Source organism: Mesoplodon densirostris, chromosome 6 (assembly GCF_025265405.1).
Source record: "Mesoplodon densirostris isolate mMesDen1 chromosome 6, mMesDen1 primary haplotype, whole genome shotgun sequence".
NCBI lineage: Eukaryota > Metazoa > Chordata > Mammalia > Artiodactyla > Ziphiidae > Mesoplodon > Mesoplodon densirostris.
Window position 1 is genome coordinate 120,123,185 of NC_082666.1, and position 70,743 is coordinate 120,193,927.

General features: G+C 49.2%; 2 protein-coding genes across 3 annotated transcripts; one reads left to right on the forward strand and one right to left on the reverse strand.

Annotated features, from left to right (window-relative positions):
* Window positions 1–15,264: 15,264 nt before the first annotated feature.
* RHOBTB2 (Rho related BTB domain containing 2) lies at window positions 15,265–34,415 on the forward strand. 2 transcript variants are annotated; one of them, XM_060102524.1, is made up of 11 exons: window positions 15,265–15,774; window positions 19,864–20,065; window positions 20,698–20,801; window positions 21,325–21,510; window positions 22,167–23,185; window positions 23,476–23,594; window positions 26,194–26,344; window positions 29,911–29,999; window positions 30,824–30,929; window positions 32,122–32,340; window positions 33,925–34,415. In XM_060102524.1, exons 2-10 carry the CDS (start codon window positions 19,874–19,876, stop codon window positions 32,337–32,339), a joined length of 2,184 nt encoding a protein of 727 aa, XP_059958507.1. In that variant the 5' UTR covers window positions 15,265–15,774; window positions 19,864–19,873; the 3' UTR covers window position 32,340; window positions 33,925–34,415. The 2 variants fall into 2 exon arrangements, with proteins under 2 accessions (XP_059958507.1, XP_059958506.1); XM_060102523.1 differs by lacking the exon at window positions 33,925–34,415 and having other exon boundaries at window positions 32,122–33,510.
* A 22,839-nt stretch (window positions 34,416–57,254) lies between these two features.
* LOC132491702 (NUT family member 2F-like) lies at window positions 57,255–63,376 on the reverse strand. Its single transcript, XM_060100533.1, has 7 exons — window positions 63,096–63,376; window positions 61,009–61,137; window positions 59,790–59,962; window positions 59,044–59,464; window positions 58,554–58,671; window positions 57,888–58,034; window positions 57,255–57,731 (listed from the first exon to the last, which is right to left on the reverse strand). The coding sequence occupies exons 1-7, from the start codon at window positions 63,374–63,376 to the stop codon at window positions 57,255–57,257; spliced, it is 1,746 nt and encodes a 581-aa protein (XP_059956516.1).
* Between the last annotated feature and the right edge of the window lie 7,367 nt (window positions 63,377–70,743).

Sequence of the window (70,743 nt, forward strand, 5' to 3'; positions counted from 1 at the left end):
GGAGACAGAAGTGAGGTACCGTCTGTACCGTCCACAGCCCCTTCCTCCTCCTTCCTGCCCCTGGAGCAACTCCACCTGCTCTCCAGAGGGGTGCAGAATGAGCAGTGGGCCCACTCTAGCTGGACTGCTCTTAACGGCTCAGTGCTGGCTTCTGCAGGGGAGTGTAGGGCCCAGGCTTGGCCCCAAGCCCAGTCAGCTGAGCTCTAGCTGCCGCAGCACCACACTGCTCAGCCCAGGCAGCCCACTAGCTGGACCACTTCACACTCCGGTGCAGCTGGCGTCCCTCCCCCCACACCCCCAACCCCTGGCCTCCCCCCTGGGATCTCAAAGGCCCCAATCTATAAATGTTGATGTCTGTCACTGGAGAGGCTCAAGAATCAGGACCTGCCCAGGCATTTCTGCAGCAGAACTAGAAGAGAGAAGCCTTCCACTGCTCCCAGCTCTGTCCTCTCACCATTCCACCCAGCCCACATGCAGGAAAACTCAGAGGCTACTGGCCTGAGGCCATCACCACTGTTTCCATCACGCAGGCCCAGGGCAGTGTCTAGGCGACATGGCAATGTCTGTTTGGAACTGCTCCCCCAGTGCCCTGACCTTTCCACCTGCCAGGGGTGGCTCGGCTGTCCTCCCAGCTGTCTGCTGCTTCCTCTTTCTGCTCACTCATTCTCAAGTCTTTCTAGTGTACCAAGGTGGAACTATCTAGCAAACCAGACTTCAGATTTTTGGGCCAAGTCCAACTCATTGTTACAGATAGTCTTTCTTGGGGATTGTGAGGCAGCTTCCAGCCGCATAGTGGGTATCTGGTTGATTAGCTCTGCCGGCCACATGCCTAAGTGGGAATAAAGGTGACATGTAACATGTTTGCACCAATATGGACCCTACTTTTACACCAATCCAGTGAAATAGAGCTCAGAGAGTTTCGCCAAAAAGGGCTGAAAGTCTGAGGTTCACAGTTTGGCCATAGCAAAGTGTGAGTAAAATGTGGGGGGAAAGTATTTGGTTTTGGTGATGATGATCATAACCCACGTTTTTATTTTCTACCTTAAGGATAAAATGTTTTTGGTAGAGGTAGGACTTATTTATCATTTAAATAACTGATTTCTGTTATACAGCAGAAACTAACACCACATTGTAAAGCAATTATACTCCAATAAAGATGTTTTAAAAAATTACAGATTAAAAATAAGTAAATAAATAAATAACTGATTTCATGTACTTTGGATGGTTCCATAAAGTATTCAATAATCCAATTTGTTTTTGTGGGATTTGCTTGGGCCCATTTCAAATTATGTTGGGTTGCTGAGGGTCCCCCTCACAATATGCTCATTCCATGGGGTGCACATGAGTCTCTTGCTGACCAAGGAAAGGCTAGAAAGTCTTTGCACTGGTGGGGGTAATGACCATGATCTGGAATTTTCTCAGCAGTGGAGAACTCTGCTTCTGAATAACCAGCTGGAATGTTGAGAGGCACATTGAATACTTTCAAAGTAGCATAAATACACACTATTTTCCTTTATTTTCTACTTTCTAAATGAGCCTGTATAATCAGAAAAAATAAGATATAAAAAGGAATGTAATGTTATATACCTGGAGTTATACTATGTATTTTTTACAGCTATATCTATTGGTAGTGACAATTTTAGTGGCTTTTAATTTTTCATATTTTCCAAGTTTTCTGCAATTATTAATATTTATTAATGAGCACTTGTTATAGAACCAGAGAAATATTTTAGAAATAAAATACTCGTGTTTTTCTTAATGAAAACAAGCAGAAAACCTAACTGATAAAAATGAAATCAGATGGAGATCTTAACAGGAAAGGAAGCTTAACGTGTTTGAGAAAAAAATACAGAAAACTATATTTATTACCTTAGGATAGGAAAGGGTTTCTTAATCAAGACATAACATACACTAGCCAGGAAAGAAAACTTGATAATTTCAACTGCAATGTAATTAAGAATGCATGTTTATCAAAAGCCACCATAAAAGGAGTCATAGTGTTTCCCTGGTGGCGCAGTGGTTAAGAATCCGCCTGCCAATGCAGGGGACACGGGTTCGAGCCCTGGTCCGGGAAGAACCCACATGCCGCAGAGCAGCTAAGCTATTGCACCACAACTACTGAGCCTGCGCTCTAGAGCCCGCGAGCCACAACTACTGAAGCCCGCGTGCCTAGAGCCTGTGCTCTGCAACAAGAGAAGACACCGCAATGAGAAGCCCGCGCACCACAACGAAGATTAGCCCCCGCTCGCCGCAACTAGAGAAAGCCCGGGCGCAGCAACAAAGACCCAATGCAATCAAAAAAAAATTAATTAATTGAAAAAAAGAGAGAGAGTCATAGCACAAGACATACTCTGGAGAAAATATTTGTCACACATACAGCTGAAAAAGTTAGAAATATTTTTTCTATATTAAAATATATAATGTGTTATGATATATAATGTTTATATTACTAAAAAATATTAGTTCCAGAATATATAAATAACTCATACAAATCACTCATGATAACAAAGTGATGGTGTCCAAAGAATGGGCAAAGGACATGAGTGGGCACCTCATAGAAGAAGAAACACAAATGTACCAAAACGTATGAAGATAACCACTCAACCTTGTAAGTAATCAGAGAAACACAGAGATACCATCATGCATCCAACAGAGAAGAGGCAAAGCTGAGGTCTGAAAAGACGAGTGGTGATGAGAATGTGAGCAACTAGAACTCTCCTACACTGCTGGTGTTACAGCCACTTAAGAAAACACTTTGGTGTGATCTTGTCAAGTTCAGCGTGTGCGTACACTGTAACCCAGCAATCCCAGTTCTACGTATCTACCCAGTGAGAAATGCTTGAATGTGTGCACCTGAAAACAAGTTCAAGAAGATTCAAAGAAGCGGTTTTTATAATAGCAAAAAACTGGACAGCAGAATAATATGCTGTAGCCCTGGAAATGACACTGCAGGGAAATTGATGGAACCCAGCTGCACACATCACTGTGGCTGTATCTTAGTAACATAAGGCTGAGAAAAACACAAGTCCAACAAGATGATGTACATACAGTACAACAACACTTCTCAAAACTTTGAAACAAGCAAACCTGAACAGTATATTATTTAGAGATGCCCACACAATATGATATAAACATTTTTAAGTCATCAAGGAAATGACAGATACGAAATGGAGATCAGGGGTCCCTCTGTTGGAGAGGCGGGCAGTGGGAATGGGGAGTTACACATTTGTAGCTTCAACCATGCAGTGTATTGGTTGTGTTATACTTTTTAAATTGAGTAAGGGGTTCACAGTTGTTTGGGTCCTTGTGTTTTATAGCTTGGATATGGGTAACACTTTAATATATCATATATCACATCACTTAGAAATGTAACAACTACAGAAGGAAACATGCAGCATGTCCAAAGCCTGTAAGGGGAACTCCTTTGATATGAACTCAGTCTTGACTCGGGATTCCAAACTCTTAAACCTATCTGGTCATGATATATTGTTGCCTTATGAAAGGTGATTTAATTTGAAAAAATTTCCTGATTATAATCATTGGTATGGGTATGGAGGCACAGACTCATTCCCTTATCCCCACGCTTTACTTCTCAACATCTTCCCAAATGATCATGGTCCCTCGAGGGTACCTAAGCGGGAGGAGGTGGGATGAAGGCTGACAGCACGCTTCTCTAGGGCCCCCTGCAGATGATACCTACCCTACCAGAGAATAGGGTACTGGCCAGACCTCTGGGTCTCACCTTCGCTGACAGGCCAACCCTCTTGACCTGAATTCATTTTGGGGGATAGACCACAGAATCCTTTCTTTCTCAACAGAACTGCTGGTAGGGACAGGGTGGGACTGTGAGTCCTGGGCAGCTGGGGGAGATCAGAGGTCAGGGGCAGTCTGGTGAGGGGATGGGAAAAGCAATTGCCTTCTGGAGGACGGGGAGGTAAGGGAGACACACTAAGCCAAGCAGCCACTGCAAGCTACTGCGCACACATCAGAGACCCCAGGAGGTGAGTGCCGTCAGGACCGTGGGAATCCTCTCCCTTTTCCCTGATGAGACACTTAATGGGGTGATGGCTGACCTGGAAATGAATCTAGCTCTTCAATTCCCAGCCCAGGGCACTGTCATGACAACCCTCCCTTTTCTTCTCCACAATCCCACCCACGGGCAGTCCCTTACATAATATTCAAAATGGGGAGGTAACAGAGTTCAAGCCATTGGGAGTGATATGGATGCTTCATCAAAGAAGTAACCAGGCTGTTGTTCTTAGCATTTAAAATTAGGGGCTGTCAAACCTTTAAGACTCACAAAAGGGTAAACCGAGATCCAGAAATCCAAGAAGCACAGAGGTCGGCCTAGGTTTTTGAACTTCCTTGCTCCATCTTCTTGAGTTTCCTGGCTGGCCAGCCAGGTATGTCTAATCACGACAAGCCAATAGCTTTCCTGCTGTTTGTTTTCCACCTGTGTGCAGGTGAGCAGAAGCAGGAAGAAAGCCTTCCTGTCCAGCCCCACCCCAAACCCCGGGTCCCCCCCGCTGCATCCCCCCTTGCTTCTCCAGCCTGGCTTCCTTTACCACAACTCTATATAGCCTTTAGCTCGGGGAGCCAAAATTAATCACTGGTGGGGTTGGAGCAACAGCGTTGTTCCTTGGCTCCAAGCCAGGCTCCCAGGATGTGCGTCAGAAAAAAAGCTGGTGGGTGAAATTCCAAAGCAATTTGAGTCACTGGGGAGGAAGCGAGACCGGGACAGAAGTCACAATGAGAGCCTGAGGGCAGACCAAAGCAGGGCCCTGGGGACCAGGGGCTGGGCGAGGCATCAGGAATGCTCACCTGCCCAAAGATGGGTTATAGGACTCCTACCCAGGTGGCTTATCTCTGAGCTCTGCACAGCCCTGGGTGGGGCAGGAACTGACCAGGAGGCCTGCCTGCTGGTTCCACCCCTGGATACAGTAACCATGCCCTTCACCTGGCTCCCCATAGGCTGGTCTTTGGATCCCAGCCCCTAAAAATCCCTGTGGTTGTTTCTTCATGCATTCCCTCTCACTGACCTGGCCCAGGACACTGCTTCCGGACAGGGAATGGTGACAGGCCAGCCGGGCCCCAGAGGAGAGATAGCAGGTAAGTCCATCACTCATGTCCCACCAGTCCCGAGACCACCCTGGGCCCTTTCTCTGTGCCTGGGGAAAAGAAAGGAGCTGCGGCGAGTCCTGGCTGCCCCACCTGTCCCCACCTGTGCTCACCTGTCCTCACCTGGTTACTCCTAGCACGCAGTACAACGCAGGGTTCTCAGAATGTGATCTCTCAGAAGGAGGGAGGCGTGAAGGCAGCAAGAGGGGCAGGTGGGTTAGGAATCAGGTGTCTTCCCCATCAAGGTGCAGCAGCCCCCTGACGGTGGCCCAGCAACCAGAGGCAGCCAGACTCAGGGCAGGAAGCAGGGCGGGGGGTGGGGGCCGGGGGCGGGCGGGGGGAGTGTCTACAGGTGCCATGTGCAAGCAGCTGGCCTGGATCCCACTTTCTCCTTGTGAACCTAGACAGGAGGGAGGGGAGGCGGGGGAAGAAAGCTCCCGCAATAGCCTGTTTCATCCTGATCAATCAAAGTGGCCACTGGCCAGGATGGAGCCCGGTTAACAGCCTGTGATTCTGGGGCCACCCTGGCCCTCAGGCTTACTCTATCTTCTGCCCTGCAGTCTGAAGGGCCGCTGCCCATACCAGGGATGCCTCCACTCTGCCAGTTACCCTGAGCCTGGCCTTTCCTTCAGTCCTACCCCCCAGGCCCTTGTGGTCCCTTAATGACCCCCTCCCCACTCTGGGAGCTCCCTGATTTTTCAGGCAGTGGGATCCATTTCTCCAAAAAGAAACTGAGCGCATCCCTAACCCAACTTTTCACCCTCTCACACTCCCGGCTCACCCAATTTCGTTCTTTTTTTTTCTAGTCACACCTGGCCAAGAAATCTCAGGCTTGCTCTAGGAATTCCTTCCAGGGCAGCCGAGATGCCAGGCCAGCCTGCTGTTACTTCCTTGCAAAGCTTTGCGCAGCAGAGTGAGGGAGTCCTTTTGTTTTAGGAACCAGGCTGAGAACAAGGCTTCTTGGGACTCTAGGGTGTGTGGAGCTCACAGGTGGGCGGCCATGGGCCTTGGCAAAAGTGGAGGTGAGCACAGCTTGGCTGAGAGGGGCCATGTGAGGTCACCATTTAAGGGTCGGGGTGATCATGTTTACAGTTAGCCTTTGCCCCAAGCTCTAAGGTCCAGTAATTTTAGGTCTTCTCTTTGTCATCAGACCTCTAGGACTCTAGGGCATATTTCCTCATTTCTACCTGTTAAGACCTGTCAGTTCCACTGTTGGAGATTATATTTAATATATATACATTATATACACACGCACACACACATCCCATCAGCTAAGTTAAAAACCCATGCCTTGAGGCATGAAAACATTTCCACATTCTTGACTCCCTGTGGGGCAAGCTGGAGTAAGTATGGGCTGGAGGGGGACTTTGAGGCAAGTTTCAGCTGGTCCATTCCTGCTTCTGTGCTTTCTGTTTCCCTAAAAACATCATATGATAACATCACACAGTCAGAGTTTCTAAACTGGGGGAACATCACCTAACAGCCCTGTCTGGTCTCCCGCAGGAGGAAACTGAAGCCCAGAGATTAAAACATGGTGCAGGGGCTAATAGCCTGGTGGGGCCACAAACTCCCTGGGTGGCTTTCCCAGGCCGTTTTCTGCTCTGGGCCTCAGTTTTCTCATCTGTAAGAGGAAGAGGGTTATTTTTAAATGAATTAAGAACATGTTAATGCTCTAAAATCAGGGCATGAGGTTGGAAGGGGCTCAGGGGCTGTGCGGTCCGCCTTGACAAGTCACATCACTTCTTGAAGCTTCAATTTCCTCATCTCCCCAGTGGAGATAATAATAGTTACCTCCTTACAGGATGGTTTTGAAGTTTAAATAAAGTAGTACCTGTAGCCCAATAGTGAGCATGTAATAAACTCTCCATAAATTATTATTGGGACTTCTCTGGTGGTCCAGTGGTTAAGACTCTGAGCTTCCACTGCAGGGGGCACAGGTTCAATCCCTGGTTGGGGAACTAAGATCCCATGTGCCACGTGGTGCAGCCAGTAAATAAATAAATAAAAATTTAAAAATAAATTAATTAATAAAAATTATTATCATTATAATTAAACTTAAATCCCTGGATGGCATCACTATCATTTTATAATCCTCACAATCTCCAGCAGTGTCTGGCTCTAATAGGCACTTAACATGCATGTGATAATTGAAAGAAAGGCTACATGAACGAATGAGCAAAGAGGTCTCATTTTTTTCCAGACACCCAGGATATATGATGGGACTTGGGTTGCACGGCAGGTCCTGTGCCTTCAGCCTGGCAGGGCTGTTAGTGACCCACGTGGCCTCTGACTGCCAAACGGCCACCACACGGGCCCTGCAGAGGCAGCATGCGGTCTGGGCTCTGACTGATGCCCCCCAGCACCAGGGCTCCCCAGCCCTCAGTGCTGTGTGTATCAAATGGTGGCTGGGGAGGATGTAAGTGAGGTCCGCTGAAGCCACCCTGCCTCCCCAGGGATTCCCTGTCAGAGCGTGGAGATGGCGGTGCAGGGTCTTCTTTTGGGGCTAGGATTCTACCCAGAGCTCCAGCTCCCCAGGAGCTTTCTGTGGGCCTCCCCTAAGAGGAAGAAGAGGGATGGGTTGGCAGAAAGGTAGGGTGACCAGGGCTGAACATTCCAGAGAAAGTGGTAAGCCCCAGACTACCAGACTAAGCTGAGGCACATGTTCAGTGGCCTCTGAAGTGCCTGGACTGTGGTTCCAAGTGGCCACATAGCAGCAACCACCATCCCTGCCACTCTGCCCAGGGGACTGTGTCACAGGCTGTAATGGGCTGACCTGTTCTCTGGAAAGCTTCCAACTCTGAGCACCACGCTCCTTTACCCTCTGTGTCCTCCTGTCAGCCCCACTGTGCCCTGGTCCGCCACCCTTCTCCCCAACTCGCTCCATGTCTTGCCCTGGGGGTCCAGTACGCGGGAATGACCATGCCCTGCAGAGCAATGCTCTGGCTGGGACAAGTCACATTGGACTCTCCATGCCCACCTTCCCCCTTCTTAGCCATTGAGCCCCTTCTCAACCATGATCTTGGGAGGCGCTGCAACTTCCCGGGGTAGCTGGCTGCTAACCCTGACTGGTTGGAGCCTAAGAGAGGGCTTTCGGGTCCAGAGAAGCCCAGAGACAATGCAATTGCCTGGTTGGTCCCTCACCTCTGTCACCACCTCAGGAAACTTCTGGTCAGCATTCCCTGGCCACCCGCCCCTGAGGACCGTGCAGGGTTGAATAATGGCCATATGGCATTATAATAATGTCCAATAATACCTGGTGGTTCACTGGCCAGTTGTCCTCCTCCTCTTTGACCAAGCCAGAGCCACGTGTGTGTATTCTTATAGAAATCTCTGCCAGGAGGTGTGGGGAGGGAGAGGAGCAGATGGGGAGACAAAGAAGAGGGGGAAAGAGAGAGAAGGAGAAAAGAAGGGGTCTGTAAGTGTGGATGGAGTGGGTCCTTGACAGATCCCAGACTTTGTGGGGACAGAGCTCCGGGGAGCTGGGGAATTCTCTGTCTCTGGTTACAAAAAGGCAGGGTCAGAGTTGATCTTCCAGGTCAACACCCGATTTGACTGAGAACCCCGAGGGCATGGGAATCCAGCTTTGACCTCCAGTGCCTTTCACACCATTCTCTTTCTTGTGTTGTTGGAATCCGAGCACCAAAAGGTGCCAGGACCAGGGCAAAGGGTGCAGGGTGGCTCTTCAGGGAACTCAGGGCGCAGAGGAGGACCAGGTCCTTTCCTGGATAGCCCCGCACAATCCTTTAACCTGGGTCAAGAGCAGCTCCAACCCCAAGCTCAGGTCTGACTACTGACATGCAGCAATGCCCAAGGGGATGTCTGTTCAGGCTAAGCTGACCTTGACAAGAACACTGAGCCCTCTAAGTGTTTACTAAACAAACCCTGTCCTCTGAGTAGGGCAGCCAAATTTAACCCAGCCTCACTGCCATGCGATTATGTTTTTAAGATGCTCCATTCCTTTATCTGGAAGCAGGAAGCAGTAATACATGCTCACAGTGGACCACTTCTGAGGGACAACAGAAAACTTTGCCATCCCTGACACATTATCTCTGTGAGCTCTAGCACAACCAGCTACCGAGGGAGAAAATTGGGTCAGAAGAGGGGAGATTGGGGGGCTCCTGGACACACACCCCCCCTGCCCCTCTCTCCTAGACGCCTCCCTCCCCCCTCGCGAACACTGCAGCCACATGGAAACCTGTGGGGAACAGTTGGGGCTTTTTATAATTTTATTTGTTAACAGTTCAGCCTATTTTTTTTCATGCTGCAAGTGATGCCAATGCCTCATGAAAATGTTGTGAAAAAAAACAAGTCTATTTTGGGGTGATCGGCCTCCTCAGAGCTTCTCACTTGTAGCTCTGCAGGCTCCAGGAATGGGCCTGCCCTCTCTCAGAAGTTCTGCAGCTTGCCTGAAGTTCAGGATCTCGGGCCCAGATGCACTGGCTAGGGGATGCATTTTTGTCCCCCTCTTGTCATTTTCCTGCCTAGAAAGCAGGGCAGAAGAAACACCATCTAGCTTCTTTCTGCTTCCAGCTGGCCTGGCAGTGGCTTCCGGTGCACTCTCCTGAGAAATGAACATCCCAGGAAACTCGGAGTGGATCACGTCTTTCCCCCATGGCATTCGTGGTGATGGTACTTGCAGCTCTTTAAAGGCATAAGCCAACAAGTGCTCCAATTTTTCTACTGAATGAAGCGCTGTTTCAAAGCTGCGATATCTGTTTCATGGAGGCCTCAGCCAGCTGTGCAGGGCCCGGGTAGAGGGGCTTGGGTGGGTAGGCAGAGGGGTCTACATGCTCAGAGCTCTCCTAGCAAGGGCTGGCGGTAGCCTGGCCAGACCTGAATGGGAATGGATTCTTCAGTTCCTGCTGGAAGCAGCCCTGCCAGCCCCACAGTGTGGCTGTAGGAAGGCTGCAAGGACCAGCTGGTCTTGGAGGATCTCAAGCAGAATTCACTGCCTCACTTGGTTTGTTCATTTTCTCAGGACCGCCCCCCAATCCCCGCTAGGCGCTGGGCCAAGGTGGGCCTGAAATTTTCCAATCCTGGTAGGTCAGACTGTCAGAATTCCTCCCCCGATCCTTGCCCCATACCCTCTGTGCTGTCTGCTTTCCATAGGCAGCCCTGGGGTGCACAGGAATACATGGCACTGGTCCTCAGTTCCAGCGTAGGTCTGTGATGGAGAGAAGGCGGAAGTGGAAGAAGAGTTCAAGGGACCACACAATCTCTGATCTCAGCCCGGGAAGATGAGAAAATCATCTGGCCACGCCCTGACTTCGGGCAAGGAATACTGTTATCCTCAATGGGAGACCAGAGAGATGAAGTTCCTTGACCAAAGTCCCATAGCCAGTTCCTGATGGAGGGGCTACTAGAACTGAGATCAGCTCCTGCTCTGTTTTGGTTTCCTTCACTCTGGGCTCTTGGGGCTGCTGTGGTCCACATCTCTGCCCTCACTGGGCTTGGGGGGCCTCCTCTTCCCTTCGCTTCCTTCTGTCTTATCACCATCCTGCCCCTAGGGGATTGTCACAGAGATACCCTTCCATTACCCTGAAATGACACAGTGCCATCTGTTTCCAGAGGTCTATGGCTGGCCTCTCCAAGCCCTTTCTTCATCATTCCCTATTTCTCCAGAAGTTCTAAAATTTTCTTTGGCTGAATTGGTCCCCAAATTGTGACTGACCACTTAAGGAAGCTGAAAGTGGGGAGGATGGCGGAATGAGGTTCTCTCTCTGCCTCTTGCCATGTGTCTAATCCCTCCATCCTCCAGCCCAAAATGCTTCCTTCTGTGCTCAGCCTTGGAAGCCATCAGCTGATAGTTTACTGAGTCCCAATTTGGGTCAGGAGCTGCTCCAATGAAAAGGACAGCCAATTAGATATAGGCCTTCCATGTTGGGAACTCATATCCCATGTCAGTGCTGGAGTGAGCCTCAAAGGTCACCTGACCCAACCCTTGTACATGAGAAAGCGGAGGCCCAGAGAGGTCTGGGAATTGTCCAACGTCACACAGCTACGTGAGGATGGAATCCAGGCCTCCTGATGAACAGCAGACCGACCTTTCCAAATTACCAAACCAGTTCAGAGTGTGCAGATGCCTGCAGCATGGGATGGCCCATGACCCCAGTTCTCGCCCCTCAAGGAGCCCCTTGTCTCCCTTTGATGGCCTCTCTCTTGGCCCCGGGGCTGAGTGTCTCAGCCCACCGGGCCTGGACAGCAGAAGCCATGCTCTTACCTTGAGGAGAACCCTCTGTTTGGGCTGATCGACCTGGTGGCGCCTCTTGGCATTACTCACGGTGTGCTCATTCCTTCTCCCGCTCTCTTCCCCTGCCCTGCCCCCTTCCCTTCCATCCAGCCCAACCGGGAGCCTGGAGGGAGCACAGCAATGGCAGCCCGAAGAAGAGGCCAGTACAGCGTGTGGAAGCCCTCTCTGGACAGCATGTGAGTAGCCACTGGGTGACGTCCACTCCTTCCCCATCAAGTTCTGTACCCCCAACATTTATCCACGCGTCCAGGATTGATTGAGTCCCTCCTGAGTGTCTGTTGCCAGCCGCTAGACCAGCGCGAATGGTACTCTTTTGAATAAGCATAGTCCCTTCCCTAAAGCGTCCTCAGTACTGTGAGGGACCGAGAGTCCCAATGATACAGCAGGGTGACTGACGTTCTTAGGGGAGTGTAGAGGAAGGGCAGGGAGCCTAGACTTTGCAGGGGATACTCATGGAAGACTTCCTGGAGGAAGTGACATCTAGAGACATCTGAGATTTGAAGGAGGAGTAAGCATTATCCAAGTGAAGGGGGTGGAAAGAGGAAGGGTGTTCAGGCTGAGGGAGTCCCTTGAGCAAAGGCCCAGAAGATTCCTGTCTCCTCGCAGAGACCTGAAATTCCCCCCGAGCCCTGGGCAAGGAGGCTGAGAGACTCCAGGCTTCCAGATTCGGCTCCTTCACCCTGCAGGGGCTCTGCATCTTGAGAAGCCTCTGACTCTACGCATTGCTGGAGATAGGGTCAGCCCACGTCAGAAGGCCTCTGGGGTGGGCTTCACAGAGGCTCGAGCGTTCCAGGAGAGGGGCGGAGAGAAGACAGCCTAGCAGCCCACAAATAGTTGAAGGGCTGAAGCTGCTTGGGAAGCAAATGGAGTGTGCAGGTTGGAGGAAGGCACAGCGGGAGGGGTCTGCATAGCTTGGGCTGGTACCAGGGAGGGACTTTCAGAGCCACAGGGAGAGGAGGGCTTGGTGGCACTGGCTGAGAGCCTGTTGCATGGGTGCATTCCTGAGAACCAGATGGAGAGTTCTCTCCCCAGACCAGCCTCCTGCTCACGGCCTTCAGGAAAACGGCAGCGCTTGATGTCCTGGAGGAGGGTGGTTATGGGGATAGATGGAGGGGGTGACTTTGGGGGACAAATTCAAGGGGTTTATGTCATTGGGCAGGAGGAATCACAAGAGGACTGTGGTAAGGGAAGAGATTTTTGGGGGAGGCGGGAAACTAGAAGGGAAAGAACCCCTCAGGCTGCAGCCAGGCGCTGTCCCCTCAGGGCAAGTAAGCCTGGCGAGGAAGGTCCTTGCCTGGGCCACCAGCAGAAAGGCAGTGCGGACACCCAGCCAGCCAGTGATACGGAGGAGTCAACAGCCCGTCCTGAAGTGTCCCAGAGAAACACACAATGGTTCCAAGCTGCAGAAACTGGGAAGAGGGGGCTGGTGTGTGTGTGTGTGGGGGGGGGGGTGTAACAGAAGAAAGCAGGAGGCAGAGAGGAAAGGCCAGGAGCCTTTCTAGAAAAACTTCCCACCCAGGCCTGACATGAGACATACGGTTGACCCTTGAACAACAAGGGTTTCCACCGTGCGGGTGCACTTATAGGCAGATTTTTTTCCAATAAATATGTATACAGTTGGTGCTTCGTATTCACAGGTTTCTGCATCCGCATGGAAACCTGAGAATAGGGAACACCAACTGTATTCATTGTACTTTGCCATTTTATATAAGGGACTTGAGCATTTGAGGATTTTGTTATTCCCGGAGGGCTCCCGAAACCAATCCCTAGCAGATACCAAGGAATGACTGTAATCTGAAGCGAGGAAAATGGACGCCCCAGGGCTGGGGCGGGCGGGGTGCAAGGTGAGGGGGAGGGGGGCAGGCCATCTGCGCTCTGAGAGGCTGCTGAGGCCTGGGAGCTGGGGCCTGGGACAGGGGGCTCAGAGCGGGCCACTGACAACTCCTTGGTTGCTGGCGAGGGACCCAGCCTCAGGGAATGGCCCTGTTTCCATTGGAGGGCTGGCAAAGATGAAGCAAACATGGGAGCCAAGATCTTGAGGCTGTCTTGAGTAGCTGGGAGGCGTGAATTGAGGGCCAGGGTTGGGTGGGAAGAAGGCCTGGCATTGGCCACAGTTGGGGCAGAGGCTGAAGGCTGGGTCTTCGTAGTGATCTGCCTCTCGAGTTGAGAATCTTCAGTTGCCCTGATGAGGAGAAAAGGCTGGGATCTGGTGTCTCTTCCTCCAAAAAAGAGAAAGGGCGCAGAGCTGCAAGCCCTGTTGCCCCATGACTTTGGGGAGAGGTCAGTTCTCTTTTCCTGCTCTGTGCTGCATTGGGGCTCTGCCTGTTGCTGGGATGTGTGAAACATGAAGCCAACAGGCTGGCACTCTGGAGTGGGTGGAGGGATCAGGATGTCAGACACCCTGGCCCCCCCCCATGGTGCCCATGCAGAGATCTCATGCTGTGCTCTTGGCGCAGAGGATGGGGTGAGGCTCTTCAACACCAAACCTGTGGGAGGAGCACACCTGTACACAGCTGAGTTTCTTTCCTAAGCTTGTGTTCAAACCATTACTCTGTTTTATGAAGAGGGGATCCTAACTAGTAGCACCCTCGATCATGCTTAATCTCTTTTCCAACTCTAGGTAGATTCAGAAGGAGGTGGGGGAAGCATCCCTTACCCATCACGCACTTACTGAACGTGGACCAGGCCGGAAAGCATGAACACCTTGGTGGGCAACTTCCAATTATATGCATTCAGAGATGGGAAGCATGCTTGACAATACAAAATTCATTTTTTATTTGGCTTTATTTTTTGGCAATTATATGTTGCAGAAACTAGTATTAAAGTGGATTTGCATTCTCAGAGCACAAGTTGGAGGTGTGACGGAGGGGGTTAAGTGGGAGGCACGTCAATCTGGGCTTTAAAAATTGTCCAGAGGTAATCGACAAGATGGATAAAACCAGACTGAGCTGACTACTGTAATTACTAGCAGTCAAGATCCTCATAATCAAACTAGCCTTGAACATGGAAACTTCCTTTGAGGACCACTCACATTACAGATGTCATCCCTTGTAATCTATTTTTACAGAATTTTGAGACAGAGAGCCCAAAGTTTCCTTAGGTAATGTCTCCAGGGCTAGTGTCTTCGGGGCATTTCTTTCAGAGGGCAGAAGATACCGGTGAACGCCAGGTGGCAATAGGATGAATGTGGGATGGAAGTGGAGCCTGCTGGAGAAGAGGGACGGGGGCAAAAGGCTTAGATGGGAAACAAGTGCAGGTGGTACAGGGCCCCACCCTGAAACTCATTCAGGGCCACGGAAATTGGAGACATAGGCTGTAGCTGCAGGGGTGGTGATGGAGGGAGGAAGGCCCTCCAATGCCATAAAAATGCCCCTGCCGGCAGAGGAAACGCTGTCTTCCTTTTCCCGTGGAAAGCGGTGGAGGCCTGGGGCTAACTAAGGGTCAAGGCAAAAATGTCGAGTTCTCCTTCCCTAACTCGCACCCCTTTCAGGGCGGACTAGGATGCTCTAGGAGTTCTTTCTCAGCCTTCCGGAGGAAAGGGGGGAACTCCGTGGGAGTCCAGTGAGGTTTTGATCCTCGCCAGGTAGAGGGTCGCTGCCCAAGCACGAGGGCCGAGCCGAGACCCTCTACGCCGCTTCCCTCCCGGAATGGGGGGAGATGGGAGGAAGAGAAGGAGTGAGCGGCGTCGCGAGGCGGGGCAGGGGGCGGGGCCTCCGAGACGCCCAATCCCCTTCTTTCTCCGCCCCTTCCCCGCCCACCGACCCCTTTCCACCAACAGAGCGCCGAGATGGGCGGCACCTGTCACGGCTGGCGTCCTGGGTACGATTTTGCCCCACCTTTTTTTCCTGCCTTCTTTCTTTCTTTTTTTTTTTTTTCCCCTTTCTCTTTTTTGTGAATGAAAGAAGGAGGTCGCGAGCGGTCCCTGGGACTGCGGCGCTAGGCGTCTTCGTGGCCGCGCCTTCGGAGCGGGCCCGGGCGCGTAGCAGTGGCGGCCTCGCCACTCTAGCCCACTCCTGCTCGCCGCCTCCAGCCTCCGCAGCCAGAGGACCGTTGGCGGTGGCGCGGCCCAGCCGCGGAGGTCGGAGCGGCCGCCAGCTGCCCGGCTCCGGTGCGCCTCCATGACACTGGGCGCCGGGGGCGCGGGGAGATGCTGATCCGGAAGAGGCAATGGCTGCAGTGCCGCGCGCGTGGCCGCTCCCTGCCCGCCGTCCGGCCCGGGCTGCTCTGTCAGAGTTTTTGATCTAACGCGAACCGGGCACGGAACCTGAGCGGCAGCAGCGCGACGGCGCCGGCATCGTCCTAACTTGCACCCGCGGAGTGACCCCAGCCATTTCACTAAAATGAGCGTGCTTAGCAGGAAGAGATGTGTTCCTTACACTAGAAATTACCCCGTCACATGTAGCGGTGTAAGTAAATGATTAATTTCTGTTATGGCTGGGTTGCAAGCAGCCTCTGGAAACGCGCCGCTTACCCCCTTCTGCGTCCTCCCGGGCCCTCTCTGCGCCCCTCCTGACTTCCCTTGGGCTTCCGCTCTTGCCTGGGCTATAGCTTCGGCTGCTGGGGTCTTAGGGGGCGGGGGACTAACATTTTCTTGGTTTATCTAGGGAAGGGAAGATGACTTGATTGCCGTGGCGTGTCGTGGCCTTCCCCCTTTCCCATTTAAATTTTAGAAAAAATTTTATTTTGTATGTGTGTGCAGAACAGCGTGCAGGAAAAAAGGTCCAGGGTGTTGGAAATGTTTCCTTTAAAAACCAGTGGAATGTGTTTTGCTCGCTGTTCTGGAGATGTTTCTTTCAACACACTCCATTGCAGTCTGTGCGTCTGAGTTCTGGCAAACTACTGGGAGAAATCCTTAGGGCTGTTTGTTGATGTTTGAAGAGGCTTATTCAGTGTTTAGGCTTGTATTTTTTGTTAATATGACCATTCAGGATCCCTTTGGGCCCCGCTGCCCATCGGGTCTGTGGAGGGGTTCATCTCTTTGCCTTCCCCCATGTTACAATGTCAGTGACCTGGGTGGGAGCCGCTTTTAATTGGAAGGCCACCCTCTCTGCTTTTCTCTTCCTGGTCGTATACATCCTCCTTGATTTTTACCTTCATTTTCAAGATATTTTGTATTTTGTGTAAGATGCAGGATGTGGGATATTGGTTGCTAGGAGACAAAGCAGGCTCCCAGGGAGATTCTCTTGTTTCCTTGACAACTAGACTAGGGCAGCTACAGATGAACAAGCCTCCTATCAGCTGTGGGAGGGAAAGAGGGGCTTTTCTGGGCTCTGCAAAGAGTGTGTGTAGGTGTGTGGGTGTGGGACTGGGAGCCCGCGAGTGTTGCAGCTAATCTGAGCACACCTTTCATTTTGGCCTGTCCTGAGTTCAAAGAGCTGGGAGAGCAGTGGGCAGGAGGCCGTTTTTGGAGAAGGGAACAGGGATTGTGGGATGGGGTGGGAAGGGAACACCAACGTGAAGCTGGGATCACTGAGGGAAAGGAGGAGTGGCCTGGGGGTCGTGATAGCCAGAGCAGGGTGGCGAGGAAGCCATAGCGTACGGAGGTTAGTCAGGAGGCTCAGAAAAGGAATGGGGATGAGGCAATTGTGCAGAAAAGTCTAGAGTCATTGAAGGAGAGAGTGCCAGAAGGAAAGGGGAAGTTGAGAAGCTTACTGAGTGGGTTGTGCCATTGTACATAAGCAGTGATACAGTAAAGTAGCAATGTTCTTGAGCAAAAATTACATTACTGTTGGCAATGGCACCATATCTCCAGTACAGGTCCTTTTAAAGACAGGCCTGATTAGACTATAAGAGTTCTGTTGGCTTAATTGGGCCAGTGTGTATCTTAAAGAGAGATATAATTACACATATAGATATGTAATCCAGCATTATATAATACCACATTACATAAGAAGGCAAATACCTCCTTTCGGCCCAGGCTCTCTTGGCATGGATTTACCAAGATTCAAGAGACTTTCTTCGGGAGCCCTCATACCCATTTTCCAGAAGGGCAGATTGTGGCCCAGAGAAGTGAAGTGATTTGCCCTTCCCCAGATCTGACAATGAAGTTTGCCAGTCAGGTAGTTGGCACAGGGGTGGAGTGGGTGAGAATGATAAAAATCAGGAGGAAGTCAAAGGACAAGCAGGGGAAGGACTCAGGGGCAGCTGGGGAATGAATGGGGAGGGGCTGCTCAGCTGGAGCTGCACCCAGCAGGTCTGCTGGCTAAACTCACAGCACAGTGTCTCTCTCCTGCTTGTTGCTTAGCTGTCCCCGCTACTTAACCATAGAGGTGCATAAGGTGTGCCTGAGTGTTTGAGTCATAGACTCGATGATCTTGGACCAGCACTGAACTGCTCTGCTGGTGTTTTGACGTCCTCCTCACCATCCAGCTGCTCCTGGATGTAAGGACTGATGTGCCTGCTCCATACCTCCTCATCCCCCCCCTTCTGCCTACACACCTCCATGCTGCTGGAATCTGAATTTGAGAAAGAAGTTCTGTGGGCTAGTAGGTTTTTATCTTTCTCCTACAGCTGCATGTATTTGTATTTGGGATTCTATCTGTTTTGTTCTTCAGTCGATAAAACAGAAACCACAACCCAGAAGATTCCTTCTAGCGCCAACACATCCTCCCCGCTGCCTGACTTGAGACCAGGAGCTGTCAACATGGGGTCCCCGGTCCTCAGTTCAGGAGAGAGAGCAGCGGGGAGGCAAGATGGTCGGTAGAATCGAGGCAAGATGGTCGGTAGAATCGAGGTTGCTTGCTGGGGAGGGCGAGCAGGGGCAGAGGAAGGAGAAGGAATGAGGCAGATGGTTGCGCTGGAGACTGGCGGAGGGGGGGGGGCGGGGGGAACCTGCACAGAGACCCCTTGTTGTTTAGATCCTGTAAAATTCCAAGAAGGGGGAGGCGCTTGTCTCATTGAAAAGTCCTTGCTGTACTTTTTGCTTAGGTGGCTGCGATGCATCTACTCGAGCAAATCCCAGTTGCCATCATTACTTGGATATTTCAGGTCTGCATTCGTGCATGCTGGCATCCAGTTACAGCCAGCATGGTGGCCTGACTCTTGGGCTGGATGGCTCAGCAGTGAGGGTGCCTGGGCAGCCTCCAGGACTCCTCTGAGCTCAGCCTTCCTTGGCCTAGGAAGGATTCCTCCAAATTGCTCCAACCCCCGGCTGACTTCAGGCGCACAGGGAACGTGAGCAGGGGCAGGCCAGTGACCCTGGCAAAACCAAGCTTCCGAATAACGCCTGCACCTACCCCTACCCTCTCTCTTCAACTCTTCCAGGAGGCGGATGCCAACTGGGAGGCTGCCAGCAAAAGCCCCTTCAAGCCTAGGGCCCCCTCCTGGTGACAGCTGTTTAAACACTGACATGACATTTTGACTACAGAAGAGACTTCTGTTTGTTAATTTGAGCAATCCCTCTCTGTGGGTGGGCAAGCCACTTCCTCTCTACCCAACACAGAAGGAAACTAAGGCAAATATTTGCCCAGAAATTCAGGCCCAACTTTCTGACTCTCTGCTTCCCCATTACCCATGCAGTCAAGTTAGCGAGCATCCCTCCAGGGTTGCCAGTGTCTGGGGGCTTCCAGCCTGAGAATCCTCCTCCCCAGGATGGAGAAGTGCGAAAAGGAGTGTATCTCACTTTCCCTGAAACTGGATGCTGGATGCTTGGAGGGTAGGCCTGGGTAGGGCATGGGAAGGCCCATTGGTCTATTAGCCGTGGGGTGTATCATCCCAGGCCCGTAGTTACCCCCACTGCCATCTCAAAACAGGGCCTGCTGCCGAGTGAGCCACGTAGGTAACGGGACAGACCCAGAGGAGGAGAGGGGAGGCCTGTGGACTGCTCAGGTGCATCCAGAAGCCCCCTCAGCCCGAAGAGCCTGGGCTGAAAAACTCTGGCATCTCCATAAAGGTGGCCGGGGTTAAAGGATAGCCATGAGCAGGCTGGGGCTTGGAAATCCACAACCAGAGAGGGAGAGAGACAAAGGTGGAGGCCAGGAGAGCTGCTGCCCAGCTTTGACAAGTCCATTAAATTTTAAAGCGGCCCTGCCCTAGGGCATGCTGGGAAGGGGTGGGGACCTGGCCGTGACTCCGCTTCTCTCAGCTGTTTGTTGTTCTGCTGCCACAGCCCTGCTGGCTGGGGAAGGAGAGCGGATGATGACTGAGCTTCCTAGGCAGACACTTCTCTTCCCGGGAGGGTGGGGACTGGCCCTGGGCAGACTCCGCCTTGGCATCTCTCTCAGGCATCGCCCCCATCCCGAAGCCCCACCGGAGGATGGCGGCAACAGGAGGGAGACCAGAGATTCACCTGCTGGAGCTGCGCCTCTCAGCCTGAAGGGGCTCCCGTCTCCTCGGCCCCTGCAGGGCTCTTGGCCAGAAAGCCGCCCGCTCCTTCCTCCTCCCCTCGGCTCAGATGCTTGGAGAGGGGGCAGCCCTGGCTGAGGAGATCAGCTGGCCCCGGCCCTCCGGGGGCTGGCATGCAGAGCTGTCTGCACCGCTCCTCTCCTCTCCCCCAGGTCCCAATTAATGGATTCTGACATGGATTATGAAAGGCCAAACGTAGAGACCATCAAGTGCGTGGTAGTGGGGGACAACGCTGTGGGCAAGACCAGGCTCATCTGTGCCCGGGCCTGCAATGCCACCCTCACCCAGTACCAGCTGCTCGCCACCCACGTGCCCACAGTTTGGGCCATCGACCAGTACCGGGTGTGTCAGGAGGTAAGGCTGGGCGTCCACGCCGCGCATCTGGGCTTCTTCCGCAGGGATCACTCCAAACGGGGCCTGTGCTGAGCTCACGGAAGCCCCTTAGGGGTCGGGTGGAGGCAGCTGAAGAGCAAGGAGCCCCGGGAGGGAGGCCCGAGAGGAGCCCCCCCCCTCCAGGGGAGGGGTCCTGGGCCCTTTGTGTTTCGCACGGCTGAGCTGGTGCCTGGGGCGTAGCATCTTGTGTAATCATAGCCCCCAATAATGGGGAGCCCTGAAGGGGGGAAAGGGGTGGTGCTTTGGAGAGGTGAGAGCTGGCGGTAGGAAAGAAGCTGCCAGCTAATGATACCAAAAGATCAGAGGCTCGGAAGTGTCCAGTTGGCAGGTACAGTTGGGAACAAAGGCAGGCTCCCTGAGAGGTCCCGTCCGCTTCCATAACAGTCTGCCCTCTGAGAGTCTCTCACCTCCTGGCCAGCTCTTGTTAGTGAGTCTGCAGAGATGGCACCTGGATGAAGGTGTTTTAAGGCACACGTTGGAGACACTGGCTGTCCCTCCAGCCCCCGCGTTGCAGGACCCTCAGGAGTGAGCAGGCACGCAGGGCCTCCAAGAACCGTTGCCCTAGATTCCTGTCCCCCTCCCTGCCCCCACAGGTGCTGGAACGTTCCCGAGACGTGGTAGATGATGTCAGCGTGTCCCTCCGCCTCTGGGACACCTTTGGAGATCACCACAAAGACCGTCGCTTTGCTTATGGGAGGTAGGGAAGGCCCCTGGCTGCCTGCGGGGAGCCAAGTGGATGGCTTTTCCCTGCTTTCCCCGAGGTATGAAGCGCCTCTGTGACACTGAGCCTGGCAGGAAGGAGTGGAGAAAGCAGCACGGGCAGACCCGCGAGGGGGCGGCAGCCTGGGTGGCTTGCGATCAGGATGCCTGGTTTGAGTCCTACCCTGTTAAGCAGTGGCTCTGGAACTCTGAGCAATTAGCAGAGCTGTTCTGAGATGAGTTTTCACAGATGAGATAAAAAGTGGTCATTTCTAACTCTCAAGAGAGCTGTGAGGTCAAAACAAGAGTCTTTGGAAGCTCTAAAATGCTAAGTGAGGGGTGCATAAACTAGAGGTTCTGTTATTATACGTTTTGGGTAAGATCGTGTGAGCAGATCCATATGACAGACGTGGGACTGTAGTGTAGGGGGTGCAGGTGGGTATGTGTGTTCTCCCTCGTTCCAGGGGCAGGTAACCTACCACTAGCTTTCTTTGCCTGTAACCTCACTCTCCCACCGCCAGATCCGATGTGGTGGTTCTGTGCTTCTCCATTGCCAACCCCAACTCCCTCCACCACGTCAAGACCATGTGGTACCCAGAAATCAAACACTTCTGCCCCCGAGCGCCTGTCATCTTGGTGGGCTGCCAGCTGGACCTGCGCTACGCCGACCTGGAGGCTGTTAATAGGGCCAGGAGACCCTTGGCTAGGTAGGGGGTGCTGGTGCCTAGGGAGGGGAAGGTGGCAGATGGGGGGCGGGGCATGTCTCTAGGCTTCCTGCTCAGTCCTGAGGGGCTCCACTAAGCCTACATCTCTCCCTCCATTTGAAGCGAGCCCATGTAAGGAGACAACAGGAGTTCTCATCCTTTCATTCATCCATCCATCCATCTATCCATCCAGCTATCCAGCTATTACACACTGAGTGGGCCATCCTGGGCTAAGCATCATGAGGAGAGAAGGAGAGGGAGTCTTTGCTTGAAAGGAGCTTATAATCTTGCTGGAAGATGAACTTGATAGGTGAACATGTTAAAAACCAACGTGGAATGTTGCACGCTAATTGCCAGACAGGTGGTTATCGCTACCACTGTTTTGAGCTGGGGAGATCACCAGGGCCTGGCACAGATATGGAGGGCTTCCTGGAAGAAGAGGCGATTGGAAGCGAGCCTTGAAGGACTAGTGGGATTTAGCGAGACAGAGGAGAAAGGGAGTGGAAATGAGCAGGGCAGGAATGGGTCTTAGGACACAGATCCTGAGCAGAGACCCTCCAGCCTGGTGAAAAACAGACGGGCTCTGGAGAGCTGCCTTTCCCTGCCCCCCGACTCTCTACCACCAACATGACTTTGGCTTCCCTTCTTGAACCTGCCAGGCCCATCAAGCCCAATGAGATCCTTCCCCCGGAGAAGGGTCGGGAGGTGGCCAAGGAGCTGGGCATCCCCTACTACGAGACCAGCGTGGTGGCCCAGTTCGGCGTCAAGGACGTCTTTGACAACGCCATCCGGGCGGCGCTCATCTCCCGCCGGCACCTGCAGTTCTGGAAGTCCCACCTCCGCAACGTGCAGCGGCCCCTGCTGCAGGCGCCCTTCCTGCCCCCCAAGCCGCCTCCCCCCATCATTGTGGTGCCCGCCCCCCCCTCCAGCAGCGAGGAGTGCCCCGCCCACCTCCTGGAGGACCCGCTGTGCGCGGACGTCATCCTGGTGCTGCAGGAGCGTGTGCGCATCTTTGCCCACAAGATCTACCTCTCCACTTCCTCCTCCAAGTTCTACGACCTGTTCCTCATGGACCTGAGTGAGGGGGATCTGGGGGGCCCCTCAGGGTCAGGGGGCCCTTGCCCGGAGGACCACCGGGGTCACCCTGATCAACACCACCACCATCACCACCACCACCACGGCCGGGACTTCCTGCTTCGGGCAGCCAGCTTTGACGTGTGCGAGAGCGTGGAGGAGAGCGGGGGCTCCGGGCCCGCTGGGCTCCGGGCTTCAACTAGCGATGGGATCTTACGGGGCAATGGGACAGGGTACCTGCCTGGGAGGGGTCGAGTGCTGTCTTCCTGGAGCCGAGCTTTTGTGAGCATCCAGGAAGAGATGGCAGAGGATCCGCTGACTTACAAATCCCGGCTGATGGTGGTGGTGAAAATGGACAACTCCATCCAGCCGGGGCCCTTCCGGGCTGTTCTCAGGTACCTGTACACAGGGGAGCTGGACGAGAACGAGCGGGACCTCATGCACATCGCCCACATTGCTGAGCTGCTCGAGGTCTTCGATCTGCGCATGATGGTGGCCAACATTCTCAATAATGAAGCCTTCATGAACCAGGAGATCACCAAGGCCTTCCACGTCCGCCGGACCAACCGGGTTAAGGAGTGCTTGGCAAAAGGCACCTTCTCAGGTATGGAACATGCTCAGGAGCTGATGTCCAGAAGGCAGGGGAGTTCCCTCCAGGAGACTTCTGAGGTCCAAGTAGCATTCTAAGTCATCTCAGCTGCTGATGTCCTGGAGATACAGTGGCTCTGCCCCTGAAGCCCAGTGTCCCCAGCCTGAGAGCATGGTCACACAGTGCTTCACAGCCTGTGGCTCAGAAGCAAGCAGGTTGTCTGGGCGCACTGTTGACCCCTGGGGTTGGTTGTCCCATGTTCTTTCCCCACGTGCTCACGTGATGCCTCTTCTCCACCCGGACAGATGTGACCTTCATCCTGGATGATGGCACCATCAGCGCCCACAAGCCCCTGTTGATTTCCAGCTGTGACTGGATGGCTGCCATGTTTGGGGGGCCGTTTGTGGAGAGTTCCACCAGGGAGGTAAGGCTAGGATGGGAATGGTTGGGAAAGAGAGAGACTTACTCCCTTCCCATCTGAGGCATCTGTCACTTAATGGTGCTTTCTTCAGCCTTGACTATGTGCAAGCCACTGAGTGATGGGCCCGAGAGAAGGTTATGAGATGGTTCCCACAGCCAAGGACTTTCCAGTTTACCAGACTAGGGAATTACGGTAACATCTTAACTCTACAGTTGAGAAGACACTTTGGATTCGTTGTCTTACATTGTCTCACACAAGACTCTTACAGCGTAGCCTTCCACTTTACACGTAAGGAAAGTGAGGACCTGAGAAGTTAAGCGACTCATGCAAAGCTCTGTAAGTAGAAAGGAGAGGGTAGGACTTGAACTCAAGACTTCTCATTCCTTGGCTGTATACATTGTACCTTGCTTTCTCCCGGACCCACGTGAAATAACTAGAAAAATATTCAGTTTGTCCCAAACTGAATCCATCACTGTTTTTAAATGTAGGTTTTATTATAATTGAGGTATGGTGAAGCCAACAGATCAGGAAAAAACTGCCATTAAAAAGATAGATTGGTGGGGCTTCCCTGGTGGCGCAGTGGTAGAGAGTCTGCCTGCCGATGCAGGGGACGTGGGTTCGTGCCCCGGTCTGGGAAGATCCCACATGCCGCGAAGCGACTGGGCCCGTGAGCCATGGCCGCTGAGCCTGCGCGTCCTGAGCCTGTGCTCCGCAACGGGAGAGGCCACAACAGTGAGAGGCCCGCGTACCGCAAAAAAAAAAAAAAAGGATAGATTGTTATACTCACAGATCTCAATGGGAGGGGCGCACACAGCATCTGGGGACATGCAGGGAAGCACCAGGTTGGGTCACGAGGCAGAGGGAGTAAGGGGAACTGTGGGCAAGAGACTTTATTGTCTCTTCCATGGGGAGGAACAGGTGAAGCAGTAAACAGGCTAAGGGTTGGCTAGTTTGAATAATTTCATCAGGCTCTGGGGCATAGGGGCTGTCCTGAGTCATCTAGTACCTGACCCTGGGATAATTAGGGCAGGGGGAGAGTGGCCTGGAGTGTGAGAGCAGATAAAGGAGATAACTGGGCGTGTGGGCTCTGGATTGTTTGGTTTGCATATGAAAGGCATGATCTCAGGTGAGTCCTTTATTATCTCTAGGAAGTCCCTCTAGGGTCAGCAAGGCCCCCAATTTCAAAGCATCAGAATACAGAAACTAGAAAGAAACCTTCATGCAATCACCCTTCCCTTAATCAGGGCCACTTCAACCCCCTGTTCTCACTGATACCTCTGCTTTCTTGGGCACCTAGACTGGAAACACAGAGTTGGAAGGGGCCTATCAGTGTGTCCTTAGAAATATCCTCTTAAGTCTATTCTCTCAAGTCTGTTCTTGCCTTTCCCTTCTCCCAGCCAAGCCGAGCAGCCCAGGCCATGGCCCTGTTCTCCATCTTCTCTGAACTCCTGCAACATTGACTGTCCATCACTCAGCCTTGCAATTAACAAGGTCCTTCTTTGTGCAGTGGCTTCAAGTTCTGAGGGTCCACACCCCGTTTCCCCAGATGGTTTGTGGTTTCTCTTGAGTGTAGCAACTAGGTCTTTTACTTCTGCTGAGTACCCTCCTCAGCGCTGGTCCCTTAGTCAGTGCTCAGCAAACACTTGAATGAAAAGCTAGACGAAGAACAGTGCAGCAGAGCATCCTATGATACAGAGGAGGGATTTCCTAAAATTTCTGGGAAGGACGTCCTTCCGGTAGGCGAAGTGGAGGGGTTCAGGTTTGAGTCGTCTCTGCTTCTTGAAGCGTGAGTTGGGTTGGGATGTGTAAAAGTGTGAGGCTGGGGACTCTCCAAAGCCGCGGGGCCCACCACTACCACAGAAGCGGCTGTAAAGCTCCAGCAGATCCCCAGTGTAGCCTGGAGAGACCGGCGTCTGATGAGAAAGCAGTTTTTGTGTTGGTGCTGCTCTGAAGAGATCCCAGAGGCCCAGAGCAGCAGCTTCAAGCAGCCCAGAGACACCAGCTGGTGTCTGCTTTTCTCGTTCGCATCCCACTTGCACTGCTCCCTGAAGGGCTGGGAGGGGCTGGGTGCAGGTGACCAGAAGGACTCCTTCACACATCCTCCAAGCTGGAAGGATGCTAGCAAGAGTCCAGGTCCTTTTAAAAGCTGTTGGAGGGCTTCCCTGGTGGCGCAGTGGTTGAGAGTCCGCCTGCCGATGCAGGGGACACGGGTTCGTGCCCCGGTCCGGGAGGATCCCACATGCCGCAGAGTGGCTGGGCCCGTGAGCCATGGCCGCTGAGCCTGCGCGTCCGGAGCCTGTGCACCACAACGGGAGAGGCCACAGCCGAGGCCCGCGTACCGCAACAACAACAACAACAACAAAAGCTGTTGGAGCCCTGCTCATAGGTGCTCAGCAGCTGGGCTCAGCACAGGCGGTTGCTGTGGGAGACCAGCCTCTGGGGAAGTGGGGTTCTGAGCAGGTCCAGGGGCCACGGAGGGGTGGCTGCCTGTTTGGAGTAGCCCAGCTCGGTGGGCCAGAGGCTTCTGAGTCCCTCGGAACCGAGTTACTCTTTCCCTAAAGCTGGACCTCGCCGCAGCTGTTCTGTTCCTTCCCACCCGCAGGTGGTGTTTCCTTACACGAGCAAGAGCTGCATGAGGGCCGTGCTGGAATACCTGTACACCGGCACGTTCACCTCCAGCCCCGACCTGGACGACATGAAGCTCATCATCCTGGCCAACCGCCTCTGCCTGCCACACTTGGTCGCCCTCACAGGTAACTAAGCTCCGGGGCCTCCCGGGAGGAGGAGTCGGGGACCCCCAGGAGTCATGATTTCTTCTCTCACCTGTCTCCTCCTAGGGGACAGGCCACGAGCACCCAGGGAGTACATTTACATAAAGTGAAATACGTTGGTGCGTATTGGGGTTTGGGTGAGGACATGGATGTAAAGAAATGTGTGAGAGGGATGCTCAGTAGGATCACCTTATAGGCTCTCTCCAGAGGGCATCTTGGCCCAGCAAAGTGGCTCCAGCAGATGCCAGGGCCTGGTGTGCTTATTAGCCTGGCCGCGCTCACGCAAGCTTAAGAAGTCAAAAAGAAAAGAACACGTTCCTCATCTCTCCTTCCTTTCCTTTTCCTTTTCCTTTTCCTTCTCCTCCTTTCCCTCTTCCTCCTTCTTCTCTTCCACCTTCACTTTCCCTTTCTTCTTCTAGAAATAGACAGCAAACATTGACCTGCCGCTCCTAACTCCTTGATTCCTTGTAGATCCTGAGAGCTCGAGCTCAGCTTTCAGGATGGACCAACCCCAGAGATGGGTTGGAGCAGGGACTGAGGCAGGAGGGAGACCAAGGTGCAGGAGCTCGGGGTCCAAGGGCTGGAGGAGAGATGGTGCCATCCCGGTGAGGGGTGTCTGGGGCCTGCTGATGTTGGAGTCGACATTTGCATTGTGTTGGTATTGGCGTTGTTACCTGTACTGGTGTTGATGTCGAGGTTAGTATTCTTGGGCGGGTCAGGGGGCAGAGAGCAGGGCCTCAGATACTGAGTTGAGGTTCAGGGAAGGACCTGGTGTCAGAGCTGCTGGGACCCTGGGCAGATGATCAAGGCTGGGACTGAGCTATGAGGGAAGCAGTGATCCCATGATGAGAAATGAGTTGGAAGGTGGGACTTGGTCCCAGGAAGAAGGGAGAAATCATTGATCAGAACCACATGTTAAGAGCTGAGCCTTAACATTCAGGAGCTTAACTCCCTCTGCAGAGGGAATCCAGGGGGCACCGAGGGCTTCAGGGCAGGGAGCGAGAGAGAGGCTTCTAATGCTTACAACTGCAGAATTCCCTGGCAGACCAGTGGTTGGTTAGGACTCTGCACTTCCACTCCAGGGTTCGATCCCTGGTTGGGGAACTAAGATCCCACATGCCACACAGTGTGGCCTGTAAATAAATAAATACATAAATAAATAATAAAGATCAGAGCTGCAGCAATATGTCATCCATGGCCATCCATGAAAAAGTGCTGTGGCCTTCCCAGAGCACAGAAAACTGTCCAAACTCTTGGACCGAGTAATTCAACGTTTGAAAGGCTATCTACAAAGAAATGACCCACATGAAAAATACGTATAAAGGTGTTTAAGTTTGTTTCATCATGGCAGGCGATCAGAAACAAGTCAAATAGGCACCATGGGTTAAGCACACATGGGTAATTTTCACAAGGTAGCGATTAAAAATGTTAATCAATGCTGCGTGGAAAGGCTTATAGAAAATATAACACTGAATGACTTTTCCAGTGAAATGCTCCATACGTGCCAAGAAACATATTTAAAAAATGTGTTGTGTATGTACCTTGTCAAAGATCAGTGGAAAATGCCAAGTATGGTGTAATAAGTGGTGCTTTGTGTTTAGTGATATATGCTTCCTATGAAGTTATTAATTCAAGCTTAAAAATTTTTTTTAACATTTATTTATTTATTTGGTTGCACTGGGTCTTAGTTGTGACAGGTGGGCTCCTTAGTTATGGCACATGGGCACCTTAGTTGTGGCTTAGCAGTGTCATGTGAACTCTTAGCTGCAGCATGCATGTGGAATCTAGTTCTCTGACCAGGGATCGAACCCAGGCCCCCTGCATTGGGAGCATGGAGTCTTAATCACTGCACCACCAGGGAAGTCCCAAGCTTAAATTTTTTTTAATGTTAAGTATAACACAAATACACATAATATATGGTCAGCTTAATGAAGTATTACAAAGCAAAGGGACCCTTGCCGGCCATACCAGAAGCCCTTCACCTGTCCCTCCCAACCACAGGCCCTTCCCCCGTCCCCAGGAGGAACCACTCTGCCTATTACTCTTTTTTATGGCCTCACTTCCTTACACTTCCCCATAGTTTTATCATCCAAATGTGCATCCTTAAACACTATAGCATGATTTTATTTTTTATATATCCTTTAAGTTTTTTCTTTTTTAATCTATAAGTACCTTATCCATGAAGAAAACTTTCCCTTGCAACTTGTTGGAAAAACCCCACTGATCTAGGAAATCTAGATTTTTTTTACTGATTGCGTTTCTATAGTACACCATATTTCCTGTAAACTGGCCATTGGATCTAGAGGCTAGATCAGATTCACGTTCAGTTTTCTTTTGGTAAGACTACTTCATACATTGTTTCTGTTTTTCATCAAGAAGCATAGATTGTCTGCTTTTCTCTCTTTTTGGGACATTAGCAACCATTGAATGTCATTGCCTGGATCCGTTAATTTATTAGGTGTTGTGAAATGGTAATATTCCAATTCAGTCATTTTTTTCTTTATCTGTTGGAATACTTCTAAAAAGAGAGAAACTTGCCCTCACCTACTGTTCATTTACCCAGTGGTATAGTTCATGTAGAACAGGCAGGTGAATGCTTGATTCTTTTATTTACCAGTTTTCAAGATACATTTGTTTTCCTATCCTTTGAGAGTGACCAATTAGTTTCTTCTTATTAAGTATGCTTATGAACTCTCAGATTTGAACGTACTCAGTTGGTTTCAAATAACTGCAATTAGCTTTATGGAAGCTCAAATACCCTACTGCTCCCTTAGCCTGTAGGAGTCTCTTCAAGTTGGCTGCAGAGTCTCTGAGCTTTCTGATTATCTGGAATGACAAGATGTTCCAGGTTCCTCTTGTACATTTCCTGCCCCAGACCTGGAATCAGCCATTTCTCTAAGACGTCCTTGTTTCTTGTAGTTGGAAATGGGATTTCAAGGCTGCACTCTGTGCATTAGAGATGCTTTTGCTATTGGGATGGCTCTTGTTTCTAGGTCTTTTCCATGGACTGAGCTGGGAAATATATTTTTAAAGATAAAATACTTTATGAGTTTATAGTGATACAGTTAAAATTCAGGACTAAGAGTGTTTACTTCTTCCATAGAAACGTTTTAACATGAAATGCAAGGTTAGTACACAATTTGTTACCAAATTTAAATCAATACGAACAACTTGGTTTAATCCTTAGTTCTAATTCATAGTTCTCAGTAAACCTGAGGTTTAATGCCCTCTCCCATCAGTTTCTGTGGCTGCTCTGGGGGGTGGGGGCTTTCACCCCACCTATGTAACTACTTGGTGCAACATATGTAGCTTGAAAAATCCTTTTAGGTGATTCTGATCGCCTTCACTTCCCACCTCCACTCCACCTGGAAAGTCTTGCTCTAATCCCAGTTTCCTCACTGGTAGGAGCAGACATATCTTCTGTGGCCTTTCCTGGCCTGTTGGACTTACCCCTTTGCCCTGCAATGGGCTCCTGCCAGGGGGGATAAGCAAGTGCCTGTCCACTCCTGTGGTTCTTCAGCCCATTCCTGGCTGTGTGTGTGTCACAGAGCAATACACAGTGACCGGGCTGATGGAAGCAACTCAGATGATGGTAGACATCGATGGGGACGTCCTTGTGTTCCTGGAACTGGCTCAGGTAGGATGGCAGGGGAAGGAATCTCTCCAACATTCTCAGCTTTGGGCTCTGTCTGCCCATTTGGCAGCGAATGGGGAGGGGCTGGGAGGTGGTGGGTAGGAAGGGAACCCATGGTCAGACTTGGTGCCCAGAGTGGGCAGAGCCCATCTCATCCTCCAGGCCAGAGGATACACCCTACCCCGCCCAGAGGAGAGGCTGGCCATGGGGGGAAGGGACGGAGACTTCAGGAAACCATAGGACAGGGGAGGGAAGCCCAGAATCACGTATAGACGTGGTTGCTGCCTGCCGAGGTCAGTTAAGGCACACTGTGGACTCTCCATGTAAAATGAACTTCCCGCCTCCACTTTCCCAAACAGGCAAGCAAAATCTCCCACACTGGCCCTCAGGGTGCCAGAAATTCTACCAGTAAAGGTTAGTTTACGAAGTTAAAGCATGGCAGACACACCTGGGAAGTCAGTTTTCTAAGCCTGGTTGTCAGCACCTTAGTTCAGGCTGCTTTGGTCCCTGACAGTGGGGAGGACGAGGGGTCATATCTGAGCAGGGCAGACACAGCAGGATGCCGCCACATAGGAATGTGGATTTCTGGGGCTGCCGGGGACAGGGCAGAGGTAAGGTGGTGGTCGTGACAGTGCCAAGGAGCAAATCCAGCGTCATTCCCTTACGGTTTTGTGTGGCCTTGCCTCTCGAGGTGCCTCTCGAGTCCTTATGACTCAGGGCCTTTGCCCACCTGCGCCAAAGCTTTGGCTCCGAAGGCAACTGTAGATGTCTGTGTGCAGACCCCGCCCCTGGGGTCCCAGCACAGATGCGCTCCCATCTGTTCCCAGTTCCACTGCGCGTATCAGTTGGCTGACTGGTGTCTCCACCACATCTGCACCAACTACAACAACGTGTGTCGCAAGTTCCCTCGAGACATGAAGGCCATGTCCCCAGGTGAGCACCCCCGGCTGCACCTGTGCTCCTCCGTCTGCTTGGGTCCAAATCTCTGACCTGACCCCAGGGCACCCGGAGACTGCCAAAGACCCTTGGGCCTAACTTGACCTTGTGGGTGGGGAGCAGCCTGCAGAGGTGCATCCAGCCAAGCAGAGGGGGGCCCGGGAAAAGTGCTGGCGTGGAGGGCAGGGCTCCCTCGGGGACCTTGGGCAACTCACTTTGCCCCTCTGGGCTTCTGTTTCTCATAAGTAACAGTCAGACTAGAGTTGGTATTTTTCAGACCTTTTTGGATCAGACTCCACAATAAGCAATACATTTTCTCTTGTGACCCAGTACACATATAGAAATATATCTCAATTGTTTTTAATGCTGCTCATGACCCATGACATTAATTTCATAACCTAGGAGTGGGCACAAGTCACAGCCTGGACAGCACAGGTCTGGGTATCCTCTGGGGTCCCAGCAGCTTGGCCTCTGCTTAATTGATGTCTCAGGTCCTGGGGCCCACAGGAAGCGTATGGAGTCCAGGGAGAGGTGTCGCTGGCCTCCCCGAGTTCCTGCCGCTCCGTCTTGAGGTCTTCACTGGGCGCCCTCCACTCTGCTGTGACCCCCTCCCCGCTGGCAGCTTCTCGCTGTACCCTGCCAGTTCTCCCACCCCCGTTCTCTCCTCTTCACCCTTCAAGCATTTTCCTTCTAAAGCACAGCTCCAATCGCATCACTCCCCCGGTTCCAAACTCCCGTGGTGCCCCGCCGGCCTTCCAGAATAGGTCCAAAGCCCTCAGTCCAGCCTCCCCTCCCGTCTGACCTCCTGCAACACCCCCACGCCCACTTGCCTCGGAAACCCCAGCTCTGCCAGCCACCTCTGCTGTCGCCCCAGCCAAGCCGAGCATCTTCTCGCCGACAGCTTTGCTTGCCCTTTCTCCCCCATCCTTTGCCTCAGCCTACTTTATTCTCCGCACACACTAAAGCCCTGTGTAGATCTTCCCTCTGTCTTTGAAGAATAACACAAGTGGGAATGCCTTTCCCCGGCACGTACCGTCGGCCCCACTCCCTGGGCACCTGACTCTCTTTAGGGGGCTCTGTGAAGGGATGTGGTCCTTGCAGGACCGAAGGCAGCAGGGCAGGGGTGGGAGTCCCTCCTGCCCCTTCTCCTGACACCCTCCTCATCAAGCCCTACTGCGTTCTGCTCCAGAAAACCAGGAGTATTTTGAGAAGCACCGGTGGCCGCCTGTCTGGTACCTGAAGGAGGAAGATCACTACCAGCGGGCCCGGAAGGAGCGTGAGAAGGAGGACTATCTCCACCTGAAACGGCAGCCCAAGCGGCGCTGGCTGTTCTGGAACAGTCCTTCCTCACCGTCCTCTTCAGCCACGTCCTCGTCATCCCCATCTTCCTCCTCGGCTGTGGTCTGAGGTGCTGCCACCCTCTTCTGACCCTGCAGCTGTTGCCCCCACTTGTTCTTGCCCCTCTGCTCTTGTGCATCGCCCCCTCCACCTTCCAGGGACAAAGGACTCACATAACCGGGACCCTACGGGGAGGAGCTGCTCTCACCAGCCAGCATAGCTCAGCAGAGAGAGGAAGGAGCCGGGCCTCGTGGGTCGGAACAGGTGCCCGGGCAGAGGTCCCAATTCCACAGCAGGGCAGGAGACGGCTCCTGGGAGGTGGGGAGCGGGGAAAGGGCTGAGGGCTGTGGCCTCTGGTCTCTGGGTCGGAGAGCCCTTGAATCAAAGGGAAACTCCCCCAGCCGTGAGGCCGTGTGTCTTGGTCTGCGGAGGCAGCCTTCTCCCCGTGAGCGGCCGTGAGCAGGCAGGGTCCTACCTCTGTTGATCGTGTGTTTGCATCAGTGGACTTGGAGGGTTGCAAATGTTTTGTGGGCATTTGCACATGGAACCTACTCAAATCCTCACTGGAGAAGTCAGGGTAGAAATTAAGCCTTCAGAACCCAACTCAAGGTTTCCACCCCTGGGGTGCAGCTGCCAGAGGCCGCAAGTGGAAGGCTGGCCCTCTGCCAGTATCCCTCCCAGGGCTGTGGGCGTCCAGGCCTGAGAAGGGCGGCAGAGGTTGCTCAGAGCTGCAGGCCTAGAAGCAGCGCCTCTTGGTGCAGTGAGACACTTCTTCCTCCCCCCTCCTTCACGGCTCAGATTTGGAGATGGAAACCAAAGGAAACAGCTGGAACGGGGAGAGAAGGAAGGCAGTGATGGGGGCCTGGGTACAGCAATCCCATGATCCTTTGGGCTCCTCCCCCTGCCTCTGGTTAGCACGGCTTCTCATGGGGTAAATTTAGCAAAAAACCCCAAACAACAATGAACAGACTCACCACCAACAAAAACATTGTCGCCTCTATCCCCTCAAAGGAAGAAAACCAGAAAAAGACCCTGTATGGCTTACATTTCTATAAAGCCAAAAAGGGCTCCCCGTGTGGATGAGGCAATGGTTGGGGCGGTAGAAATGACTCCAGTGCTTTTCAGGAAAGCAGTGTCACCGGCTGTGACCGAGGACGCTCCGGCCCTGCTCGTTGACCCTGGGCAGCACGTTGCATGCCTTCAGCATGCTGGGGATGAGGTTTGGGGTGGGGGGAGGGTGGGCTCAGGAATCGCTGTGGCGTTGGAGCCATGCGTTCGCCCGTCACGAGGATCAGGCTATCCTCACCTTCATCGGGTAACTCCATAACATATGAATGTGTTGGAGGGGTGGGGTGGGGTAGGGGTCAAAGGTCAGGAGAAAGGCACTGACATGGAGAATAGGGGACCCTGTAATGAAGGATCGTAGCACATGACCTTACTCAGTGCTGGCTGGTGATAAAAGGGGAGGAGAAAAAATGGGGGAATTGAACAGGAGCAAAGCCAAGGTCAGTCCAGAGAAGAGGAGGGAGGAGACTGGAGGACTGGAGGATTAAGACAGTAGCTTGCAGCCCCACTGGGGAAAAGCTGGGTTGCAACTGACCCTCTCCGCATTTTCTAATACTGATTCGTATTTCACTCCCCACACCCTTTGTAGATTTAGAAGACGGAGCCCTTCTGATGAAGGTGGAGCCAGAGAGACTGAGCTCCTGGCCTCAGAGCTCAGGAGTCACCTCGTCTAAGAAAGATGCTTTAGGAAGAGGAACTGGTTTTCGGTCCCAGGGCCCTAGGTGGGCTCCACCACCAAGAGGCTGGCTTTAGGTCTGGGATAGAGCAAACCCAGAAACAGTGGAAACTCTGCATCAGTTTTTTGGTGCCAAGACCTAGGGATTTGAAGTTAAGTCCTCGTCCAGAGAAGAAGCAGGAGGTGGCAGGTCAAGCGGGTCTAGAGTGGCTGTGCCCCGTGTTGTCGGAGCCCCAGACTTGGAGGCCATGGCTGCTTCCCCTCCAAGTCCTTCTCCTGGTGGCGGGCTGGGAAAGCAGACGTGTGCTGCCCTCTAGCGGCCGGTTAGCTCCCTGCCGCTGAGCTGGGGCGAGCCTGAGGAGCAATGGGCGGGGCAGAAGGGGAGCCTCCAAGGTGGGGCGGGGGTGCAGCTCTGACCCCAGCACCTTCACTGTTGGGGGGGACAGAGGAGGGGCCGGGGGGCCTCCTGGGAACTCTAGGTGGGTGGGAGAGCCAGACCCTAAGGTCCAGGGCAAGGGAATTGGGGCTCCAAGAGGTCGCAGGGCTGAGCCACTGGGCCCACTGATGAGGATGGGGCAGAAAGGCCAGCGGGGACAGAAAGGGGGGGTGGCCCAGGAGCTGCAGGAGGCCCCCAGGTGAGGGGTCACAGAATCCCCCCCCCCCCCCCACTTCCCAGCAGCTCTGTCAGAGCCGGTCTGCACCTCAAGGGAGCCCAGCAGGCCCAGGTGTGGCCCAGAGACATCACCTGCGGAGGCTGTGGGGAAGCCGGGCCAGGCTGGGGTCCCTCCCCCAGGGGAAGGGCAGGGAGGAGAGGGAGGGAGGAGGGGCTGGACTCCAGCCCCCCAGGAACCTGGTGCCCAGAAATCCATGAGTCAGAGCAGGAGACACACCCATGCAGGGCAAGCTTGAGCCCGAGGCATAGAAGGGAGAAGGATGGAGCGGGTCACACAGCAAGAACACACACCCCTGCACCCGGGTCACTCAGCACTGCTCCAGAGAACAGTAGGATGGGGGAGGAAACACACACACACACACACACACACACACACACGCCTCTTTTTATATAAAATTGCATATTTAATTTGGTCATGAATTCATAAACACATGAATATTTTGTACCTAATGGCCTTTCTTGTATTGTTTGATATTTCCAACAAATTCTTCCAAGGTGGGAACTTCCAATGGAGAGGAGCATGAAAAGATACCCAACCACTAATGAAACACTTATTAAGTGCCTATCGTGGGTCAGGTGCTATTTGGACTGGATATAAAACGAAAAAAGACAACTTCATGCTCTCATTCAGCTTACCTTAAATAAATAAACATGACAAACACTGACAAGGCTAATACTTTAGATGGACACCTAAGGAAGTCCTCCAAGAAAGGAACAAGTGAGGTGAAACGTGATTGGCAATAATTCATTTATTTCTCCCTCTGAAGATGAATGCAGAGTGTCCTACACAGATGGAACAGCAAAGGCAGGAAACGCCTGACTTCCAGGAAAGGGAGGGGCAGCAAAGTGTGACTTCTGGAAGGAACAGGGAAAGGGCTGCCGCACCAATGCCACCGAGGTAGGACCCCTACGAAACTCCACTAGAACACCATGCCCTGAACATGTCTAAATACTCAGCCAATTCTAGTTTGGGCCCAGCCATGCCACTCTTGGACACACAAAGTTCTGAGATAGAAAAGACCAAAAACCTGAGAATTATTACTTCCATAACATTATCTTGCCACAACTGGAATACTACAGAGATAGGTAGGGTGGAAAGAGGGCTGAAGTGGTCACAAAATATTTTTTAAAGTAAGAGAAAGTGGTCTACCACCCCTCAGCTGAGGGTGCTGCCGTGCATCTTCCTTGTTTAGGCAGAGTAGTCAAGTGAGGAAACCTCCCACCAAGCGCTGGGAGGGGCAGACGGAGGAGAGGAAGAATCACAAAGAGAAGCCAGCTTGCAAGCCTTTATTCTCAAAACAAGATTGCAATATAGAGATTGACCAAGATAGCAGAGTAGAAAGACCCTGAGCTCGTGTTCTCTCACAGGCACCCCAAATTACAACTATTTGCAAAACAACCATTGATGAAAAAGATCGGAATCTACCAGAATAGATCTTCTGCAACTAAAGACATAAAGAAGGAACCACAGTGAGATGGGTTGGAGGGGGCGGACTCACAGTATAATCAAGTCCCATACTCCTGGGTGGGCAACCCACAAACTCGAGAGTTATATTGCAGAGGTTCTTCCACAGGAGAGTTCTGAGCCCCACATCGGGCTCTTCAGCCCAGGGGTCCTGCACCAGCAAGATGAGCCCCCAGAGCATTTGGCTTTGAAGGCATGCAGGGCCATAATTTTGGGTGTCCCAAAGGACTGGGGGAAATAGAGACTTCACTCTTAAAGGGCACGCATAAAATCTCATAAAATGCACTGGGACCTAGGGCAAAAGTAGTAATTTGATAGGAGCCTGGGCCAGACCTACTTGCTGGTCTTAGAGCACATGCCAGAGAGGCAGGGCGTGGGTGCGGCTCACCCTGGGGACATGGACACTGGTAGCAGCCATACTTAGAAGCTCCTTCCACTGCTGGCCACTGGTGCTGATAGGCATCGTTGTGGGATCCTCCCTCTAGCTCATGAGCCCCAAGAGCTAATGAGTTGGGTGGGGGTGGCCAGCCCCACCCAACAGCCTGTAGGCACCAGTGCTGGGATGCTTCAGGCCAAACAGCTAACTGGGCTGGGACACAGCCCCAGCCGTCAGCAGACAAGCTGCCTAAAGACTTCCTGAGCCCACAGACACCTGTAGGCGTGCCTCCAGACATGGCACTGCCCACCAGAGGCCCAAGACCCAGCTCCACCCACCCATGGGCAGGCATGGGCCCTTCCCTCCAGGAAGCCTTCACTAGCCTCTGGACAGCCTCACCCACCAGGGGACAGACACCAAATGCAAGAAAACCACAATCCTGCAGACACACAGCAGGCAAGAAAGACCTTGTCCTGGGACCAGCTGGGACCCAGTCCTGCCCACTAGCAGGCCAACACAAGCTTCAGGACACCCCAGACCCCATACCCAACTGTCAGGAACTAGCTCCCCTGCACCAGCGATATGACACCAGCTGTGGAATTCCTGGGCCCTGCAGCCAGACCCCAGGACACAGCTCTGCATGCCAGTAGTCTGGCACTAACCCCAGGACCTGGCTTCAGCCACCTGACTCAGCACTTAGTGGCCTGGCAATAAGCCTTGAAGCAATGCTCTAGTCATCCCTTCTACCAATATGCCTGACACAGAGTCCTTGTGCAGCCAACGGGATCCCAGGAGGCCTCACAATGCACCCGCCCCAGCCTGCAGAACCCATGATAATGTGGTAAATTTCCCATTTAGCACATATCCAATATGGACTAGGTGCCATTCAAAGGGTTCAGTGCAAGTTCTTTCCACACCTGGCATTGCCCAAATATCCTGAGCCCTCACTGGCAGGTGAGCACAAATGGACTCGTATGCACATGAACACTGGGATGCCACTGGCTGGAGCCAGGACCCTGCACAGGAACTCCCTTCCCAAGATGATCTTTGGAGGCCTCAAGAAAGTGTCTTCCCAGCATCCACACCTGTCTAGGCATTGCCTCACTCCCTGCCTCTGGCCATCCCTCTGGCTGGAGCTCTACCACTGAGGTACCACCACACCTAGATCTGTGTCCACCAGCATCAGCCCTTAAAAGCCCAGCAGTCTCTGGACGGGGGAAGATAAATATTCCCTCCCTTGGTGGCAAAGTCGGCTATGGGGTCTCAGGCAAGGTTGCTCAGGCCCCTGGCTGTCAGTGACTCTCCACAGGATCAGGGGTGCTCAGGCAGTTCAGCTGGAGTAGTAGCCACTCCACTGGTCCTAAGCTCCTATTTTCCTCCCAAACACAGCAACCTCAGGCTGGCTGGGCCCTGGGGTCCTCGCCTTCATACACCATATTGCTGGAGTTAGGTGATTCTCTGCCCCTCCTGGATGTTCTCAGACCTCTAACCAAGGGATCCCAATCTCATCCACACAACTGATGGACCAAATTTTGTCTCCAGCCTAGCCAGTTTCCCCATTAACTGAAACCAACTTAGTGCTCAGTGTTATCCTGGTTTAATTGCTTTTTAAAGATAAACTGAAGCCTAGTAGGGTTAATTAGCTTTTCAGAGATGACATAGGTAGGAAGTAGTAAGAACAGGGATTCAACCCTTGACCTCTCTTGAGAGAACTTGAACATCTTTGTTCTTCCTACGACTGCAAGCTGTGCCCACATGCCTGTTAGTCTGTCTGACCTCTCTTCAGACACCTGGGAAATACTCCGACCTGCCCCCAGATTAAGCCCCAGAGACCCACTGCTGAATAGGGAGACTAAGGCAGAGGTGGAGGGAAAGGGCTGAGCAGAGGACAGGAGGAGCCAGGGAGCCTGGGAGTAGGGCCTGGAGGATCACTGAAGTCATTGGCAGAGAGAGGGACTTGAAAGGTCTGTCATCAGGGACTCCCTGCCCTCCCAAATGGTGCACTGGCATGGGCTACTGGTGCTCACTGCCAAAGTCAAGCACTGACAAGCTACAGAGGTGAGAAGAAACTAACGAAAATCAACTAGAGGGTTCCAGTTTCCAGTCTGGGATATAAGGAGCTTGGAAGTCATCACTCCCATCCTCAAAACAAGGAAACTTGAACACACTGAAAAGTCAACCACTTTTCTTAGACTCATCAGGGAATTGAGGTCACAGGGCAAACCACTGCTCTGAAAATTGGCGAAACAGGCAGATACACAGCGTCACAGCTTACTTGAGTGAAGCCCAGGAGTGGAAGCTAGATGCCAGAGCCAGTAGTGGTGCAGGAGAACTTACATTTTAATTGATGAAGTGCTGGAGGCTTGACGTAAATGAGCTTGAGAGTTAAAACTCCAGAGGAGTCCAGTTGCAGAGAGGCCCCACACTTTCATGATTTTTCCTTCTGCAGCCTTATTCAAAGTGCAGATCAGAGAAAATCTCTTCCTGCTTCCAGTCGGGGGAAGGGGTGGGGGGAGGGAGAATGTAACCATTTTGAAATATGCTCTGAGCATTCTATTCTACTTAACAAAAGCCTGCCCTCAAGAGAAACAATTTAAACAGAACGTAATCTATAGGGTTGTTTTTAATAGCCTAAGTGACTGTGGAAGAGGGGTAATCCCCAACTCCATCGCCCTCAACTGTTCCTGTCTCAACTCATGGAGGGAGTGGTACAGAGAATCAGTTGTGAAGGTCTCGAGGTCCATGGACACAGGCTCACAGAGACCTAATTACAGACTACAGAATATATCCTACCCACCACAAACCGCACCACCACCTCTAATAGAGCTCCTATATAATAGGGGATTACAACGGAAGGAAACGCATACCTTAGACCTTATTTAAGAAGTCTCTAGGGAAGTCCAAAGACAACAGGGGGGACAAAAACATGGGTATGAGAAAAACTTTTATCCTCTGACACCTATAGCTATGCCAAATAGTAAGAAGACTAACTACCAGCCAGATAAATATAAAATCTCACACTAAAGGCCTCTTTACTTCCGTTTCTTTCACTCAGTCCACCACGTCCAGCTTTCGACGTAAAGCTGCAAGCCATAAAAAAAGACACACACATAAAAAAACAGTTTGAAGGACAGAGCAAGCATCAGAAGCAGACTCAATTATGGCAGACATATTGGAATATTCAGACCACGAATATAAGATAACTATAATACTAAGGACTCTAGTGGAAAAAGTAAGCAACATGCAAGAACATATGGGTAATATAAGCAGAGAAATGAAAAAAATCTAAGAATTAAAAGTAAATGCTACAATGCAACATTGTAAATCAAATACACTTCAATTTTTTTAAAAAAATTTAAAAAGTAAATACTAAAAATAAAAAGTACTGTAACCAGAATAAAGAATTCTTCTGATAGACCCATCTGTACACTGGACACAACCAAGAAAAGGATCCATGAGCTTGAAGATATGCCAAAAGAAATTTCTAAAATGAAATGTGAAGAGAAAAGAGAATGAGAAAACACAACAATGTATCCAAGAATTGTGGGATAATTATAAAAGATGTAATATATGAGTAGTGGGAATACCAGAGGAGAATAAGAGAGAGAAAGGGACATAAAAAATATTTGAAGTGGGCTTCCATGGTGGCGCAGTGGTTGAGAGTCCACCTGCTGATGCAGGGGACACGGGTTCGTGACCCGGTCCGGGAAGATCCCACGTGCCGCAGAGCGGCTGGGCCTGTGAGCCGTGGCCGCTGTGCCTGCGCGTCCGGAGCCTGTGTTCCACAACAGGAGAGGCCACAACAGTGAGAGGCCCGCGTACCGCCAAAAATATATATATATATATATTTGAAGTGATAATGACTGAGAATTTTCCAAAACTAATGACAGCCATCAAACCACAGATCCAGAGATCTCAGAGAGCAATAAACAAGATAAATACCAAAAATTCTACACTTAGGCGTGTCATTTTCATACTGCAAAAAAAAAAAAAAATCAAAGATAAGGAGAAAATCATGGAAGAAGCCAGAGAGGGGGAAAAACACTTTACCTGTAGAGGAGCAAGGAAAACAATTACATTGGATTTCTCTTCAGAAACTATGCAAGCAAGAAGAGAGTGGAGTAAAATATTTTAAATGTTGAAATAAAGAAGCCACCACCATAGAATTCTGTATTCAGCAAAATTATCCTTCAAAAGTGGGAGAGAAATAAAGACTTTTTCAAACAAACAAAATTTAAGGGGTTTTTTTTGCCAGTAGTCCTGCCTTGCAAGAAGTGTTAAAAAATAACAGAAAATCAGATCAATATAAAGGAAGGAAGAATTTTGGAGAAAGAATAAGTGAAGGTAAAATACAAATGTTTATTTTTCTTAATCAATCTAACAAACATCAGTTTGTTCAAAATAGTGATAATAACTATGTATTCAGTGATGGACTATAGCTTATGGATGAATGACAACAATGTTATAAGGAAAAGGAGGGAAGAATTGGGAATACTCTGGTACAAAGTAGTTGCACTACCCATGAAGCAGTATAACGTTATATGAAATTGAACTTAGATTAGTTGTAAATGTATAACGCAAAATCAAGGATAGCACTAAATATGTGTATATATATATATATATACATATATATATATATATATATATATATATATATATATATATATACACGAAATATTGAGAGGAGAAAAAATGGAGTCATAAGATGCTCAATTAAAGTAAGAGAAGGGACCAGAGGGTAGACAGCAGAAGCAAGAAGAACTACAATCTTGCAGCCTGTGGAACAAAAACCACATTCACAGAAGGATAGACAAGATGAAAGGGCAGAGGGCTATGTACCAGATGAAGGAACAAAATAAAACCCCAGAAAAACAACTAAATGAAGGGGAGATAGATAACTTTCCAGAAAAGGAATTCAGAATTATGATAGTGAAGATGATGCAGAACCTCGGAAAAAGAATGGAGGCAAAGATCGAGAAGATGCAAGAAATTTTTGACAAAGACTTAGAATACACTAGAAAGAATCAATAGCAGAATAACTGAGGGAGAAGAACGGATAAGTGACCTGGAAGACAGAAAGGTGGAATTCACTGCTGCAGAACAGAATAAAGAAAAAAGAATGAAAAGAAATGAAGACAGCCTAAGAGACCTCTGGGGCAACATTAAATGCAACAATATTCGCATTATAGGGGTCCCAGAAGGAGAAGAGAGAGAAAAAAACCGAGAAAATATTTGAAGAGGTAAGAGTCAAAAACTTCCCTAACATGGGAAGGGAAATAGCCACTCAAGTCCAGGAAGCGCAGAGAGTCCCATGCAGGATAAACCCAAGGAGAAAGATGCCAAGGCACATAGTAATAAAATCGGTAAGAATTAAAGACAAAGAAAAATTATTGAAAGCTGCAAGGGAAAAACAACTAATAAAATACAAGGGGGGCTTCCCTGGTGGCGCAGTGGTTGAGAGTCCGCCTGCCGATGCAGGGGACGTGGGTTCGTGCCCCGGTCTGGGAGGATCCCACATGCCGCAGAGCGGCTAGGCCCGTGAGCCATGGCCACTGGGCCTGCACGTCCAGAGCCTGTGCTACGCAACGGGGGAGGCCGCAGCAGTGAGAGGCCCGCGTAATGCAAAAAAAAACAAAAAACAAAAAACAAAACAACAACAAGGGAACTCTCATAAGGTTCACAGCTGATTTCTCAGCAGAATCTCAACAAGCGAGAAGGGAGTGGCATGACATATATAAAGTGATGAAAGGGAAGAACCTACAACCAAGATTACTGTACCTGGCAAGGATCTCATTCAGATGCAATGGAAAAATCAAAATCTTTACAGACAAGCAAAAGCTAAGAGAATTCAGCACCACCAAACCAGCTCTACAGCAAATGCTAAAGGAACTTCTCTAGGTGGGAAACACAAGAGAAGAAAAGGGCCTACAAAAACAAACCAAAAACAATTAAGAAAATGGTAATAGGAACATACATATCAATAATTACCCTAAACGTGATGAGATTAAATGCTCCAACCAAAAGACACAGGATTGCTAAATGGATCCAAAAACAAGACCCATATATATGCTGTCTACAAGACACCCACTTCAGACCTAGGGACACATACAAACTGAAAGTGAGGGGATGGAATAAGATATTCCATGCAAATGAAAATCAGAAGAACGCTAGAGTAGCAATACTCACATCAGATAAAATAGACTTTAAAAAAACAATGTTACAAGAGACAAGGAAGGACACTACATAATGATAAAGGGTTCAATCCAAGAAGAAGAAATAACAGTTATACATATATATGCACCCAACATAGGAGGACCTCAATACATAAGGCAACTGCTAACAGCTCTAAAAGAGGAAATTGGGCCTCCCTGGTGGCGCAAGTGGTTAAGAGTCCGCCTGCCGATGCAGGGGATACGGGTTCGTGCCCCAGTCTGGGAGGATCCCATATGCCGCGGAGCGGCTGGGCCCGTGAGCCATGGCCGCTGGGCCTGCGCATCCGGAGCCTGTGCTCCGCAACGGGAGAGGCCACAACAGTGAGAGGCCCACATACCGCAAAAAGGAAAAAAAAAAAAAAAAAATAAAATAAAATAAAAGAGGAAATTGACACTAACAAAATAATAGTGGGGGACTTTAACACCTCACTTACACCAACGGACAGATCATCCAAAATGAAAATAAATAAGGAAACAGAAGCTTTAAATGACACAATAGACCAGATAGATTTAATTGATATTTATAGGACATTCAATCCAAAAACAACAGAATACACTTTCTTCTCAAAGGCGCATGGAACATTCTCCAGGATAGATCACATCTTGGGTCACAAATCAAGCCTCAGTAAATTTAAGAAAATTGAATCATATCAAACATCTTCTCTGACCACAACGCTATGAGATTAGAAATGAATTACATGGAAAAAAACATAAAAAACAAAAACACATGGAGGCTAAACAATACGTTATTAAATAACCAAGAGATCACGGAAGAAATCAAAGAGGATATCAAAAACTACCTAGGGACAAATGACAATGAAAACACGACAATCCAAAACTATGGGATGCAGCAAAAGCAGTTCTAAGAGGGAAGTTTATAGCTATACAAGCCTACCTCAAGAAACAAGAAAAATCTCATATAAACAATCTAACCTTACACCTAAAGGAACTAGAGAAAGAAGAACAAACAAAACCCAAAGTTAGCAGTAGGAAAGAAATCATAAAGATCAGAGCAGAAATAAATGATAGAGAAACAAGGAAACAATAGCACAGATCAATAACACTAAAAACTGGTTGTTTGAGAAGATAAACAAAATTGATAAACCATTAGCTAGACTCGTCAAGAAAAAGAGGGAAAGAACTCAAATCAATAAAATTAGAAATGAAAAAGGAGAAGTTACAACAGAAACCGCAGAAATACAAAGCATCCTAAGAGACTACTACAAGCAACTCTATGCCAATAAAATGGACAACCTGGAAGAAATGGACAAATTCTTAGAAAGGTATAACCTTCCAAGACTGAACCAGGAAGAAATAGAAAATATGAACAGACAAATCACAAGTAATGAAATTGAAACTGTGATTTAAAATCTTCCAACAAACAAAAGTCCAGGACCACATGGCTTCACAGGTGAACGCTATCAAACATTTAGAGAAGAGCTAACACCCAACCTTCTCAAACTCTTCCAAAAATTTGCAAAGGAAGGAACACTCCCAAACTCATTCTATGAGGCCACCCTCACCCTGATACCAAAACCAGACAAAGATACTACAAAAAAAGAAAATTACAGACCAATATCACTGATGAAAATAGATGCAAAAATCCTCAACAAAATACTAACAAACAGAATCCAACAACATATTAAAAGGATCATACACCATGATCAAGTGGGATTTATCCCAGGGATGCAAGGATTCCTTAATATACACAAATCAATCAATGTGATACACCGTATTAACAAATTGAAGAATAAAAACCATATGATCATCTCAAAACATGCAGAAAAAGCTTTTGACAAAATTCAACACCCGTTTATGATAAAAACTCTCCAGAAAGTGGGCATAGAGGGAACCTACCTCAACATAATAAAGGCCATATACGACAAACCCACAGCAAACATCCTTCTCAATGGTGAAAACCTGAAAGCATTTCCTCTAAGATCAGGAACAAGATAAGGATGTCCACTCTCACCACTATTATTCAACATAGTTTTGGAAGACCTAGCCATGGCAATCAGAGAAGAAAAAGAAATAAAAGGAATAGAAATTGGAAAAGAAGAAGTAAAACTGTCACTGTTTGCAGATGGCATGATACTATACATAGAGAATCCTAAAGATGCCACCAGAAAACTATTAGAGCTCATCAGTGAGTTTGGTAAAGTTTCAGGATACAAAATTAATGCACAAACATCTCTTGCATTCCTATACACTAATGATGAAAAATCTGAAGGAGAAATTAAGGAAACACTCACATTTACCAATGCAACAAAAAGAATAAAATACCTAGGAATAAACCTACCTAGGGGGACAAAAGAGCTGTATGCAGAAAACTGTAAGGCACTGATGAAAGAAATTAAAGATGGGGCTTCCCTGGTGGCACAGTGGTTGAGAGTCCACTTGCCGATGCAGGGGACATGGGTTCATGCCCCGGTCCGGGAAGATCCCACATGCCGTGGAGTGGCTGGGCCCGTGAGCCATGGCTGCTGAGCCTGCACGTCCGCAGCCTGTGCTCCGCAACGGGAGAGGCCACAACAGTGAGAAGCCCGCATACTGCAAAAAAAAAAAAAAAAAAAAAAAAAGAAAAGAAAAGAAATTAAAGATGATACCAACAGATGGAGAGATATACCATGATCTTGGATTGGAAGAATCAATACTGTGAAAATGACTGTAACACCCAAAGCAATCTACAGATGCAATGCGATCGCTATCAAATTACCAATGGCATTTTTTCAGAACTAGAACAAAAAAATTAAAATGTGTATGGAGACACAAAAGACCACGAATAGCCAAAGCAGTCTTCAGGGATAAAACGGAGCTGGAGGAATCAGACTCCCTGACTTCAGTCTACACTACAAAGCTACAGAAATCAAGACAATATGGTACTGGCACAAAAACAGATACATAGATCAGTGGAACAGGATAGAAAGCCCAGAGATAAACCTACGCACCTATGGTCAACTAATCTATGACAAAGGAGGCAAGGATATACAATGGAGAAAAGACAGTCTCTTCAATAAGTGGTGCTGGGAAAACTGGACAGCTACATGTAAAAGAATGAAATTAGAACTCCCTTACACCATACACAAAAATAAACTCTAAATGTATTAGAGACCTAAATGTAAGACTGGACACTATAAAACTCTTAGAGGAAAACATAGGAAGAACACTCTTTGACATAAATCACAGCAAGATCTTTTTTGATCCACCTCCTAGAGTAATGGAATAAAAAGAAAAATAAACAAATGGGACCTAATGAAACTTCAAAGCTTTTGCACCACAAAGGAAACCACAAACAAGATGAAAAGACAACCCTCAGAATGGGAGAAAATATTTGCAAATGAATCAATGGACAAAGGATTAATCTCCAAAATATATAAATAGCTCATGCAGCTCAATATTAAAAAAACAAACAACCCAATCCAAAAATGGGCAGAAGACCTAAATAGACATTTCTCCAAAGAAGACATACAGATGGGCAAGAAGCACATGAAAAGCTGCTCAACATCACTAATTATTAGAGAAATGCAAATCAAAACTACAATGAGGTGTCACCTCACACCTGTTAGAATGGGCATCATCAGAAAATCTACAAACAACAAATGCTGGAGAGGGTGTGGAGAAAAGGGAACACTCTTGCACTGCTGGTGGGAATGTAAATTGATACAGCCACTATGGAGAACAGTATGGAGGTTCCTTAAAAAACTAAAACTAGAATTACCATATGACCCAGCAATCCTACTACTGGGCATATACCCAAAGAAAACCATAAGTCAAAAAGACACATGCAGGGCTTCCCTGGTGGCGCAGTGGTTGAGAGTCTGCCTGCCGATGCAGGGGACACGGGTTCGTGCCCCAGTTGGGGAGGATCCCACATGCCGCGCGGAGCGGCTGGGCTCATGAGCCATGGCCGCTGAGCCTGCGCGTCCGGAGACTGTGCTCCGCAACGGGAGAGGCCACAACAGTGAGAGGCCCGTGTACTACAAAAAAAAAAAAAAAAAAAAAAAAAAAAGACACATGCAGCCCAGTGTTCGTTGCAGCACTGTTTACATTAGCCAGGTCATGGAAGCAACCTAAATGCCCATCTACAGATGAATGGATAAAGAAGATGTGGTACATATATACAATGGAATATTACTCAGCCATTAAAAAGGAACGATATTGGGTCATTTGTTGAGACATGCATGGATCTAGAGACTGTCATACAGGGTAAGTAAATCAAAAAGGGAAAAACAAATATCGTATATTAACGCATATATGTGGAGCCTAGAAAAATGGTACAGATGAACCCGTTTGCAGGGCAGAAATTGAGACACAGATGTAGAGAACAAACGTATGGATGCCAAGGGGGAAAAGTGGTGGGGGGGGTGGGGGTGCGAGTGTGATGAATTGGGCGATCGGGATTGACATGTATACACTGATGTGTATTAAATTGATGACTAATAAGAATCTGCTGTATAAAAAATAAAATAAAATTCAAAAAATAAAAACATGGATTATTTAGAAGTGTGTATCTTTTTTTTTTTTTTTTTTTTTCCGGTATGTGGGCCCCTCACTGTTGTGGCCTCTCCCGTTGTGGAGCACAGGCTCCGGGCGCGCAGGCTCAACGGCCATGGCTCACGGGCCCAGCTGCTCCGCAGCACGTGGGATCTTCCCAGACCGGGGCACGAACCCATGTCCCCTGCATCGGCAGGTGGACTCTCAACCACTGCACCACCAGGGAAGCCCTAGAAGTGTGCATCTTAATTTCCAGACGTTTGGAGGCTTTCTACTTCTCACTCTCATTTTTATACAATTTGAAGCTTAGACTTTGGACACAGTGGAATAAAATGCAATTATGTTTGTTTAGTTACTTTATAGAGGTCCTTCAAATATCACTGAAGTGAAGTTTTGAAATATTAATTTTACTTAGTAGTTCTCAGTCTTTTGCACTTGTAACCATAAGTGAATTCCCAAAAAATATGTAACCCTGGCTGCTGGAGCCCTGTTTATCAGGGGAAGTTCACAGACACAGGAATAGTGGGGAGTTTGTGGGTCCCCACTTTTCTGGGCCAGCACAAAGGGATCCCGTATGGATCCAGGGTCCAGGAGAGGGACCCAAACTTTGGGCTCTGGTGCTTTATGTGTCCATGAAGCCTTGAGGAAGTCCGGCCTTCCTCCTGCCGGGAGGCAGTCTTGAACAAGTTAGCCCTGTCCCCTCACTACTTCAACAACCATAATTTTCATGACTCCCTCTTGCTCCCCAACCCCACTCAGATAAAAGCATAGTTTCTCGTGGGGTTGCCAGCCTTTCATTTTTCAAACATTATCAACATCGTTTCATAAAAGGAAGCACATTCGAACCCCAATTAACTAAGAAGCACATAGTGCAGAATAAGCTCGTTTGCCCTAAAACAAGACCCTTAGGTATTTCCACGGACCCTCCTTGATTTCTCCATTATGCTGCTGAGTAGTGCAAAGTTGGTGCTCAAGCACCCCTTGGATGACGGTGTGCTATCAACAGCTGCTGTGAAAGAAAGAAGCTGGCACCCTCGGTGGCTATATGGGCAGAGTTGAGGAGACAGTAGGTGATGGCTCTGTGCTGTCAGTGAGGGCTGTCCTCTGCCCGAACCCCTTTTAATCCCTTTGTATCCCTACCACCTGAAGAATGAAGGCAGTGATGAATTATTGGCAGAATTGCCCTGTCTGATAAGAGGGTCACCTGCAAGCCAGAGGCCCCAAATCCTCCCTGGAACACATCACTCCCTACCCACCACTTAACAATTCCCTTCAAACAAAGGTGCAAATTTGTAATAGTTGTACCGTTAAGATATGCAGTCTGGGATTCGGAAAATTGTGACTCCTTTCAATTTTCCTTTCAGAAAATTGTGCCCTGTTCTTGGAGAAATTTTGTAGGGAGAATCCAGGCCAGGTGGCCAAAGTCTCTGTCAAGTCTGTTTCTTCAGCCAATACTTTGATTCCAAGTGAGGGTGTTGGAGATGAGTGCACCTTCACCATGATAGCCTTTCCCTGGTATCACTGGCCAAGGTTCCCTTTGGTGAATATTACGTACAAAAGCTTGCCCAGCCCCTGCCTCGCTGCTGCTCCTGGGATTAGGCACTTCCTTTGCACATCCTGTGGATGGTGGTCCTTTCTCTGATTCTGTGAATGTGTCACTTGTTAAACTATTATTTCTTGAGGCCTGTGCAAGTTTCAATTCTGCAATTTCTATTTCATTCTTCTTACAGATTGAAAAACACTAGTGAAATTCCACATCTTGCAATCTATGCTCCTTAACATTAACCCTAGTCTTCTTAAAGTCCTTGGTCTTACTCTCTCAGAGGCTTCCTGGGGCTTGATTCCAGTGGGCTGGTGAGGTGGACACCACTGAGCTTGACAACATGCCATACTCCACCCAAGCCTGGAGATCTCCGGTGTCTGGGGGAAGAGGCAGGGGCCGTGAGACAGGAGACAAGAACGGAGGTAAATTCAGGGGTAAAGCCCAGGGAAGAGTCCATATGTCAGTTGCAGGTCAGCTATGTGCCCTCTGTCCGAGAAGATGCCCCTCAGTGTGGGATGACCAGCTGCTCTCAGAGAGAGCGAGGCTCCTGGGCCCGGCTTCTCATGTGATACTGGGCGGATCCTATGCACAGAGGCTGTGGCTTGCAGGGGGCGTCTGTCAGCACCTCTGCAGGGGTGAGGGTCCAAAGGGGGCTATGGGCAACCTCTCCCAGGAGAAGTCACCTGTCCTGGGGCTGGGGCATCAGTCCCTCAGACCCACACCATCTACCTTTCTACCTGGGTTCCAAGCCCAGCAAGGCACAACCCTGTCTTCTGCAGTGTAGGATTTCTCCACTGTGTGACAAGCCAGGCTGTGGCCACCTACCCCGAGGGTATAGGTCAGCAGGACAAAGCCCGTCACTGCCCCCTGGTGAGGCAATTACAACAGAAAGGTGAGGTTTTTTTTTTGTTTTTTTTTTTTTTACAAATTTAATCAGTTATACATATACATATGTTCCCATATCCCCTCCCTTTTGCGTCTCCCTCCCACCCTCCCTATCCCACCCCTCCAGGCGGTCACAAAGAACCGAGCTGATCTCCCTGTGCTATGCGGCTGCTTCTCACTAGCTATCTACCTTACGTTTGGTAGTGTATATATGTCCATGCCGCTCTTTCACTTTGTCACAGCTTACCCTTCCCCCTCCCCATATCCTCAAGTCCATGCTCTAGTAGGTCTGTGTCTTTATTCCTGTCTTACCCCTATGTTCTTGATGACATTTTTTTCTTAAATTCCATATATATGTGTCAGCATACAGTATTTGTCTTTCTCTTTCTGACTTACTTCACTCTGTATGACAGACTCTAGGTCCATCCACCTCATTACAAATAGCTCAATTTCATTTCTTTTTATGGCTGAGTAGTATTCCATTGTATATATGTGCCACATCTTCTTTATCCATTCATCCGATGATGGACACTTAGGTTGTTTCCATCTCCGGGCTATTGTAAATAGGGCTGCTATGAACATTTTGGTACATGTCTCTTTTTGAATTATGGTTTTCTCAGGGTATATGCCCAGTAGTGGGATTGCTGGGTCATATGGTAGTTCTATTTGTAGTTTTTTAAGGAACCTCCATACCGTTCTCCATAGTGGCTGTACCAATTCACATTCCCACCAGCAGTGCAAGAGTGTTCCCTTTTTTCCACACCCTCTCCAGCATTTATTGTTTCTAGATTTTTTGATGAAGGTGAGCTTTTGAGAGCAAGGGTCAGGTGTCAGGGAGGAGAGGCAGAAACCCAAGAAGGGACCCATCGCCTGAGGCCACATGCTTGTCCACCTCTGTGGGGTCAGTCAGCCTCCAGTGTCTGCTCTGAGGTCACAAGACCCCACAGTACTGGCCATCACAACCACCTGCCTCAGAAGCAAACAAGAGGGCACGAGAGCAGGAGGCCCATATGAAAAGTGTGGTCCGTTGAGGAGGTGCTCCCTGGGCCAAGTGACAAGACATGGCTTCTCAGGGCACAGCTTCCCCCAGACTCAGCATAAATGTCTGGGCTGTGAGCCCATTGATTCTGGGAAGGGTACCAGCACAAGGTGAACAGATGCTCCATACTTTGAGTCAGGCAAGCCAGGAGCTAAGCACTGACAATCAGCCTGCGTTACACCCTCATGTTTCACAGGGCAGGAGGCTCGGGGTGAGGTGGGGGGAGGGATGGGGCCTGCCCTGAGGTCACAGCAGAGGAGGTTTGCTGCTGGAGGGCCAGACACAGGACAGCTGTATACAATGTGATCAAAGGCTCTCTGGTGCTTCATGCCATTCAAAACCAGGGGCTCTTAAACAGCCTGAGGGTAAGATACCGCCAAATCCTTGCTGAAATTTCTGAGCCCATCCTCAGATCCCAAATTTTGCACAGATTGCCAAAAGTTTCATGGGCTTCTGGTCGAGGACCCGATTCATCTGGACTGCTCAGTGCACAGCAAGATTGCCAGGACAGGGCCTAGGGATCTTGCCCACACAACCGCCCCTGACATTTGCTCCTGGAGAACCACCTGCCCAGCTACCGACATCTCCTCCTTCCCTCTAATCAGGCTAAATGCAACTGGGAGAAAGGCAACACAGAAGGAGGAAAATGTGGAAAAATAAACCCGACAATGCTGTCTCCCCGAGCCAAGACTAAGAGTCCATGAGTCTACCCACTGCACTCACCTGAAAGCCCCGACACATCACCAGGAGCACAGAGAGCACACAGGCCATCAGGTACACCTGACCTCAGTTTTCTCCTGAGAGAGCACTCAGGGGCCTCCCTGGGATTTGGAGGTGTCAACAATTCACTGCATTGTGGCGTATGCCACAGAGCAATTTTGAACAAGGATTATAGTACCAGTAAACTTTAAGCACTGCTTTAAGTCCAATCACTTTACGTTTAAAGAGAGAGGAACTGGGACTTCCCTGGTGGTACAGTGGTTGGGAATCCGCCTGCCAGTGCAGGGGACATGGGTTTGATCCCTCGGCTGGGAAGATCCCACATGCCACCGAGCAACTAAGCCCGTGCTCCACGATTACTGAGCCTGCACTCTAGAGCCCACGAACTAGGACTATTGAGCCAGTGTGCCACGACTACTGATGCCCGCATGCCTAGAGCCCCTGTTCCGCAACAAGAGAAGCCACCGCAATGAGAAGCCTGCTCACCGCAACTAGAGAAAGCCTGTGCACAGCAACGAAGACCCAACGCACCTAAAAACAAATAAATAAATTAATGAATTTAAAAAAAGAGAGAGAGGAATGGAATATTTTAAACAGAGATATATGAGCCCTTTAAAGCAAAAAAATATTGCTTGCAGCTTTTCAAATGGGAAAGGAAACAAAAAATGACTGGGTTTTCTGTTTTCCTTGAATTTGTCTAGTACTAGCACTAGATAATATTGACGATCTTCATTCTTGATCACAAACAACATGATGCTGTAATGTTCAAACTCTTGGTGAAACTTTTTTAATCTCATGATTTACTCTGGGACAATTGTGTTGACATAGGTACTGATGGTGCAAAAGCAAAGGTGGCAGAAATGCTGGCACCTTGACCCAAATCAAGGAGTGGCACCAAACTGTACTAGTTGGGCTTGTATTCACTATCATACACTTGTATTACCAGTGCCAGTTCCAGTTAAGAATGTTCTGTCTTCAACAGTCAAAATGATTTATGTTAGTAAATCTTGACCATTGAAATTGAATATTTTATAGTGTATGATGAAATTCAACATACAAACGTCACACATCTGTATATCAAAGTGAATGGGAAGAATTCAGATCAGATACTGATAAAGAGGAAGTGGATGACATGGATGATAGATGTGAAAAATTAGCTAAAATGTAGCACAGAAAAGAAACGGTCAGAAATTATGAATGAGAAGTTTATGGACCTAGAGTCTGCTGGTGGCTTGATTGTGGACTTTGCAGCCTCCAGAACTGTGAGAAATAAACGTCTGTTGTTTAAGCCACCCAGTCTGTGGTAGTTTGTTATAGTCCCTTGAGCTAAGACATATTTTGGTACCAAGAAGTAGCAAATACCTAAATATGTGCAAGTGGCCTTGGAATTGGATAGTAGGTAAAGGCTGAAAGAGATTTGAAGTGCATGCTAAAAAAAAGCTGAGATCACCATAAAGGCCTTTCGGCCCTTACCTATTAAAAGTGATTCTGGCGACGGCTCAGAAAGAAAAGAGGCACACTGGAGAGAAAATCTCCATCTTTGTAGAGAATACAGAAATAATCATGAACAGATAGAAATATGGACGTTAAAGGCTATTCTGGTGAGGTCTCAAACAGAAATGAGGAACACGTTATTAGAAATTGGAGGCGAGGCAATTCTTATTATAAAGTGGCAAAGAACTCGACTGAACTGTGTTCTAGTGTTTTTTGGAAGGTAGACCTTGTGAGTGATGAAACTGAATATTCATCTGAGGAGATCTCTGAACAAAGTTTGGAAGAAGTAGCTTGGTTCCTCATCACCGCACACAGTAAAACACATCAGGAGAGAGAGAAATTGAAGACCAAATTGTTAAGTAAAAAGAAATCAGAACTTAGAGATTTGGAAACTTCTCAGCCTATCCATATCTGAAAGTGAGAAAGCTTGTTCTGAAGAAAACTCGAAGGGTGTAGCAGGTGTGCTCTTAATTTAATTAGTCATCTCAGCAGAGGCCAGGAATAGAGAAGGATTAAAGCAGCAGGGACACTGCCAGTTTGAAGTAAAGGGGACAGGGAAAGCCAGGCAGAATGAGGGAAGGCTGTCAGAAGTCTTGGATTCTACAGAATGGGAGACTAGAGCAATTCGGCTGTGAATGTGTACTCCTCTTGAAGAAAAGGGAAGAAGGACCCCAAAGGTGATTCCGAGGTCATCGGGTCTGTCAATCCCACCGCAGGCCCAGGGGGCCTGAGTTTCAAAGTGTGAGATTGTCGCCCTCACAGAGAGTCATGGTATAGGTGGAGGCCCTACAGAGAGCTGCAGTGTGGGTGGCACCCCACCGAGCTGAAGGCGTGGGGCTGCCCCACCGAGCTGTGGGGATGATGTTGCCACCCCAGCGGGCCTGGAGGGCAAAGCCTCAAACCAAAGAGGATTATTCTCGTACCTTAAGATCTAATGGGATTGGCCTTGCTAGGCTTTGGACTTGCTTGGAAACTGTCACCCCTTCCTTCTTTCCCATTTCTTCCTTTTTGTGTAAGGATGTCTATTATATGCCTGTCCCACCATCGTATTTGGAAACACTTAACTTGTCTGGGTCACAGATTTACAACTACAGAGGAATTTTGCCTCAGGATGAATAGTGCCTCCAGTCTCCCCCATATATGATTTAGATGGTGTTTAGCTCAGACTTTGGACTTTAAATTTTACAGTTGATGTTGGAATGAGTTAAGGCTTTTGAGGCTGTTGGGATAGAATGAATGTATTTTGCATACAATAAGGAAACGAATTTTGGGTACCAGGGGCAGAATGCTATGGATGTATATCCCCCCCACCCAATTCTTATGTTGAAGCCCTAACCTTCCATGTATTGGGGGATAGGGCCTTTGGGAGGTAATTAGGTCATGGGAATGGAGCTTTCATAATGGGTTTAGTGCCCATTAGAAGAAAAGACACAAGAGAGATCCCTCTTTCTCTCTGCCGTGTGAGGACACAGTAAGAAGACAACCATCTGAAAAGGAGGAAGAGAGCTCTCACCAGGAACTGAATATGGCACCTTGATCTTGGCCTTCCAACCTTCAGAACTGTTAAGAAATTACCATCTGTTTTTCAAGCCACCAGGTCTATGGCATTTTGTTATAGTCGTCCAAGCTGATGAAGACATAGAGAATATATATAAGATGGTCTAATATACATATATCCAGGGTTCTAGAAGTAGAGACAGGACAGAATGAGTAGAAGTATCATTTGAAAAAGATAATATTATGTTCTGGATGAGATGAAGAACGTGTATTATCCGTTAATGAAGCAAAATAGATCACATGGAGGATAAATTTTTTTTAACCTGAAACTAATCACACGTCAAGAAACTGGAGAACACAAAAGACAAAAGACAATCTTAAAAAAAACAATTAGCAAGGAAACTGATCACCCACCATGAAACGGTGTACTGATGGCATAATTTCAAAAAACAGTAACAAAAGCCATATTCGATGGAATAAATATTCAAAGTTCTGAAAGGAAAAACTTTTCCTCTGGAACTGATTACCCTGTCACATTATGATTTATAAAAGTTTACCAACAAGGGAACTGATAAATTATTTTTAATGTATGCATACAATGCAAAATTATAAATAATTAAAGAACATCCAATATATCAGTTTTTCTTAAAGAATGTTGAAAGAAGAAGCCAAAGGCAATATGATTTACATGACACATATATAACCAAAATATTATTATTATACATAATTTTGATTATCTACAGCTGTGCTGAAAGCATAAACATTTTTATAAGATGGATATATACCAAGTTCTTGATGGTGGCTATCTTTCTCATTGTTGGTGAGAGTGTAAAATGGGACAACCCTTATGAAACAATATGAAGTTTCCTCAAAAAATTAAAAATATAACTACCATGTGATCCAGCAGTCCCACTTCTGGGTTTGTATCCAAAAGAATTCAAAGCAGGATCTCAAACAGATATTTGCACACCCACATTCATCGTAACATTATCCAAAATACCCAAGATGTAAAGAAACCCAAATGTCCATCAACAGATGAACGGATAATGGGGTCTATAAATACAATGAAATATTTCCTTCCTTGAAATAAAAGGAAACCATGTCTCATGCTACAACATGGATAAACCTCTAAGACATTATGCTAAGTGAAATAAGCCACTCATAAAAGGACATATCATAGCCACTCACATGAAGTATCTACAGTAGTTAAAATCATAGAAACATACAAAGGTGATTGTCAAGATCTCAGAGAGGAGGAGGGAGAATTAGGGAGTTTCTGTTGTCCCAACCCCTGCCTGGGTCCTGGGGAAGGAATCAGAACTCAGAAGCAGGAGAAGAGGCTTTGGCCACCAGGGAAGGGGGGGTGAGGCCCAGGGCGGGTTCACAAAGGATCAGAGCATCTGAGTGCGTTAGGAGGAAGGGGCTTCAGAGGTGGGCCAGCACAGGCCATGACGGGGGCTAAGCGGGCTGCAAGGGGGGCATCGGGGAGACAGCAGGGGTCTGCGCCCTGCCCCTCATTGTTTGCTCGTCTCACCGTTGTGGGCGGGTCATTTCCTCTGCTCTGATGATTCCAAGTCTCTGCCGGTACCCACAGGACGGTGACTGAGGCCTCCACACTGCTCAGCATGGATCCCAGCTCCCACCCAGATCTGGGGCCACAGACACCTCTCCCCCACCCCTGCCGCCCCTGTGAGCAAGCCGTTCTTGTGAAACGCGGTCATAGTTTGTTAGGAGGAACTGTTTTATATGGGGATACAAGCCAGTGTTGGTACCAATACACACACACGTCCAGCCATGGGTGGAAAGGGAAGGGACAGTAGTTCTGGGGTGTCTTTGCAGACCCGTAGGCCCCTAAGGCCAGTCCCCACAGCCACAGCCAGATGGGTCCTCCTCCCTCAGTTGAACGAGATGCTGCTGCACAGAATTCCCACAAGTTCCACAAAGGGGCCCAACTCTCATTTCCCTTACACACACCTTTAGCGGGTGCCCCATGAATTTCCCTGCACCCATTCCCCTTGCTCCATCCTCAGTGGGATTAAGAGGTAGCGGCCTCCACCACTCTCCACATTGCAATAATCCCAGTGGGACTAGAGGATGCTCCCGCTACGATGAGGCAGACAGTCCTGTCCCCACGGCCAAGACTTTTCCTCTCTGGTCAGGCCACCCACACAGGAAACGCTGGATGAGCGGAGGGTCCTCCCAGCGCCGTCGCCCGCCCACTTCAGGGAAGCAGAGAGAAGCTGCATAATGACAAGGGCCGTCTCCAGGCTCCACCCTAGAAACTGGTGAGTGTCCGGAGGGCTGAAAGGCACAAAAGCAGCTCTGCCATCCCAAAAGGTTCAGGGATGCAGAAGATGGTACAGATGCCCCAGAAGGCCCCTAGCCGAGCAGGCGTTAGAGAAGGGCATGATGAGGGGGTCCCTGGGGAAAGTGAGAGCTGTGCGTTCCCAGGGGCAGCCTGAGGAGTCCTTGTCTATGTGGAGGAAAGGTGTGGCCACCTGTAGACCCAGAGCTCCTGTGACCTCCCTCATCCTTCCTTCCTCTCAGGATCGCTCTCTGTGGAGCAGCTCAACAGTGGCCTGAGAGCATTTCCCACGAAAACGATCTTTGTTCACAATTTACATACATCACTCCAAAGGTCCTCCTCCTACCCACACCTGGCCACACCCACCTCCCCCACCTCCCTAACCCCCCACAATTCCACTCCCCCTCCCCACCCTGGTGGTCCTGCCCCCCCTCCCTTCCCCCCACATCATCCAGGATCAGCACTGGGAGGAGGAGGAGCCCTAGGCTCCCCTGGGGGCTGCCCTGGGGCCTCGCCCTGGAGGGCCGGCCTAGCTGTTCCCTACTGGCTGCAGGGCTTCTTCTTCCTCCACCCACGCTTCTCTGTGACAAACGGGTCACGCTTTCTCTTTCTGGGCTGTGACGGGCAAGCCAGCCCCAGAGCCAAGGCTGGCCTCCCAGAGACGCCGAGGCCAGCCCCGGGGATGGGCAGCTTCTCAGCAGCGGCTGGGCGTCCACACAGAGCCCACTTCCTCGACTTGGGAGCGGCTGGTGGAGCTGGGCTGAGGCTTCTTCTCTGAGGGGAGGGGGCCTGGGGAGCACTCTGGGCCCCCCAACCTCCAGGGGAGGCCAGGCCTGAGGCACGCACAGGACTCTGGGACAGCCAGAAAGGAAGCAGGCTCTGCAGAGAGCCAGAGAGGAAGGCCAGGCTGGAGAGCTCCTCCCCGTTCCTGGGCCCTCGGGCCTCCCGAACAGGAGAGGCCTCTCTGAGAACAGAGGCATCCCTGGGTCCCTGTAGAGGGCCAGTGTGCCTTTGACCCTGGAGACGGGAGGGCCGTCCGGCCCGGAATGGAGAGACCTCCTGACGTCCTCGAGAGGGAACAAAGACTTTGGGCCTGCACAGGTCAGTGTCTGTTTGGATGAGCCTATGAAGAGCCTCAGAATCAGTCTCTGGTGGGCAGGCTTCAACACTGACCGCTAGATGGGGGTCTTGGTCGTGCCTCTGGGCACCTTGGCCGGCGTCAGACTCAGAAGGACTTGAGCCCATTCCGGGTGCACTGTGACTCGGGGCTGCCCGCACACCCTCGTCCTCTTTCAAGGCCAGGAGTCGTTTCTGCACCAGCTGGTAGGAGGGAGGAGGACAGTGACGGCTCCACACACACGTGTGAGAGGAGGAGCACTGGGCAGTGGGACAATGGCCCGGGGGGGAGGAGGGGACGGGCGACCCCAGGACTCGAATCCAAATACAGACTCTGTGGCAGTCCTGCCATCCTCCTGCAACTGATTCCCAGCTTTGTGTCTTTCCCTCCCCTCCCGGCTCCCCATCCTCTCCTTCCTTTCACCCTGCACTGCACCCACCCCAGAACGGGCCCTTCCCCATGCCAGGCCTCCCAGGCAGGGGAGGGATGGACAGCGCTATGTGGCCCTCCTGTTCTGGGGCCCTACCTCTCCCCTGTTCACTGGGGTCCCTCCGTGCCCTGGTCTTCCTGGGTGTCCCTTGTGTCCCCTGTTCTACCTGGGATCCCTCCCTCCTCTGGCTCCCCTGGGTCATCTGGGTTCCCCTGTCCCCTGGATCACCTGGGGTCCCCCTCCCGTGGGGTCCCCTGGCTCCCTGAGTGTCCCTCTCCCTCCCCTGACTCACTTCTTCGGGGGTGAGCCCTTCCTCCTGCTCCAGCTCCTTCTCTAGGGCCAAGAGATCCAGCTGTGGGTCTGGGGAAAGCAAATCTGCCAGGAATCGAGGGTGAATGACTGCCTCCACCACGGACAGAAAGAAGAGGCTGTGAGCATCCTTGGCCAGGAGTGGCCTGTGAGACAAGAAGGCCAGGAGGGAAAGTGAAAAGCAGAGACCCACCCCACTCTCCTCCACAAGGCGGGGATGGTCAGCACACACACACATACACACATGCAAACATGCATATACACAGTCACACACAAAAGAGCACATATACAGAGGCACAAACACAGACACAAACATATACACACATACATCTGCGTACACCTCCCCTAACACCAGGCTCAGGAACAAGGAGCTGAGCTTAAGTCTCAACGGCCTGAGCAGAGCCCAGATCTTGGGTGCTGAGAGTTCCATGCCCTGGCACCTTGCAGACCCCAGTCTCCAGGCCTAGCCTACTTTGGTGACAAAGTCCTCCTGGGAACACAGCTTGTCAATGTAGCTCAAGAGATCCGGGTCCGAGTAGGTGCCGTCCTCTTCCTGCTGCAGCTCATTTCCGCCCTCTCCCCATTCTGCATCTGAGTCGCCTGTGGCTGAGTGGACGGGCCCCACCAGCGCCTCCATGATGTCCATATACTCCCTCACAGCCTCAGGGGGAATCTCCTCGGGTGCCTTGGGCTCCGGGGGTCGCTGGGACCTGTGTGGCTTCGGGCGGGAGGGCTGGGCCCTGGGGCCGGACATCCCGGGAGCACAGGCTGAGGCGGAGCAGGAGGAAGGGAAGGAAGGTGAGGGGCCCCCGGTCCACCTCCTGACCACCGAGCGCACGCTGGTGAGGGCATTGTTGGGGGACATTGATGTGGGTGTAGGGGGGTCAGGACCACCTGAAGCCTCATGCACAGTTGGAGGGGGGAGGTAAGGGGGGCATCTAAGAGAGTCACATGTAAGGAAGTGGGGAACCTCCAATTTTCCAGGGGTGTCCCCATCAAGCCCACTTCTTAGGCAGACTTTGTGTGCGGTCCTTTGACAGGGAGGTGTGAGAGGAGTTACAAAACTGACCAAGTCAATACCCCGCAGTGACAAAGGGCATCTGAGACCCCACCCCCCCACTCCCTGCCTCGGTGGCTGTTTTGCTTGAAAGACCAATGCCCCTGTCTTGAAGGAAGATGATCCACATGGGGACAGTGGCCAACCCTGGGCCCCTGTTACCTGTGCCTTCAACTCCAGTGGGAACCTGGGTGGCTGGCTGAAGGCCCACTTTCGGGGCTGGGGGCCCCGGAGGATCCAGCTTCGGTGGGGCTGGAGGAGGCAGGCCCTGCGTGCACTGCATCCACTGCAACTGCTGAACCTGCATCTCCTCCTCGGCCTCAAACTCCATGAACCTGGTGGGTGACGGAGGCACAGGCCACCCTGAGAAAATGGCCTGGGTTCTGGAGCCCAGCAAAGGCAGCCAAGAATGAGGGATTGGGAGAGGATGTGCCTTGGGGCCGTCAAGGCCCTGTGAGGTGCTGTCCACAGCAGAGAGCTGCTCCTGGAACTGATACAAGATCTGGGACCGTTCCTGCTTCACCAGCACTGGAGAACATTCAACAGCACAGACCCAGGTCGCTGCATTGAACCAGGTCAACGGGACACATGGCTGACCCAGGGGGTACCCTCCTCATGCGCCCCGTCCCCATCCAGAACCACATGAAGGGCTGACAGCCAGAGGCTGGAACAGGCATGTGTTCCCCACAGGGGCCCTTGCCCGAATCCAGGACCCTGGGTTGGGACTGAGAGTCCTGGAACATAGACCTGGAGACAGGGCTCAGGAGAGGCTGGACGATGTGGATGCTGAGCTTAGAGGAGAGGCCTTCCTTTCCTCTGAGAGGCGCTTGTTTGTTTGGTTTTGTTTCTTAAACCAAGGAGATTACCGTGGAGCAAACACCGGAAGGGCCAGAGACCCCTGGGCTGATGACAGCTGGCTTCCCCAGCCTCTTCAGGGATGCCAGTGTACCCACTCAGGCCACTTTTCATGAGGAGAGGGGGTCCCAAATCTATGTCAGTGGCCGCCAGCCACCCACCACTAAGGAAGCAGCAGGCTGGCGGGTGGAGCTCTTTCCCCGGCCCAGCCCATATGGCCGGAGTTGGACCCCTACTCGACTCACAGCTTCACCCTGCCCCGTCCTGAGACCTTCATGTCAGGGCAAGGGTAGGTCAAACTCAGGGGAAGGCAGAGCTCCTGGTGGAGGAAGGACAGAAGACCCAAACTCTCAACGTGAGGGAGGGGTTTCTGGAGGACTGTAGGGCCTCTGGGCTGCGGGGCCCCTGTTCTGAGCGACAGCCCTTCTCCTTTGTCCTCTCTGATAAGCACCCCCACGGCCAGACCCTGCCCTCACCCACTCGCCTCACCCTCCACGCAACCCCTGGGCCCAGGACGCTGACTCACTTTTCCTCCATCTTGTAGTGGATCTTCCGGTCAATGTCGCTTTTGCGCTGCCATTCCTGCACGGCCCTGCACAGTCCCTCCTCCAGCTTCATGGTGGGCTTCAGGCGGGCCAGGGATCGAAGCACTGGGCTGTAAGCACTCGGGGTCAGTCTCCGTGCCCAGCCCAGCCCCCACCTGCCTGACCCCACCCGCCAATGTGGACCACACATCACTCAACACAGCATGACTGAGCAACAGGAGGGTGAGAGGCAGGTGTCTGGGAGGGCAGAGACAAGCCCAGAGACAGTCCCTTCCTTTCACGTCTTTATCCACCAACCTAGGTTTTTTTTTTTTGTTTTTTGTTTTTGGCGGTACGCGGGCCTCTCTCAGTGTTGTGGCCTCTCCCGTTGCAGAGCACAGGCTCTGGACGCGCAGGCTCAGCGGCCATGGCTCACGGGCCCAGCCGCTCCGCAGCACGTGGGATCTTCCCGGACCGGGGCACGAACCCGTGTCCCCTGCGTCGGCAGGCGGACTCTCAACCACTGCACCACCAGGGAAGCCCTGGAGCTTTTATAATGAAGGAAAACTTAAATGATTTTCAACCAATAACTTCATACTAGAGGAATGGTGAGGCAAAATATTGTACCCAGGCACTTGAGAAAGGCAGGCTTCCTTGTTGCTTCCTCTCTTTGTTCAGTCATTCAACCAATTATTTACAAGATTCTCACTCATAATTCTGATACAGTATTTGAAGGACTCTTCTCAAGGCCACTGATACAAAAATTGCACTGTGCAAAAATTAGCCAGTCCCAATTCTGCAATCACTTTTGTAATACTTCAAAATCCTACACCCCACAGAGATAATCAAATTAGCCCAAATGTAATTTGGGAAGACCAGTCACAGAAGGGAGTATCTAAAAGTCCTTTGGATCATGATCTCTGACTATTCCTGCACAGAGGCTGGGGGCAGGCATTGACTACTGAGAAAAAACACCTCCAGACATGCATCACAAGCCTCAGAAGACAGTTCATCTTCCACTCAATCACGAAACATTAAAGAAACGAAGAGATATCATGTTTGTGTCTTGTGGAGTTTTCAAGTCTGTGCACTTGGAGGCGCTTAGTGCTGTTAGATGTGAGGGGGTCTTCAGAGGCATCCTGTTGAGTGAGAAATCCTCTAATCTTGCAATTGACCAGAAAGCGGATCTGATGATTGAAGTTTCTTTGGGAAGTATTACAAAGTCAGGTCAGTAAGTTGATCCCGCTACTATTTTTGTTGTTGTTGTTGTTTTTATTGTCAACTGAAATTCTGCAAGATATTATAAAAAAGGAGGGAGGGAAAGTAAAATTGTTCCCATACTACCTGCTGTGTTGAAATTGGCCCAGATTGTCAACTCTTTCTCAAAATTATTATTATTATTATTATTATTATTTATTATTATTTTTTTTTTTGCGGTATGCGGGCCTCTCACTGTTGTGGCCTCCCCCGTTGCGGAGCACAGGCTCCGGACGTGCAGGCTCCGGACGCGCAGGCTCAGCGGCCATGGCTCACGGGCCCAGCCGCTCCGCGGCATATGGGATCCTCCCAGACCGGGGCACGAACCCGTATCCCCTGCATCGGCAGGCGGACTCTCAACCACTTGCGCCACCAGGGAGGCCCCTTTCTCAAAATTATTAAAAAATAAAAACCAAAACCGTACAAAGGAAACACCTATGAATCAACACTTATTGAACAACCTCCATGTATTAAATACACTGAGAAAAAATATTCTAGTAGAGTAAATGCGTTGGAAAAACTCTAGGAACGGAGTCAGGAGACAGTATCTTAAGAGTGTTTCCCAGGTCTGAAATTCTTTGCTAGCATTGTTCTTTAACAGAAACTTCAGGTTTGCTAGGAAAAAGGACCTACTGTTTTTTGAAAGGCATTAACAAGAACCAAGGAACTGCAGTCCAAAGGGCATGAAAGCCCTTGCCCCAATTTGAGGCTACTGTGCTTACAGCGGAGCCCTCCAGAACTCTTTGTAGCTAAGTGCATGGGTTTCACGAGTGCAATATAAAACTCACGAGTGCACATCTCACAAGAGCTGGTTTTAAGAAGAGACCGTCACGAAGGTTCCCGGCGAGGAGCGTCGTCAGAGAAGTTCCGCAGCGGGCCCGACCCTCCATTTCTCTCCTCTCCTCTCCGGCAGAGACCTCCTAGGCCCGCGCGCCCCGCGCCTGCACGCCTGCGCACGCCTGCGCACGCCCACTGGGGCGGGGCTCTCGGGCACGCGGTCCCTCGTCTTCCAACGGCTCCCGGCATCTGCTGGGGCTCCGGAAGACAGGAGCGCATGCGCGAGCGCGGAGGGTTGGGCTCCAACGGCCGTTCGGCGGGGGAGGGGCGGGTCATGGCGGCCTCTAGAGTCAATTATAGGAATCCTGAGGTAAGGGGTACGGGGACTTTTCACCCCTCAGGTGTCACCGCTCTGCGCTGTTGTTCACCCTGTGGGTTATTTGTGCCCTTGTCCGTGTAAGGAGACGCCCCACAATGTGGATTCACGCCCCCATAGAGCTCGAGTCCCTTGAGGTGTTTACCCCAGGGTTATTGGCACCACTGGGGAGCCGGCTGCATGAAGGGTTCAGTGATTGCGGGGCCTACAGTGGGGGCTAAATAGTGTGTGCGAGCTATTAAACAGGTGCCGTTCTAGTCTGCGCGTTGTGAAGAGTACAAAAGCTAGAGGGACGTTCTTGCGAGTTGAAAACCCTCATCTGGCTCCAAAGGTGTAGCTCAGGAAAATGAGTGAAGCTGGAAGGAACACACTCATTGTTTCACTAGCGTCTTCCTTCTTATCATAAAAACATCAGTCAACACTTATGTACAAACTGCATTCTTTTGTCGGTGATGCGAGCAACTTTGCTGAATGCGGTAATAAACATGTATTTGTAGTCTGGTGTCAAATCATGATTGATTTGCAAGCATAGATGGGGTCTGTACATATTTAATTGGTTGGTGGAAATCTGATATGTAGTCAAATGTGTGGGTTGGTTTTGTCTGTGGATATTTGTGTTTGAAGGGAGGTCATGCCTGTGTTTTTGTGAGAGTGTGTAAGAGTGAGTGTTGTATTTGGAGGGTGTTGAGATGTGACGCAGGCATACTCAAGGAGTTGGTGGTTAGGTGTGTGTAATTTGGTGTTTGGGGAATATGTTTACATGTGTTTTTTTCACCCATGAATTTGGGGATTTGTGTGTGTCTAATGGTGGATTTGGAAGGATTATCTGCATATGCATAAGGGCAATGTCAGGAAAAGTAGTGGTGTATATTACTTTGGGTGTCCAGTCTGTTAATTTTGTATATTTGGGGAATGTAGGCTGATCATTTGTGTATTCAGGGCATGTTGTATGGTTATGAGGTGTTTGTGGGTGTGCATTTTCAGGAGCTGTCTATGTATATTTGGATGTGTAGAGGGCAAGTCTGTGACTATTTTATGGGACTGGTGGATGTTGAATGTGTAGGTATGTTGTGTTTGTATGATCCTGTATTCTGCAAGATGGCAGAGTGAATTCTGTGTGAGAGGTTGGGAATGTGGGGTTATGTATATGCCAGTCGTGTGGTACTGTATGTGTATTTGGAACAAAGGGCGTATAGGGTGACATTATTGCCTATTTGTAGTGTACTGGGTAATTGTGGTTCTATTTGGGACTTGTGGAGAGTTGTGTGTTAAATGAGTTTGCGTGTGTATTCAAGGGGCATGGCCACTTGGAGGAATATTTGCTGAGGCTGTGCATTTGTAATTTTCAGTAGGAGCCTCCTAGGCTTATGTATTTTGGAAAATGAGTATATGTGTATCTGATAGAGAGGTGGGGTTTTATGTTTCTACAGGGAAGATGGACAATTGCATTTATATGTATTAGAAATATGTGATACGGGTATTTGTTAGTACTTGCATATGTGTGAGCTGGCTCCTGATAGCTAGGGATAATTTGATATATGGAAGTTGTTTCATAAATGGTTTGCTGGAGATATTTCCATGTATCTTACTTGTGTATTCTAATCCGTGTGCGTGTCCATCATCAGGTGCATGCATTATCAAAGTTTGTTCATAAGGTATGGAGTTGTTAAGAGTATTCAAAGTGTATTTCTTCGGAGAATGCTAGGGTGTTTATACATGTGTTTGGTAGGAGTAAGAGGTGGTCTGTCTATATATTCAGGGTGAAGGTAGAAATATATATATACACACACATATACAGTTTATATGTTGGAGTAGCGGTGGGGAGCTTGTATTCTGGAGAGGTAGCATAATGTATAGTGTTTGGGAGGGGATCCATATGTTCAGGGGTTAGGAATATTTGCATGTGTGTGTCCATAGGTGTGTGAGAATTGTGTATGTATATTAGACTGCAGAGGTTGTCGGTGTTTTTCTGTTTGGAGTGTGTCTGAGCATTTGGGGTGTATACTTATGGGTAGTTTGTGGGTGTGTGTATTTGTGATTTGTGAGTGTATCAGGAGACTTAGAGTCCTCTATGTGTCTAGTTTGAAATGTAATGCGTGAAGAATTTAGTGGTGTTGCTTGTATGTGTGTTCTCAGTATTAGTGAGGTGGACTTATATGTACAGTTGACCCTTGAACAGCATGGGTTTGAACCACACGGGTCCACTTATAGTGGATTTCTTTTTCAGTAAATACTACAGGAGTACTACAGGATCCATGGATGCAGAGCCACTGCATGGAGGGTTGGTGCCCTAAGCCCCAAGCTGTTCAAGGGTCAGCTGTATTTGATAAGTATAGGTTATTTGTGTCTGTGTGTGTTTTTGAGTTCCTGGGGCTTTTGGGGTATGTATTCTGCGGGATGTGAGAGTTTAGTTTGTGTGTTTGGAAACCAGTAGACTGTGTAGGTTATGTGTGTGTGCGGGAATCCTGGAGTATATGTATTTTAGGGCTGTGGGATTGCATATGGGTCTTTTTTTGGGTTGCACATGAGACAGTTGTGTACTTGGTGAGCCTGTGTGTTTAGGTACTCAGTGTGTACATTTGGATGGCATACTGGTTGCACAGGTTTGTTTTCAGGCCCATGTTGTGTGTGTATATATAGTTGTGAGAGTGGAATGTGAATATTCAGGGTGAGTAAGGTTTTGTCTGTAAAAATTTAGGTAGTAAGAGGTGGTCTGTTTGTGTATTTATTCAGGGTGAGGGTAGAAATGTACGTGTGTGTTCAGGATATATATATATGTATATGTACAAACACATATGTATATGTGGTATCCTTTTGGTTATATATCTGTGGTGGGAGTTGAGGGTTCTACTTGGGGTGTAAGTGGATTCTGTGCACATATTCATAGGAAAAGGTATGGAATGTGCTGGAACTGGTTCATACTATCTTGGGATAGTCAATGGTGCATATCTCTTCCCAGCTCTGTGTTTAGTGATGTCAGGTGGGTAGCTTGAAATTGGTCATGCTGGGAATATTTATACCATGTAGATACCATAAGTGAAGTCTTTCCCGCCTTTCTCGGAGAGCTTTTTATCAAGCACTTACGAGCGTACCACTGATGTGCGTGTTTGGATGTATGTATGTATGAAGCAAGAATATTTGGGCATCGGTGGGTACGTACGGGACACTCATGTGAATTGTGAGTGGGGCATCTGGGGCTATGGGCCCTTGTATATGTACATTGACCCTGGTAATTGTGAATCATTGCATTGCTCCTATCAGGTTGGTCTGTTCTTTAGGGCCAGAGAATCCCCATAAATGTTGTTGATTCCCAGTAAAAGTCATGCAGATGGATACAGGGGTGTCTGTACCTTAGGCAGGTGGACACTCCCTCAGCATTTGTGTGGTCCTAGCATCTGGGTCCCTAGAAGGGGAGGCCTGGTGGACAGATGGCCATGCAGGGCAGAACCTTCACAGGTACTTTGCAGTGAAAATTGATTTGTATATTTTTTGCCTCTGAGTCCTTGTGGGATTTTTTTTTATTCAAACAGAAAGTCGCAAAAATTATAATCATCCTCATCAGTTCACTCAGTCCCATGTAATTAATTTTTTATCATTTTTTATGAATTCATCAGTTTTACATTAGAGTTCTGAAAATGCTTATTCATTCAGTTCAACAGTGTAGTCAGTTACCAGAAACCTGTACTTGTCAGAGTCTTTTCCATGAATGCCTTGAATATGAAACTCTTTTATAGGAACATTTTTGCGAAAGCATCAGAGTACACCCAGAACTGTCTGTAAATGACAAAAGACTTAAAAATGACCACGGTTAAAGATTTGATGAAAGTTCATAATAATGCAATTGACAAGGAAATTTAGTTATTGCTGAGATATACATTTTAAAGTAATAACTAGAATTATGACTTATAACATTATACCAGAACATGTAAGATTTTTAGAAATTTCATGTAATGTCTGAAACATTTATATTAACATATTTCCATACAAATAACCTAAAGAAAGTTTACTATTAGTTGTTTTTGTTTGTTTGTTTGTTTGTTTATACTGCAGGTTCTTATTAGTCACCAATTTAATACACATCAGTGTATACATGTCAATCCCAATCACCCAATTCAGCACCCTACCATCCCCAGCCCACCGCAGTTTTCCCTCCTTGGTGTCCATACGTTTGTTCTCTACATCTGTGTCTCAACTTCTGCCCTGCAAACCGGTTCATCTGTACCATTTTTCTAGGTTCCACATACATGCGTTAATATATGATATTTGTTTTTCTCTTTCTGACTTACTTCACTGTGTATGACAGTCTGTAGATCCATGCACATCTCAACAAATGACTCAATTTCGTTCCTTTTTATGGCTGAGTAATATTCCATTGTATATATGTGCCATATCTTCTTTATCCATCGTCTGTTGATGGACACTTAGGTTGCTTCCATGTCCTGGCTATTGTAAATAGAGCTGCAATGAACATTGTGGTACATGACTCTTTTTGAATTATGGTTTTCTCAGGGTCTGTGCCCAGTAGTGGGATTGCTGGGTCGTATGGTAGTTCTGTTTTCAGTCTTTTAAGGAATCTCCATACTGTTCTCCATAGTGGCTGTATCAATTTACATATCCACCAACAGTGCAAGAGGGTTCCCTTTTCTCCACACCCTCTCCAGCATTTAGTGTTTGTAGATTTTTTGATGATAGTCGTTCCTCAGTCTTTTAGTGAGCCTCCACATGTGGATTGTGCATCTCACACCTACTTCTCAGTTCCTTCTCCTCCTCACTTAGGTGGGACAGGATGACCAGCAGGATAGAATCGCATATTTCCATTCCCTGGGGTCAGTTAAGCTCTCATAAAACCCCAGCTGGTTAGGCTCGGTTAAATAGTTTCTCCTGACAGCAGAACTTGTTATGGTGAACACAGTGCTATGGTGTATTTCAAAATGGTTGTTTTCCCCTCCTCCTGCTGGAAGCATTAGGGAATTTTTCTCTGATATTCCTTGTGAGAATCTGATATAGCTCTGAGAGGCAACACTCACAAAAGGGTGTTTCACCAACATTCCCCCCTCCACCATACTGGAGTTTTTATCTCTCGATCTTGTCCACACTGAGCCTCCATCAATTCCTCAGTTATGGTTGAGATTTCCCTATCCAGTACTGGTTCCCATGGAGTTTGTTGCTGGCAGGTTTTTGCTCAGTGAGTTGTGACTCTTTGTACCTGCCTGTCTGTCTCTTCAATTTTGGAGACAATGGTTTGCCCTATGACCTCACTTGTCTTACAGATCTAAGAAGAGTCGTTGATTTTTTTTTTTAGTATGTTCATATTTTTACTTATTGTTAGGATTGAGTGGTGACTTCTAAGCTTCTTACATGCCATGACCAGAAACTGGAAGCCCATTTAAAACCTTGTAATAAAGAAAACTGCAGGTCCAGGTGGTCTCACTTGTGAATTCTATGCATAGTTATGGAAGAAATAACACCAATCTTACACATATTCTTTCAGAAAATATGGGAGAAAGGAATACTTCTTCACTGTTTTATGACGCCAACATAACCCTAATTGAAAAACAAAGCAAAAAATCCCCCAAACTGACAAAGCCATTGTTCACACAAAAAGAAAAATGCTGATCAGTTTCCTCCAAAACATAGATGCAAAAATCCTTAGAAAAACAATATGTAATAGAGTCAAAATAATTAAAGAAAACAATGTATCATGACCAAGTGGGAATAATCCCAGGATTATTAGTTAGATTACATCTGAAATTAATTAATGTTATGCACTATTTAACAGTGTGAAGGAGAACAACTATTCAACATCTTAATAGATGTAGAAAAAGCATTTGACAACATTTAACACCCTTTCATAATAAAAGCTCTCATATTAGGAACAGAAGGGCATTTTCTCCATCTGATAAAGGGTATGTATAAAAAAGCTACAGCTAACATCATTTATAATGGTAAGATACTGAATTTGTTCCCATGAAGTTTGGGAATAATACCCAGGGTGTTGGCTCATCACATCTATTCAAAAATGTAGTCAGTGTCCTAGCCAGTGTAGAAAGGCAGGAGAAAAGACAAAGATTGGAAAGAAAGAGAATTATCTTCATCTGTAGACAATGGATACTGGATTTACTAAGTGACTCTAGCATGTCACAGGACACACTGTCAACATACAGACATCAATTTTAGTTCTATGTACTAGAAGCAAACTGGGGGGAAAGCAAATTTTAAGTTTCTGTTTAAAAGAACATCAAAAAACAAAGTTTTGAAATTTAATTTGGAAGAATGTCAAAAACATAAATCATAAACATGCAGGACCTCTAGAGAGAAAACTACAAAGCATTGCTGAGAGAAGTTAATGAAGACCTAAATTAATAGAAAGTCATTGATCAGAAGCTCTATATTGTCAATTCTCCCCTAACTGATATATAAATTCAATGTAATCCCTATACCAGTCCTAATACTACTAGAGTTTTTTGGTAGAATTTGACATGCTGACTATAAAAATAATTTGGAAATACAAAGGTCCTAGCTAGCCAAAGCAATACTGAAAAGGAAGAAGAAAATTAGAGGACTGTCTCTATCTGACTTCAAGACATTTTATAAAGTGACAGTAATTTAAAACAGCATGGTACTGTCCTAAGATTGGAAAATTAAATCAATGGAACAGAATAGATGGCTGTAAAATGGACCCAAACTTGTATGTTTCTTTAATTTTCAACCAAGGTGTCAAACAATTCGATGAGGAAAGAAAAGTATTTTAGCATATTTGATGGAACAGTGGATATCCACATGGAAAAAAAAGCATATCATCCCTTCAATCATTCCATACTCAAAAATTAAACATAGATCATTACCTGTCTATAAAACCTAAACTAATAAAGCTACTTATTGAAAACCTAAGAGACTATAGTTGCAGCTTGAGATTAGTCTTAGTTCTAATGCAGAACATACAAAAAAAATTAAAGAAAATTGATAATTGGGTGTCTGTCACAGTGTTAAACCTCTCCTTATCATATGACATCAGTAAGAAAATGAATGCAAGCTACAGCCTCAGACAAAATGTTTGCAAAACAGCTTCTGAAAAAGGTGTAAAGAACACCTATAACTCATTGATTTAAAACCCAGCCCCCCAGTGCAAAGTTGTTAAAGCTTTGAACAGGCATTTCTCAGAGGAAGACATAGAATGTACTGGTATGTGCAAGGGAAAATGAACCATATATCAACCATGAGGAAAATGCACACTAAAACGGCAATGAACTGCTTTTACAGACACGGTGGATGAGCTAAAATTAAAAGGACTGACAACAGCAAATGTTGGTGAAGATGTGGAGCAATT

Excerpts from the sequence above, each read along its gene's own strand:
- RHOBTB2 (XM_060102524.1), top strand. The coding sequence starts at position 19,874 with ATGGATTCTGACATGGATTATGAAAGGCCAAACGTAGAGACCATCAAG. Across the intron at positions 30,000-30,823 it reads TGTTCCTGGAACTGGCTCAG|TTCCACTGCGCGTATCAGTT; the intron begins GTAGGATGGCAG and ends ATCTGTTCCCAG. Across the intron at positions 30,930-32,121 it reads CATGAAGGCCATGTCCCCAG|AAAACCAGGAGTATTTTGAG; the intron begins GTGAGCACCCCC and ends GTTCTGCTCCAG.
- LOC132491702 (XM_060100533.1), bottom strand. The coding sequence starts at position 63,376 with ATGACCCGCCCCTCCCCCGCCGAACGGCCGTTGGAGCCCAACCCTCCG. Across the intron at positions 58,035-58,553 it reads AAGGGCTCACCCCCGAAGAA|CTGGTGCAGAAACGACTCCT; the intron begins GTGAGTCAGGGG and ends CCCTCCTACCAG. Across the intron at positions 57,732-57,887 it reads ACCAAGACCCCCATCTAGCG|GGTCAAAGGCACACTGGCCC; the intron begins GTCAGTGTTGAA and ends TCCCGTCTCCAG.